Source organism: Lissotriton helveticus, chromosome 11 (assembly GCF_964261635.1).
Source record: "Lissotriton helveticus chromosome 11, aLisHel1.1, whole genome shotgun sequence".
NCBI lineage: Eukaryota > Metazoa > Chordata > Amphibia > Caudata > Salamandridae > Lissotriton > Lissotriton helveticus.
In genome coordinates, this window is record NC_136072.1 from 71,931,012 (window position 1) to 72,003,100 (window position 72,089).

The 72,089-nt window shown below is 45.1% G+C and overlaps 1 protein-coding gene across 1 annotated transcript; it reads right to left on the reverse strand.

Annotated features, from left to right (window-relative positions):
- Positions 1-5,840: 5,840 nt before the first annotated feature.
- Positions 5,841-57,587, reverse strand: LOC144792002 (uncharacterized). Its single transcript, XM_078666868.1, has 4 exons — positions 57,141-57,587; positions 41,861-41,966; positions 31,448-31,741; positions 5,841-6,669 (listed from the first exon to the last, which is right to left on the reverse strand). The coding sequence occupies exons 1-4, from the start codon at positions 57,585-57,587 to the stop codon at positions 6,134-6,136; spliced, it is 1,383 nt and encodes a 460-aa protein (XP_078522994.1). The 3' UTR covers positions 5,841-6,133.
- Positions 57,588-72,089: the final 14,502 nt, after the last annotated feature.

Here is a 72,089-nt window from a genome sequence, read left to right on the forward strand (position 1 = left end):
TAATGCAGGACTTCGCATTAAAAGCTCACCATGTCGACAGCCTCCTCAATGACAACATAGGACCTCACCTCACAGCATTGTAGCTCCTCAGAACCATTGCTGAGTGACGAACCTCCGACCTGGACCTCACATCGCCTCAGCAGCATGACGCATCCTCGACACAGGACCTCCAATTCTCCACAACCAGGATTTAAGGTACTCTTGTTCAGCAGATCTAACTGGGTTCCTGTCGTCGGCCCATGCTCCATCGCAGTCATCCGGCACTTGTGACTTTGTCCCGGTCTGGCATGACCAGATATCCACAGTTGGCACTTTGTGCTTTTTGGCACTATTGTCACCAATTTTTTTTCAATTGCATATCTCCAATTCTACAAGTTGGATTTTTGTCAATTTTTATCTGACTTTAATTATTTAAATGTGATCTAGTTTTCTTATCTGAGATCCTTTTTGTGTTGTGTTTTCACCTTGTTACTGTTTGAGGTGTTGCACAACTACTTTACACATGGCTGCTAAGTTAAACCTAACAGGTCTGTCACAAACTACCAGAGGTTTGAGCGCAGGCTAATTTAGAGTTTGCTTGTGACTTCACCCTGACAAGGATTGTGGTTCCTGCCTGAAAAAGGTTTCACCTCCCTCAACCAGTAAACCAATTTCTGACACATAAAATACACATGCACTCAACAGGTACAATGAATGTCAGTGTAAGTGTTTAAGTACCACAATGAAGCAGACTTTTGCACAAGTGATGCCGGTAGCTGAATTATATTCCCTCTGTTACTGGAACCAGTAGCTCAAGGAAACTTCAATCTGGCTTTGACCATGTAGACAAATAAACTTTCCAGTAGCTCTCTGTGACATGAAACCTCATTTGAAAGACAGAACATTTCTATTCATAAATACGATAACGAGTGCGAATCTCTCCATATTTCCAGACTGTACGTGATGGTATATAACCGTTTCAACGCAACCTTTACAACGAACTACTTTTACAATATAACTTTTACAACGCAGGATCCATTACAACGAATGTCTTTACAACGCATGTTTTTACATCGCAGGTACCTTTACAACGCATGCCATTACAACGTAAGTATTGGTAAGTATATAATTATATTTAAAATGTTATTTAATTATTTTTATAAAAATAAATAAATATTAATTAATTATTATATTTAAAAATAAAATATAATTTATTTAAAAAATAATTTATGTAATTTTATTATTAATTAATATTTTTACCCCTACACTGTCCAGCACTTACCCTACTATTACACCCCCCTGGAGTTAGAATAGTAATTTTTACCCCTACACTATCCAGCACTTACCCTACTATGTCACCCCCCTGGAGTTAGAATAGTAATTTTTACCCCTACACTATCCAGCACTTACCCTACTATTTCACCCCCCTGGGGTTAGAATAGTAATTTTTACCCCTACACTATCCAGCACTTACCCTACTATTACACCCCCCTGGAGTTAGAATAGTAATTTTTACCCCTACACTATCCAGCACTTACCCTACTCTTACACCCCCCTGGAGTTAGAATAGTAGTTTTTACCCCTTCACTATCCAGCACTTACCCTACTATTACACCCCCCTGGAGTTAGAATAGTAATTTTTACCCATACACTATCCAGCAGTTACCCTTCTATTTCACCCCCCTGGAGTTAGAATAGTAATTTTTACCCCTACACTATCCAGCACTTACCCTACTATTACACCCCCCTGGAGTTAGAATAGTAATTTTTACCTCTACACTATCCAGCACTTACCCTACTATTACACCCCCCTGGAGTTAGAATAGTAGTTTTTACCCCTTCACTATCCAGCACTTACCCTACTATTACACCCCCCTGGAGTTAGAATAGTAATTTTTACCCATACACTATCCAGCAGTTACCCTTCTATTTCACCCCCCTGGAGTTAGAATAGTAATTTTTACCCCTACACTATCCAGCACTTACCCTACTATTTCACCCCCCTGGGGTTAGAATAGTAATTTGTACCCCTACACTATCCAGCACTTACCCTACTAGTACACCCCCCTGGAGTTAGAATAGTAATTTTTACCCCTACACTATCCAGCACTTACCCTACTATTACACCCATTATTTTAAAACACATAAATTATTTAATAAAAAATATATATATATTTATTAAAAAAATTAAAGTAAAATTTAAATTAAATTAAAATATATTAATATAAAATAAATTAAAAAAATATATACTTACCAATACTTACGTTGTAATTGCATGCGTTGTAAAAGTACCTGCGATGTAAAAAAATGCGTTGTAAAGACATTGGTTGTAATGGATCCTGCGCTGTAAAAATTGCGTTGTAAAGGTAGGCGTTGTAAAAGTATGCGTTGTAACGTCATACATCCATACGTGATGCTTGATAAGACAGGGTGCCTCTCACACTTACTCTTCATGCATTCCCAAAGTTCTCCAAGGGTTTCAACTGAACCAACATGTACATCTTGGATGTTTTAATCTTGAAAGTTGAGTAGTCTTTTTACTATTTTAATTCCAGAGGAGCATAGAGGTTCTGACTCGCTAAGACTAAAAAGCTGAGAATTTCTAGAATTGATTTCTGATGATATAATGGACAAGAACCCGGATTGCAGAAATCTAAAAAATATTGCCCAGTGTAGTGGGCACCATCTTAAGAGAGCCACTGGGAGCTTTTAGGAACAGGTTGCTTTAAAGCTTAATAAGTCTTGGGGTAAAGGAAATTCATCATATTATTGCAAGAAGACTTACATCTGGAGTATAATCCAGTGGTGGAATTGCAGGATGGGAAGGAGATACCACCAGTGAAATTTCCTTTGTATTTAGTGATTCCATCAGAAATGTGAGCATTTTCAGTACCCACCAAGAGTAGTCAGGTACTTAGCATATAGCTTACTATTTGGAAACTGATAATGAAGGTGAGGTGTAAAAGAAAACAGTAGACTTAACGATCAGGAATGTTACAGAGGTGATGTTTCTTGTGACTTACCTCTTATAGCCTTTTTTTTACATGTGTAGGTGTATTCTTGGGTGTACTATACTACAAAGTACTAATCATGTGCCAGGACAGTTCCAAAAAGGCCTTTTGAAACAAATTTGGCGCCACAAGAGCATATACTGAAAATATCATGCTAGACCACTGAGGTTCTGAGCTATTTTCAACTAGTTGTGGTGTCACTGCACCCACAACCCATATCAATGATTTGTTTCTAGGCACTCTTGATGATTTTTCATTTTATTTGTGTCTCAGATCTGTTGTCCTGTTGAAGAGAGCAGGCCAATCCACCCTTGACAACCAGGACCATGCAGAATATATTTTGGACCAGGAAGCTGTTTTCTTCAAGGTCTGCATGCTATTTAAAACTATTCATATTTTCATCCATGGTAGGCTACATGTGCATCTCCTTTCAATATTACAACTCCCTTATTTTGAAAAGAGGTATACACACTTCACATAGTTATATTCCTGTAAAATATTGTATCAATGTACTAAACCAACTTTATAATACAAGCTAAGGATTTTGATTCTCACCTGGTCCACTGGTATGGAAAACCCTATGAGTTGTACGTGGTGTCTAAGTCTCCCACTTCTTTGTGGTGAAATGTCTCCGAGAGGGGGAAGTAACTGATTGCCACTATGTACCTGAAAATCACCATCTAAAATCAGTAGTTGATTGTATATCAGAATAAATGGATGTATGTCATGACAACGCGGGCTTTACCCCCCCCCCGCTGCCATTACAACGCATCCTTTACACCGCAAGTCGTTACAGCGACTTGCGCTGTAGGCGCTGTATTGTGGAATAGTTTAATTTTCTATTCCAACTCCAGCCCACGTTACAGATGGGAAGGTGTTGGAATAGAAAATTAAATTATTCCTTTACCAACAGCGCCCTCCAGCGCAAGTCGTTCTAACGACTTGCGTTGTAATAGCAGTGTCGTAATGGCAGCGCGGGGTAAAGCCCGCGTTGTCATGGCTGCTTACCAGAATAAATACTGTACATAGAAATATAACTCACAACATAAAAATCATGTCCTAAATATTGCTTACAAAAACACCATCCTATAGGGTGTAGATTTCCTATTATTGGCTCTAGGGGGTTGATATGTTTTGTAAATGATATTTAGGGCACTATATTTAGCACACCTCATAGGTGGTGTGATCACTCCATTAACAACTAGAACATACATCCTGTTTGGCATTATCTGCACCAGCGAAACATAGCGTTACCCTCGCTGATATTGCGCCTTGATGTTCTTGTTGGCTTTCAGGGTGCTCAACTTCCATCCAGACAGCAGCTGTCTTCATCTTAGACACTATTCAGGAGTGACCTCTGTGCCAGGAGGTCCCTTGGCAAAAAAGCTTTAGCATGGTGTACCTCACTAGCTCTCTCTATTTTAGACAACCGAATGCTCTCTTTTTCTCACTCACTTCTATGAATTTCAGTTATCTGAGGCCTCTGCCTGGATTAGATACTGCATGCTCTTACTTACATAAGCAACAGATACAAAAAATCTTTATTCACATGGCATGTCTCATTATTCATTCACCAGGAGCATAGTCACTCGCAGACAAGGAGGTGCAAATCTGCACTCCACACACATACATATTCCTAAGTGTGTTTCCATGCTCACATTATTACTGTCAACAAATGTTATCTAGACAAGACCTGACATATATCAACGTGTGTTAAAAGCAAGATGAGACTTCAAAAATATGGTGCCTCTTTCTGAATTTTCATCTCAATTTTGATGTCAAATTGGTGTTCAATTTGTGCCGATGGTTGCATATTGTGGGAAACAGCACTCCTTTTGAGCACTGGTAATTACTTGTCATCATTAGACTTTGGCTAGAAGCAAGAGAGAACATTACAGAAAAGATAGACAGGAGGATGTGAAAGATAGGAAAACAGGGACAACACAGAAAAGCAGAGATTAAAAAATAAACAAAAAAATGACAAACAGAGACAGGAACTGAAAAACTGTGTAAGGAAGGAATCATGTGGAATCAAGAAAAGGAATCCTAGAAATTCATCAACCTCGCATCAGCACTGCACTAGGCTTCTAAGAAAATGTATTTCTTATAAACTAAGCACTGGTAAAGCGTGCTCACTGTCTTTCACTAGATCCTATGGGGCACATTTACAAAACTTTCAAACAACGCAGGGCAGCAAGCAAAGTTGGTGCGCTGTATTACGTGAAAGAGAGAGAACAGAAATGCTCTATATTTACAAAGATATGGGGCATTTCTGCTCTCTATACAACACGAAAATCCAGGGGTCTGAAACCAAAACTCTGAACGTTATAACCTCTAAAACAAACCAATACTTATGTGTGCGCTAACTTCCTTAACCACTTGGCTGCTAAGGTACTCCCTCATCTTCCCATTGACTTTCCATTGAAATCAATGGAAAGTCCATGACGAGTTACCCTTGTCATTAGCGCTGAAGGGGTTAATGAAGATAGCTATAATGGAAAGTCCTATTCAGGTAAACGGATTCCCATCACTCACCACTAGGTGACATGCTTCATCATCTGGGTCTCCTCATTGGTGTCACACTAGTGACACTAAGGGCTACAACCTCATCAGAGGGATGGGGGAGCACAGGAGGTTTTATGAGAGTCACTATCTAAACTACCAGATGAGAGCGATTGAATACTTGTTGGAAAGAGACTGCAGTGCACAAAATAAGGTGATATGTGGATTAAAATTGACCTATGAGAGACCCTATCTTTATTATTGTCTTGCACAGATCAAACCAAAAACAGTGCAAATGACAGTTTGTAACAAATAACTGTTTGATTTTAAACTGTGGTATTAGAATTTTTAGGATGAATTATATTAAGTACATTGGTATGCTCATCTATGGTTTCCTTAATAATGTTAACAATTGCATAATCGTTTTTAAGACCTTTCCGCACCAGTTTTGAGTTGGACGTCTCTGTCCACATTGAGATCTTCCTTGAAAGGGGTCTTGTCTTCCACCAAGAGGACTAGATTAATGTGAGACTAGGCACTCTGAGGATTATCAGATGAAAGGGGGGGGGCTGAAGGTATCAAAAGTGACCCAGTTTGTCATCTATTTTTAGATGCATATCTCTTCCTCTCAAGATCTTTCCTTATTTTGGCCTCATTTTCTCCGCCGCATATTCAGATTTCAAATTCCGTGTACATAGGGACTCAGTTTTATAATAGATGTTCATGTCATCATATGATGTCCTCGTGTCCAATGTGAGGCTTTCAAATCTTTGGATAAATGGAGAGATTGGTCGGAAAGTCATGTCTTGAAGCCAACTGCATCTCATGCCCCTACCTGCTCGGTAGGCTGAGGACTTGGTGGTGAAGACGAAGTCTGGGAGCGGTAGTCCAGAAGAGATGGCAAGCTTACCTTGGGTGAGGGCAAAAAAGGGTCTAACAGAACCTGGGAAGATGATGGGCAGGGTAACAAGGTGCTCCTCGGTGATGGTGCTATAGAAGGACAGAGTGCCTCCAGTGAAGTTCAAGCAGATGCCAATTCTCTGCGCCAGAGGTGGCACCGAGTCCAGACCTTCAGCCTCGTTGCCATAAAGGACTCTAAAATGACCTGGGGGTTGACGCTCCAAACACCAGGACTCACAAGAAGCATCAGAGAGGAAAGCATTGTCTACACAAACACCTGCAGTGACCAAAAGAAGGATACAATGTTAGTGAAGCTTTGAAACAGTCAGAGCCTCTAGCATTCAACAAATAGCTGGAGTCAAAGTGCATATCAGGTCCATCTTTAGAGCTTTTCACTTGCAAATAGGCATCATGAATGACGAATGCCTGCCCATCGCACATTCACACTCAAAAGGCAGAGTATAGAAGTGGAACTGTGTGAATGTGGTTCTCACCCTGACAGAACCCTCTCTTGAGTTACAGTTTGCTACCCACATATGCCCTCATGTATTCCACTTAGTACACACTTTTTCTCAATAGTTCACTCACTCTCCATCACACTTCACCTTTACTTTTAAAGTGCTCTTTACCTTCCATTGTTCACCAGAAAACCCAAGGCTGGAGATAATATTGGGCACACAAATCATGCAAGAGATATACCATTACCATTTGGTCCCAGTATTACCTGGGAAATATTTACACCTCTTTCTGAGTTTTTCCAGTTGGAATGGGAAGCAAAATGTGTTAGCTATCGTTGAGACCCAGTATTGATGGATAATACTGAGGTTTTTATAGCGTTAGCTCCACAAATTCCGCCTCCTAAGCACAAGCACAATTTGCACCTGACTTGGAATCTTATATTATGTGCAAACAAGGTTTGCGCCTGATTTGAGGATTTATGAAGCAATGATGATAGTATTGTGGAAGATGGATAGGTGCCGGGACAGATGGTAAAATGCTGACCATCTTTGGCCCCTCCATAAAGTCCATTTGGTTTGTGACAACCTGTGTCCTATATGATTAACATTGCCTAACAGCATGACTGTAATGGGAGACTTCTTCTAAGAAGGTCTGACATGTAGAGTCATGTAGCTCATGTAGGGTTGCATAATTGTTTAGTAGTGACAATGACAACAGATTGATTTTTAACAAAAAAGATAAGAACATTCATCTAAATAAAATATATCACGTATATTAAAGCTGAGGAACACACAATTAGCTAGGGTGTAGGCAAAAGGGATTGGGTGAATAATTGAGACGTACAGTAAAGTTGCGTTACACTAGTAATGCATTGGCTATATCATCTCAATCAAACACACAAAAGGTGATGGGAGAAATACTTGCAATTTGCCTAACCACTAGCAATCACTTGTGGTCAGTCCTTTGCACACTGTGTCACTAGAATCAAGCCTCATGACTGAAGAACCCCAATCAGGGCTAAACTGGTCCTAGGATGCATGTGTTTTGGTTCAGAGAGGACCTGGCCTGGCAGTTCAGGCTGGACTGTTCCTATTGGAGCAGGGTCAAGCCTGATTTGCGTATGGCTATGTCTAATTTGAAATGGCATCGTGGGCAAATGAATGATGGGTCGGAAAGCTACCGCGAGTGACTTCCAGTGGTTAGCCTTATTGCAAACATGCTCCCTTCAACTTTGGTGTGTTACATCATCGCACTACCTGCCTCACGGGAACATTACTAATTACAATATGAAATTCTCAAACTTAGTCTGTTCACCTATGGAAAATGCCTTATGGACCAGAGCACAGCAAAGACACCCACATAGAAATATTTGTTCCTGTTGAGTATAACAAATAAGCCATACTCCCAAAATACTAACATTTATAAATCACTGAGAAATTTGGTCTACAAATGACTTGCCTTAGTTCTTTGGATCTCTTTTAATATGTAATATAAGATGTTAATGTGAAAAATATTCAAATGCTTGTTGAAAATATATCACAATGTTTGTACTTAATCTTATTTATTACACTTGAATACTACTATTTGTCTACAAACTGTTCCATTTGGATCCACTATAAATCTTAGCCTGTGTGATCCGCTGTGGGCTTAGTGGCACACACTTGTGAGTAAACCTGAAATGTGCAGTTTGTAAACTGCTGCACTGAAGGAACAAGATACACACATCTCTCTCTCTCAGTACATGCAAGTGTGCCACGAAGTAGCCAGGTGGTTGGTAGTAGCGAAGGCTACAGGAAGGTACCTGGAAGAAAAGGCTACATCATTGTTACCCAGATTTGGGTATACATAAATAAATCCGGGATTTGTAAAGCACTGCTAATCACCTGTGAAGGTCTAAAGGTGCTGAATTGTAGGCACGGGGCGATTAAGTGACTTGTCCAAAATCACAGCATGGTGACGCCGAGACTCGAGCCTGGTTCCCAATAACGCCGAAGTCGGCAGCTGAAGCTGTTATGCCACATCCTCTCCTGTAAAACCATATTAAGGTTCAGGAAGTTCCTTCAACAGAGTCCCCATCTGCCCTGGCAAAAAAGCTATAAAAGGGGGCACCAGAAAGGCAGGCTGCCCTCCTATATTTAGAGAGGCGGTGTCTAAGGGATAACTACTGTGAAGAAAATAAAGGCATGTTGTCTTTAACTAATTTTTACAATTTTGTGGGACTCTTACGTTATCATTTATGGTAAAACAAGTAGATGAGTTCTCAATACACTCTTAGTAGGAATGCATATTGTGGTCCTTGTTTTCGAGAGGAAGTGTGTAAGAGATAAGTACCGCAGTAATTAGTGGAGCTAATTTACAGGGGGCTACCAACTTTGTCCTGCAACTCCGCAGCTGAGTTGTCTCGTGTTCCGTTTCCGGCAGAGGCAAGATGGCGGCCGCTTAGCTGTGGCTGTAACGGTGGAGCAGTGAGGGCTTGTAGCAGAAGAAGCCCAACGGAGCTTTAGCCTCAGCAGGGTGTGTTTCTATCGCATTTCTATCACATTCGGGAGCGGAAAATACCTTGTCTGACGAGAAATCCTGGGAGGTATGCTGACAAGGCTCGCCTGCCGCGGGTAAGCGAGACAACTGTTGCGGGAGCTGGCGGCTGCGCTCGCTGCTCTCTCTCCCGGCCTGAAGCGCCGTGAGTGCACAGGAGGGCGGAGCTGGGGTCGAAAGCCGAGGCAGCTGAGGTCGGATCTCAGAGTAAAGCCTACCAGCGGCGATGCACTCGTAGAAGAATCAAGTGTGTACAGTCAGCGGGGCTCGACATCGGAGGAAGAGATGGCCCCTAAATTAAATTTGGCTGCAAAAGCTGCTGTGGGGAAAAAGAAAAATCAACGGGAGGAAACTGCAGCGGAGGCACTCGGAAGTCAAACGCCCTTGGCTGAACAGTCGAAGAAGAAGCAGCAGACTGCAGCCAGAACCCGTTTGGCTACTGCATCAATTGCGGCCTTGTTTGCCAAGACTGGTAAGGGGAAGGAGGTAGAAGCAGCGACTAAGGAGTCGGGGGCATATCTATAGAGGTGGAAGTGGAGGTGGAGGCTCCCCTTGACTTTGTGAATGCCAGTGGGGTCCCCCCCATATGATCCTCTCCCCAACACTCGATACCACGTTGCAGGGAGAAGCCTCGCAGGGCCATGTGGAGGGTTTAGTGGAAGGAGTGACCTCCGGGGATGCCGCTGCAGTATTGGGGAGGAAGGATGGGCTCCCGGGATACCCGGATTCTGGATTGGTTATTGATGGCCCTCACAGCGACATAGGCAGTGGGGTACTCCCAGAGCCATCGGAGCGGGGAATTACCACTGAGATAGATACTCAATGCACCGTGACTGGTTTGGAGATTGGCGGGGCTGGGGCTGGGGTTGGGGATGGAAAAGAGAGTGTCCCAAGCGAAGCCTTTTTCTCAGCCTCGGATGGGGTCGGTTGGTCCGAGGAGGATGAGGTCGGTAGCTCTTATTTGGACTCTGAGAGCGACCTAGAAAATGATCAGCCCGCAACTGCATTAAAGGCTCCAGCAGCGGCGGCTACAGGCGAGGCACATTCCCAGTATGAATTGAGTGGGGCTCACTTTTCCTCTGTGCCCCTGCAGGGTATCCCCGGCATGGAGCAGGCCCAAATGTCGCTATTGGAATCCATTCACCAGGAAATTATCGCCCACAGGGAGGAAACGCGCCAGGACAATCGCAAATCTCAGATTGCTATGAGGAAGATGCAGGGTGTTGTTAGGAAGCTGTCAAAGGCCTGTGCAAACACTGGGGACAGAGTCTCAAATCTAGAAGACAGGATAGTATCAACGGAGAGGGAAGTGGCCGAGGCAGTTTCCAAGGTTAACGCGCAACATTCCCAGGTGGTAGATATACAATGGAAGCTTGAGGAAATGGAGAACAGGCTTCGACAGAATAACCTGAGGGTTCTGGGAATTCCGGAGGGAGTTGAGGGCTCCGATATCAGGGCGTACATCATCAAGCTCTTTGAACAGGCATTTCCTGAACTGTCCAGCTGGAACTGGTCTACGGAGGTGCAGAGAGTACATCGCACCCCCTTTAAGATCAGATGGGAATACTAAGGAGGGGGATAAACCCAGGGCAGTTCTGTTTTTCCTCGGTAATTTTATTCTGAGACAGGCTATATCGGATCTTGCCAGGCCAAACGCCAAACGAAGCATCGAAGGGGTTTCATTTTTCGTCCGGCCGGATTTCTGCCACTCGACCGTAGAAAGACACTGGCGATTAAGAGGTATGATCAAGCCCTTCCAGGATAAAAAGATGCAGGCATTTTTGTTAAACCCGGCACAGTTAAAAGTCATTAACGAAGGGAGGACTCTGTTTTTCTCCTCTGAAGTGAAGGCCAAGGACTATCTGGATTCTTTAAGCAGTTAGACTGGATTTTCAAATAACTTTTGATGGTGCACTATGATAGATTGATGGATAGTAGGACTGTAGCTGGGGGCTGATTTTCGGAACTTTGTGTTTCCTTTCATGGGTTTTTTAGGTTTCACTTTGGTTTTGTTGTATTGTTTTTGTAGTCCGCACAGACTAGGTCTGAGCGCCTCACAGAGTAGGGGAGGGGGGTCACGGGGGGTTGGGTTGTGGATGAAAGTGGGTGGTGGGGTCGGGGGTAGGGGGGGCGGGTATGGATTCGAGGGGAAACTTGAAAAATGGGGAAAATGGTGCAGTATTGGACAAAGTATAAAATTAAGTAAGAAGTGGATGATTAAGGATCAGTTTCTTGTTGCAGGTCGCCTAGTTCAGCAGGATGGCGAACATTAGAATTTGCACAATTAACGCGGGGGTTTGAATGACTGGAGGAAAAGGCAGAGTTTGGCATATCTCGTGAAATATAACAGAATAGACGTTCTTTGTCTCCAAGAGACTCACCTCCCATGGTCTAAGAGGAATTTGCTGCTCCTCAATGGTTTCGAATTGGTGGCATGTTCAACACAACCCTCGACTATTAGGGGGGTTGCTATCTTGGTAAGGTCATCTCTGGGAAAGGCTAGGAAAGTTAAAGTTGACAGCAATGGAAGATGGGTAATAGCTGAAATGGATATGGGCTTTACATTAAGCATTATATCACCTGCTGCACCTGCAAGTTCACCTGCCTCCGAACCTGCCCCGCACCCGCCAAGACAAACACCAGCAGCAACCACCTCAAGTGCATCCTGATCAACACCCGCTCCGTCCACAGACACGCCGTGGAACTCTGGAACCTCCTCGACGCTACATAACCGGACGTCGCCTTCCACACGGAAACCTGGATGAACGCCTCCTCTGCACCCGACATCGCCATCGCCATCCCGGACGGGTACAAGATCATCAGGAGGGACCGCATCAACCAGACCGGAGGTGGCATCGCCATCGTCCACAGGAACACCATCCGCATCACGACGACGCCAACGACTCCTTCGCCGCAGCCGAACATCTCCACTTCCAGATTCACACCGACCCTAAGACGACCCTCAGAGGCACCCTCGTCTACAGACCCCCGGGACCACGCACATAATTCAGCGAAGACATCACAGACTTCATCAGCCCGCACGCCCCCCCTCCACCGACTACATCCTCCTCGGGGACCTCAACTTCCACCTGGAGAACAACAAGGACCGCAACACCACCGCCCTGCTGGAAAACCTCGCCAACCTCGGACTCAAGCAACTGGTCAACACCCCCACCCACTACGCCGGCCACACGCTTGATCCCGTCTTCTCTTCCAGCAAGTACATCACCTTCAGCCACGCCACCGGACTCCACTGGACCGACCACAGCTGCGTCCACTTCAGCTTCAAAAGATCCACGACCCACCACCACCCGCAACAGGTACCTCACAGGAATTGGAGCAAGATCACCGCAGACCAGCACACCACCTCCCTCAGCCAGAGCCCACCCGCCAACACAACGGACCCCAACGAAGCAGCCCGCAACTTCACACAGTGGCGCCGACGACCTCGCGCCACTAAAGAACCCTCCCAGCAGACCCAGAAGCAAGAAGTCATCCTGGTTCACCGACGACCTCAAGGACTCCAAGAAGACCTGCCGCACCCTCGAGAAAGCCTGGCTCCTCGACCGGACCACCGACAACATGACCGCCCTCAAACACGCTACCCGCAAGCACCACCAGCTCATCCGCACCACCAAGAAGAAATCCCTGAAGGAATGACTGGACAACAACGCCCACGACAGCAAAGAGCTCTTCACTATCGTCAAGGAGTTCTCCAACCCCAGCACCGGCACCAACGACATCACTCCGTCACAAGACCTCTGCGACTCCCTCGCCTCGTTCTTCCACCGCAAGATCGCCGACACCCACAACAGCTTCGGCGCCCCACCCACGCACCCAACCGTCGAACCAACGCCCCCCACCGCCACCCTTCGCACCTGGACCACGGTGACCACCGAAGACACAGCCCGCACGATGAACACCATCCACTCCGGATCACCGACCGACCCCTGCCCACACCACGTCTTCAACAAGGCCGACTCCACCATCGCACCCCAACTCCGGAACATCATCAACGCCTCCTTCAACACCGCCACCTTCCCGGAGAGCTGGAAGCACGCCGAGATCAGCGCCCTCCTGAAGAAACCTACAGCGGACCCCACCGATCTCAAAAACTTCCGCCCCATCTCGCTCCTCCCTTTTCCTGCTAAAGTCATCGAGAAGATCGTCAACAGACAGCTGACCGCCTTCCTCGAGACAGACGGATCCCTCGACCCCTCGCAGTCCGGCTTCAGAGCCAACCACAGCACCGAGACCGCCCTCATCGCAGCCATCGACGACATCCGGACCCTGCTCGACAAGGGGGAAACAGTGGCCCTCATCCTCCTGGACCTCTCCGCTGCGTTCGACACGGTCTGCCACCGCACCCTAGTCCAGCGCCTCAGCAACATCGGTATCCAAGAGAAGGCACTGGAGTGGATCATCTCGTTCCTCGCCGGAAGAACACAAAGAGTCCGCCTCCCCCCGTTTCGCTCCAAGGCCACCGAAGTCATCTGCGGCGTCCCGCAAGGATCTTCACTCAGCCCCACCCTCTTCAACATCTACATGAAACCTCTCGCAGCCATCGCACGCCAGCACAACCTCAACATCATCTCTTACGCCGACGACACCCAGCTGATCCTCTCCCTCACCAGAGACCCCGACACCGCCAGAACCTGCCTACACGAAGGGATGAAAGACGTCGCCGAGTGGATGAAGGACAGCCGCCTGAAACTGAACTCGGACAAGACGGAAGTCCTCATCCTGGGATCTTCGCCCTCCGCCTGGGACGACTCCTGGTGGCCCCCAGCCCTGGGCACCGCACCCAAGCCAACCGACCACGCACGCAACCTGGGCTTCATCCTGGACCCCTCCCTCTCGATGACCAGACAAGTCAACGCCGTCTCCTCATCGTGCTTCAACACCCTGCGTATGCTTCGCAAGATCTTCCGCTGGATCCCGACCGAGACCAGGAAGACTGTCACCCAGGCACTCGTCACCAGCCGACTGGACTACGGAAACGCCCTCTACGCCGGAACAACAGCCAAGCTACAGAAAAGACTCCAGCGCATCCAGAACGCCTCCGCCCGACTCATCCTGGATGTCCCCCGACGCAGCCACATCTCCAGCCACCTGAGGAACCTGCACTGGCTCCCCGTCGACAAGAGGATCACGTTCCGGCTCCTCACCCACGCGCACAAGTCTCTCCACGACCTGGGCCCCAAGTACCTCAACGACCGCCTGACCTTCTACACGGCCACCCGCCAGCTACAGTCCACCAGCCTCGCCCTCGCAGCCGTACCACGCATCCGAAGAGCCACCGCCGGAGGAAGATCCTTCTCTTACCTGGCTGCCAAGACTTGGAACTCCCTCCCCATCCACCTTCGGCTGACCCAGGACCATCTCGCCTTCAGGAAACAACTCAAGACCTGGCTGTTCGAGCAGTAGCATACCCCTCCCCCCAAGCGCCTTGAGACCCTCCCGGGTGAGTAGTGCGCTATACAAATGGCATGATTGATTGATTGATTGATTGATCTAACAAGGACGATCCAGAGATTTTTGACTTCTTAGAAGTAGAGTTAGTTAGTTGGCCTACACCTATAGTAGTAGCCGGGGACTTAAATATCTCATTGGATTGGGGTATTGGAGTAGGGTACACTGGGCAGAAACCCAGAGTTTTTAGGGCATTACAGGCTCTTATCAGATCACATGGGCTGCAGGATGTCTGGGGTGTTAAAGAACCTCAAAACCCTGGTTATACTTATTTTTCAAACCCCGCCCAAAAGTATACGAAGTTAGATTACTTTCTTATATCGTCTTCTGAGATAAAGAGAGTAGATATTATAAAACTCCCGAGCTCAATTCGGGACCACAACCCTCTGGTATTATTGTTTGATCTGGGTAGGGTGGAAAGGAAAAGGACAGGTTGGACTTTCGAAAGGAGATTACTAGTAGATAACAGGTTCGTTGAACATCTAACTAAATGGGTGGGCAAATTTTTTGCAGCGAACTGATATATTACCTCCCGTAATGGGGTTTGGGAGGCTTTTAAAGCAACCTTAAGGGGAGAGTCTATAAGTTGTTCCGCTAGGCTGAGAAAAGAGGATAGGTGTCAGGTTGAGAAATTAATGGGGAAGTTAGCGGTTGCTGAAGAACAGCATGTTAAGGATATTGTTTTAAGGCGGGATAGCAGTGAAAGTCAAAATGCTCTGTTAGTAGTTAAAGCAGCACTACAGAAGGAGGTAACTCAGAAGGCGATGGGCGAGTTTCAAACCTCTAGGGCCAAACGGTATGAAACAGGGGAGCAGGCAGGTAGAGCTCTAGCTCTCCAGTTAAGGCAGGAAAAAGCCAAGAATATAATTTCTTGTATAGAAGAGGAAGGGAAAGAATATACCGAAGTGAAGGATATAGTGAGGGTGTTTGAGAACTTTTATAAAAGGCTTTATGATGAGGAAGATCACGTTAGGAATCAGGAGGATGAGGTTTTGGATAGGGGCCCTCGCCTGGATGACGCAGCCAGAGAAGAACTGGATAAAGATATTATGCTAAGTGAGGTTATAACCGCACTGCGGGAATTAGCCCCCGGCAAGGCATCAGGCCCAGACGGGATCCCCCTGGAGGTATACAGAGCTATTGAATCTGAGATCGCTCCTTTGATGGATGACTTGTTTAATGGGATTATGTACTCAGGGGTGGTCCCGGATTCATGGAAGGACACTAATATTATAATCTTCCATAAGAAGAGGAAACCAAGTGAAAAACCAGGGTCTTATTGCCCGATCTCGCTGATTAATTCGGATACGAAGCTGTATTCGGGAAATTTGGGCCAAGAGGTTGGACAGGATCATTGGCGGTCTTGTAACCCCGTGGCAGCATGGGTTTGTCCCTGGTCGTGGTGAAATGAAATGAAAGGAAATGGAAAGGGGATTTATATAGCGCGGCTGCTGCCCAAGCGCGTCCAAGCACTGAGTAGAGGGCACAGTACTCTGAGGGAAGTAGGGGTGGTTAGTTTTTAAAGAGTAAGGTTTTTAACTCTTTACGGAAGGACGAAAGGATCCGGTTAGCTCTTAGTGACTGAGGGAGGGAGTTCCAGAGCTTGGCGGCATTAAGCGTAAAAGACCTGCCTCCTGCTTTGCACCTTTTGATTCGGGGAACTGCAGCAAGGCATGCATTCGTTGATCGAAGCTGTTTGCCAGGGCAGTAGGGGGAGAGAAGAGAGTGGTTAATTTCAGGGCCAACTCTGTGAAAGACTTGGTGGGAGATACAGAGGGCCTTGAATTTTATTCTTTCCCTAACAGGGAGCCAGTGGAGTGATCGAATTCCTGCTTTGGCTGATTCTCTGCGGGGTATTTGGAGTGGGGTACGAGCTGCGCAGTTCTGGGTCCGCTGAAGCTTTTGTAATACGTATTCCAGGCCTCCCATGTAGAGGGCGTTGTTAAAGTCAAGCCGGGACTGGATGAGACCCTGGATGACCACTTTTTTTTGCTTCAAAGGGCAGGATCGGAAGGATCTTTCTAAGCATCCGAATGAGCCCGAAGCAAATTGCTGAGGTTTTAGTTGCCTGGGTATTGAGGTTAAGAGATTTATCGAGTCATACTCCAAGGCTTTTTATGTCCTCCTTCGGTGTTGGGGGTGAGCCTAAGCTGGAGGGCCATAGCTGGTCGACGGTGGTAAGAGAGGGAGGGCCAAGAAGCATTATCTCGGTTTTTTCACCGTTCAGTTTTAAAGAGGATGCTGTCATCCAACTTCTAACCTCTTCCATACAGGCGGCCAGGTTGACTTGCGGGAGCCAGAGAGACCACGAGCTGAGTGTCGTCCGCATACGAGATGATCTTGATGCCATATTTACGGACGACCTCAGCCAGCGGCCTCATGTACACATTGAACAGCGTGGGGCTTAAGGAAGAGCCCTGCGGCACCCCGCAATTCAGAGGTCTACTGGTGGAACAGGAGTCACCGTCGAAAACCTGGAAGGTCCTTCCGCTCAAAAAGGATCCTAACTAGGCAAGAGCATCTCCGGAGACTCCCAGTCCGGACAGTCGCTGTAGTAGAGTTTTCTGGCATACCGTGTCAAACGCGGCGCAGAGATCGAGGAGAACCACTGCCACTGATCCCCCTCGATCCAAGATCTTCCTGGATTCCTCCATTACAGCCAGAAGAGCCGTTTCTGTGCCATGTTTTGGACGGAATCCTGTTTGGGTAACGTCCAGTAGAAAGTTTTCTTCAAGGAATTTTGTAAGATGGGAGTTGACATGTTTCTCCAGAATTTTACTTGCCCAGGGTAACAAGGAAATGGGACGGTAGTTGTTAGGGTCATTAGGGTTAAGGCTGAGTTTTTTTAGTAATGCTTTTACCATTGCCTGTTTCCAGGTGGGAGGTACAACTCCCTTTTGCATTGAGCTGTTCAATAGCTCCATGAGAGTAGGGAGGATGGCTTGACTCGCCATGATCATTGTACGGGGGGTGCTGGATCAGAGGGAGAACCAGTTTTATCTTTAGTGCAAGGGAATGAAGTGATTCTAGGTCTAGTGGTGGAAGGTTGGTCATAGTTACTCGGGGGAGAAGATCTGTAGCGGTTGAAGGCTGGGGCTCACTAATACTGGTCTCGGGGGCGGGGTTACGAAGGATGAGTATATGTTGTTGATTTTTTTATTTAAAAAATCGGCTAAGTCGTTGCAGCGAGCCGTGGGCTTGTCAGTTAACACTGCACGGGGGGACATTTTTGAAAGGGTTTTGACAATTTGGTAGATCTCTCTAGGCTTGGATCTGGAGGACATTATTTTAACTTTATAGTAGATGGATTGGGCTGTGGTAATTCCAAGTTTATATGCTTTTATCGATTCCCTGTATCTGGTTTTATCAGTGGAGGTATATTTCAGGCGCCATTTCCTTTCAAACCTTCTGCACTGATGTTTTAGTTCCCTCAGTTCTTCCGAGTACCAGGGAGCGGTCTTTTGTGGCCTTTTTAGCATTGTTTTCCTGCTAGGAAGAATGGACTCGAGAGTCTTCAATCCATTTGTTGAATTTCCCGCTATCGGGTAGGGGATCCTGGGAGAGTGAGGGTTTCGTGGTGGTCAGTAGGTTCCCCCACTGCTCTAGGGGGAGTTTTGACCAGTTTCTCATTTTTCGGGGGTGGGGGTAGGGAGAGTGACTTTATGGGTGGACCAGGTGAGGGGAATAAGGAAGTGATCAGTCCAGGGAAGGTGAGTGATGGTACCGACCAAGAGGTTGGGGCAGTTGCTAAAGACAGGGTCCAGTAGATGGCCTTTGTAGTGGGTAGGGGACCTAATTAGTTGCTCGAGTTGGATGGCGGCCAAACTGGAGACTAACTCATTAGCGGTATTGTCAGTGCAGATGTCAAAATGCATATTAAAATCGCCAAGTACCGTAAAGTTGGAAGAGGACATGGCAGCTTCAGCCGCTTGCGAGGATAGTGAGGAATGAAAATGGTTCAAAGGGCCTGGGGGGCGATACACGAGTATCCCTGTTAGGCTGTCGTTGGGGGTGAATTTGAGACAGAACGAAATGCTTTCACAGTCTCAATGGGGTCGGGCGTACAGTGACACTGGTATAGCGACTTATGGATGACTGCAAGACCTCCTCCTTTTCCCACGGGTGCGGTCCCTGCGAGTGATCTGGTAGCCAGGGGGGAGGGCTTGAATTACGTCTGGATCGCATTCAGGGTCTAGCCAGGTCTCAGTTAGTAAGACGGCGTCCGGATTCCGCTCGTCAATTAACAGGAAGATTTCTGTGCTGTGCTTGGGCAGAGACCTGCAGTTAAGGAGGAGTAGAGTGAAGTTTTGCTGGCCCGGTCTGTATCGGGCGTGGTTGAGTCTAGTGGCGCAATATTGTCAGGAGATGGGAAGATCCAGGGGGTGGTGGCGGTGTTGGCAGTAAGCCTCCTTGGGGGGTTTAAGTTTAAGGAGGGCGGTGTTGCTATAGTGAATTCTTAGAGGGGGACCAGGGGGGGAGGCCCCTAGCCCCTGTCGGCCGCGGACGGGCGAAGACGGGCTTGCCTTTGGCGTGCCTTCGGCGCGCTGACGGCGCACCCGCTGCGCGCGTCCGCTGCACGTCCGGGGGAGGCACATGATTTAAGTGAGGAGAGGGGGCGTGGCCTCACGGGCCGTGGGCGTGGCCTGTGGGCTTCAGCAGAATGGCGGCGAAGAAAATCTCCAGCCCGCGGCAGCGTTAAGATCGGCTGCGCGGGGAATTATGAAGTGAGTAGGAGGGGGGGCGAGTCCTCAAGAGGGAAGTGCAGCAAGTAAAAACAACAGTTTTAATCACAATTAAGTTTTTAAAAATAGCGTGCTCCCGGCTTCCGCCTCAGGAGTATAATGCCTCTAGATGCGGGCTCTGGCGGCGACTCGCCTTAAGTAGTGCTTCAGGGGGGCGTGGCCTCACGGGCCGTGGGCGTGGCCTGTGGGCTTCAGCAGAATGGCGGCGAAGAAAATCTCCAGCCCGCGGCAGCGTTAAGATCGGCTGCGCGGGGAATTATGAAGTGAGTAGGAGGGGGGGCGAGTGCTCAAGGGGGAAGTGCAGCAAGTAAAAACAACAGTTTTAATCACAATTAAGTTTTTAAAAATAGCGTGCTCCCGGCTTCCGCCTCAGGAGTATAACGCCTCTAGATGCGGGCTCTGGCGGCGACTCGCCTTAAGTAGTGCTTCAGGGGGGCGTCGTCTCACGGGCCATGGGCGTGGCCTGTGGGCTTCAGCAGAATGGCGCCGAAGAAAATCTCGAGCCCGCGGCAGCGTTAAGATCAGCTGCGCGGGGAATTATGAAGTGAGTAGGAGGGGGGCGAGTGCTCAAGGGGGAAGTGCAGCAAGTAAAAACAACAGTTTTAATCACAATTAAGTTTTTAAAAATAGTGTGCTCCCGGCTTCCGCCTCAGGAGTATAATGCCTCTAGATGGTACAACAGAACACACAAGCAGAGCAATAACACTGTTTGACGCCCAGGCTGCCACGGGGGGGGGAGGGGGGCGGGAGATGGCCATGATCCTGCTCGACGCAGAGAAAGCCTTTGACTGTGTTGTTTGGAGCTTTCTTTGGGGTATTCTGGCCGAGAGAGGCTTTGGTGAGAAAGTTATTAGAGCTCGTAAAGCCATGTATTCAGATCCGGCAGCAAGAGTGATGGTTATTAGCGAGAAAGCGGACAAGATTGACATCAAGAGAGGCACGCGCCAGGGCTGTCCTTGCTCCCCCATTCTCTTTTCCCTTTATATAGATCCTCTCATCCAGGAAATATTAGACTGCCCTAGGATAACCCCTGTGATTTTTAATGGTTATGAGAATAAAATATTTGCTTATGCCGATGACCTGGCGGTTATCACCACCAACCCACAGCAGGCGCTCCCTGTTCTGGCTCAGATGGCGAAGATCTTTGGCTGTGGTTCAGGGTACTTATTAAACGAATCCAAGACGCAGATAATCTGTTCAAAAAATATTGTTAAATCTGATTCTAGATTCGTGGATTCTGCTATCTATCTAGGGGTAAAAATTAATGCTTCAGTTGATTGAATTGTGGAAGAAAATTATACTCCCCTCATTAAGTCTATAGAATCTGAACTAAAAAGAATAGATGTACTGCATCTTTCGCTGGTAGGGAGGGTCAATGCACTAAAAATGCTAATGTTTCCCAGGGTGCTGTATTTGTTTAGGGCCATATCCCTATTTATTGATGAAAAAATAATGCAAAGTCTGGAGTCCATATTTATAAGATTCATCTGGCAGTATGGCACGGTCAGGCGGTCTACCAGCCTCATGTCACTACCCAGGGAAAGGGGGGGGGGTGGCACTTCCGAATTTGAGACTCTACCATTGGTCTTGCCTCCTGATCCAAATGTCTATTTTCTTCCATTCTGAGGTGGACCCTGGGGTGGAGAATATTCGTTGACAGAGCCCTCCCCCGATTTTTGAGATGCTGTTGGGGGGGAAGGCAACTGGTCTTCTGTTGTGTGAAGTTGAAAGGAGATATTATAAAAAGGGCAGATTTAAGACTCTTTATGGGGCCTGGCTGGTTTGGAAATCTATCCTTACATTTTTTTAATGCCCAAAGCTAAACTCTTATATACATCTCTGTAACTCTAGCCTCTGTCCTCAGCTGAGAGCAGACAGGAACCTTCAAGTGTGGAAGCGATTGGGAGTTAAGACACTTGGGGATATTATGGAGGGAGATCAGATAGTGGGGTTTAATGTCTTACAAAGTAGGTTTGGTATGCCAGCCGACCACTGGCTTTTGTATGGCCAGATAGCTCGGACCCTGAAGGCCCTAAGACCAAAGCTTTCACCCCCGTTGGATCTCCCCGTAGTCGAGGTTCTAGCAAGAGGGTGTAAGAAGATTAAAGTGGTGTATAATCTCCTTCTTTTGGGGCTGCAAGACGATATGGAGAAGACTGAAAGTAATTGGGCTACAAAACTGGGGAATCCCGATGTTGATCTGGATTTGGCCATATGCCTGAATAAAAAGTTATTTTGGGCCTCTAATTTTCGGGCCCAGCACTACAAAACGGTTTATAACCTTTATTATACTCCGGCAAAATTGTTTGCCTGGGGTGTAAGGGAAGATGATAGGTGCCATAGATGTAATGTTGGCCAAGCGGATATTCTACATATGTTCTTCCACTGTAATCAGCTGGGCCCACTGAGGGATGATATAATGAAATTTTGGGAGGGGCTGCTAGGTCATAAGATCTATCTATCCCCTACCCAGATGTCACTGGGTACGGATTCTAAGCTGAATTTGGGGAAGGATGAGGAAGCCCTAGTCTTTATGTCAGTTGCTGTGCTACAGATTTTAATTTCGGCGGGTTGGAAAGATTCTACGGCTCCCTCTTTCCAGATGTGGCTCTCTAGATTATTGGGTATACACAATATTGAGTCCATCCTTTATGAATTGAAGGGTGTAAATAAACGTGAGATGGGAAGACGCTTCTGGGCCCCCATCACAAACTGGAGGGAAGCAAGATTGTGATCTGGGAGGTAGTATCACAATGTTATGGATCTGAATGTTTTTGTTGGGCTCACCAGCGGTAACTGTTTCTGCTTCTATCACTATGCTTTTATTATTATTGTGCATATATTCTCCGATTGTTTTTACTAACCCTGTGTATATTGGTCTTAATTTTTTAGCTGGGCGTTCGCCCAGGTTTTTGTATTTGTGCTAAATGAATTGCTATGTCCTTTTATTGCATCTTAACCCCAATAAAAAAAAAAATTATTAAAAAAAAGAGTTGTCTCGTGTTCCTGGTAACCCGGGGGCAGGTAGTCTGTCCTCATTTCCCCCTTTGACTCTGTCCGGTTATGAGATCTTGAGCTCTAAAATTAAATCTGGCTCTCCAGCCAGTGGCATAACACAGGCCCCCGCAACCTCCGCAGTGCGGGGGGGCCCCGCGCTCCTGGGGGCCCCGGCCGGGCCCCCCTCCTCACTCACGTCAAAGAATATACACTAAGTGTGTGTGGCTCTAAAATGCTAAAATGTTGCGCAGCGCGGGCCCCGGGCCGGCCGGGGGGCCCCTGCGACACAGAAGTGCGACTTTTGAAATGGGGGGGGGGGCGCGGCCCCCGCCGGGCCCCTGCGAGTGTTTGAAAATGGTGCGGCGGCCGGGGCGGGGGCCCCGGCCGAGACAGTGTGGGACAGTGCAGTGGGACTGGGGACTGGAGCAGCAGAGTCTTCAAATGCGGGGCCCCGGCCAGCGGGCGGGCCGTCCCGAGTCTGAAATGGTGCTGTGCATTGTGCACCGTGTGCGGGGCCCCGAGAGAGCAACAACTGAAGTCCGGGGGGGTGGGGGGGCGGCCGCAGTGTGAGTGTGTCTGAGTGAGTGAGTGTGGCAATGCACCAATGCAATGCATTTATTACTTGTCCACAGTCTTGACCGTTGACCCGCCACTCCACTGCCTGGTCTCGAATCTATGAAATGGCGGCTGGCGGAGAGGGACAGAGTAGACTTTCCTTCAGTTTCACTTTCCATTCCTGGTTCGGCCGCCGCGTATGCGCGTGCCGTGTGGGGGGCGGGCTGCTGGTGTGTGGTGACCCAATGCCAGGCATCCGGCCCCGGGCCCAGGGGTGCAACACTGTCGGGCGGCCCAATAAGCACTAAGGTCAGGTGTGACTGAGGTGTGGCCAGGGCCAGGGGCGCGCACTCACGTCGCATAGCCATAGTGTGATGTGAATAAGTGAAAGTGAAGACAGAGAGAACTGAACAACGAAGTCGAACTTCGAAGACAAAAAGCGGAAAGCCAGGCCCGCCCGACCGCCCGCCCACGCTCAGCCTCAGGACTCACTCGAGTGTGTGTGTGTGATGTGACTGACTACCCTCAAGTCTCCGAACCGGCGAACTCAGAAGTAAGTCCGTCACCGGGGCTGCTGCTACCGCAGCCAGGCAGCCTCCAGGCTCCAGGGGTCCTCTTGCCATCACCTCCGAATTGCACTGACTGTACAAGTCAAGAAAATGATTAATACTTTTGATATGATGAGGGCAGGCAATACAAGATGTTTGTACTGTAACTTGACTGGAAAACATGTTTTAGCCAAATGTATTGTAGGCAGGGACTGGACGGAACCGTTTTCCCCGAGGCTCCGGAAACTAGGGTGCGTGTGTGTATGCAGTATGGGAGAGTCCATAGGAAAGAAACCCCAGGCAAAATGCAATTGGTGTTTACTGAATGTTGTGGGCACTGGGCAGGCTACGGTACATACCACGGGCTACGTGGTCTGGAACTGAGGATGAATTGAATTCCATGATATAGACGTTAAAAGAAAGAATCTTCAGTCTTCTAATCTATCTGTATTAATTACATGAACAGCACTTTGGCGACGTATTCGTGCGCAGAGGAAGGCCATTCACAAAGCTTAACTGGTCTTCTTTCATTTATTTCTGCATTTGGTTGTTAAAATGTTACAAATTGAGTGAAATCTTGGTGCAGACAGTATAACTATGTTTACAAATTACAAAACAATGATGCAATACTACCAAAATATCTGCCGTATCATGCCGCATAATTTGGCTTTTCTCGCAACACAATTTAGTCATCCATGCCGAACAATTGGGAGCTCCACTGCCGCTTAAATCCAGTGCCCCTGTCCTAGATGCAAGGCAGAGGCCGCTGCTCATTCACAGTACATAGCAAGCACATCATGCATGGCAGCAGAGCTGCGCAGCGCAGCGCGTACTAACACTCCAAGTAGATGAGGCGAGGAAGGATCATTTCTGCTTAAGCTGCCTTTAGTGCGAACTCGGAGATAGCCAGGGCTTTAAGTGGGCCGTCGCCGAGTCCTGCCTGTGCTCAGCTCCGGCGGTAGTTCTAAAAAGCTGATGCTGAGACTGTCCCTAATGGGCTCTTTATTTTTGTCCACTCTCATGGTGAAAAAAATATTATCTGTGCAGCGGGCAGCGGCACCACCCTTCAAAGAGACTCCTTTAGTTCTTTCACAGTCTAATCATTTCAAAATGGAAGCGTTTTCGATTCTGTATATGGCAAACCCATAGTTGATGCTACTTTTATATTATGCAACTAACAACCATTTGCAAAGCCAATAGTCCTGGTCTGTTGTATGTGAAATGTTACTTCTTGTATTGTATTATATATCCGGATGCAATGATAGAAACAGCAAATTACCAGTCGGGCGGCACACTATGCTAAGCACAGGTTTTTAGCTTGGGTGTTTTTAAGCCACGCCATTAAATACATTAGCCACGCACCTTCGAGGCACCCCCCCCCCCCAGTTTTTTCATCCCACTTAAAGCCCTGTTACAGGCAATTTACATTTTGCTGCGTGTTGCACAAAATTACATCCTGCCTATAGCCTTTCCTTTCACACTCGTACTCCTGAAAACTGTCACATAAATCACTTAACTTTTCTTTCTCTTACTACAAAGTGATAGGAGTTTGTAAACACCAATCCCCATGTTATTCCTGCAACTATACTGCTGATCCCCTTTCCCTCTGGTGCCTTTTTCTGTGACAGTGCGTTGATGCTTATTGGTTTTATGCGCTTTATAAATTCAGATTGAAATGTTAAAAAAATATAAACAACAGTTTGTTAGAAGACCAGGCCTGACATTTGACCTCTATCTTTGAAGCGCAGCAAATGTGACCAGGTGAATTCAGAATTTAAAGGGTTCTTTATTTATTGCTTGGACTTTTATGACCCACAAAAAATCGGTCTGCAACCCACTAGTGGGTCATAACCCACTGCTTGAGAAACACTTTTCTAGGACTTGATGTGGAAGCAACTATTTTCAAACGAAGAAGTGCAATTTTCACACCGATTAGTTTGCAAACAAGCGTGCAATTTGCAATGTGACCTATGTACTAATAAGTCACATCCAGGCAGGTTGTACGGTCATAGGGGGTCTCAAAATGACCTGCATCATGTGAAGAAGATTAATTAAGCAGGTTGCAGTAGTGACCCTTGTGACTGGCGGCTAACGCAGGGATGAATGCCTGAAAGGGACAGCAGATCTCTGTCACTGCATATGCAGGGCAAAGTGGAACATGGTGGGCCGCGCCGCTGGGGAGGCATGGTGGGCCGCGCCGCGGGGGTGGGGGCCCCCTCCATGTGCTTTGCAGGGGGGCCCCCTCAAGTTTCGTTACGCCACTGTCTCCGGCGGATCCTCTGTCACCTGCCCTTCATCGCCAACTATGCCCCTCCATCTCTTCGATATGTCTTGAGTTGATCAATCTATCCTTGAGCACAGCGTCTGTCCCCCGGGCATGGAAACACGCCAAAGTGGTCCCATTATTAAAAAAGCCTTCCCTGGACCCGAGCGACTCCGGGAACTACCGTCCAATCTCCCAGCTCCCATTCTTGGCTAAGCTGTTGGAATCCCATGTGAACTCCGTCTTGGCAGGATTCCTCGAGCAGAATGCCATCCTTGACGTAACGCAGCATGGCTTTCGCCACGGCACAGCACTGAGTCTGCTTTACACACTGTGTTGGAGAGCATTCGTCGGAGTCTGGACATTGGGGACTCTGCGTCGCTGGTCCTCTTGGACCTAAGTGCCGCATTCGATACGATCTCCCACGACACCCTTCTAAGGCGTCTCAGGGCAGTGGGACTGGGAGACTCGGCATTGGCCTGGCTGCTGTCTTTTCTTGAGGACAGGTCTTTCCAGGTTCTGCTCCCTCCATATTATTCTTGCGAGGCGGCTCTACATCGGGGAGTCCCGCAGGGCTCCATTTTGAGTCCCTTGTTGTTCAACTTGTATGTTGGACCCTTGGCTGAGGTTGCAAAGAGCAGAGGACTATCCCTGGTGTCCTACACCGACGACACCCAATTGGTGCTGGCTTTCTCTAAGAAGTGCGACAACACACTGGTCAAGTTTAAGGACGACCTACTGGCAATCTCGGACTGGATGGCGGCTAACTGTTTACAGCTGAATGCCAGCAAGTCTGAGATCCTCCTCTTTGGCAGGGATCGCGAGCTGTGGTCCGACCAATGTTGGCCGGATCGCCTTTAGCCCGCCCCTTGTCCCAAGGAGGCAGTGAAGAACCTGGGCGTATGGTTTGATAGTAACTTGCTCTTTGAAAAACAATCTAAGGCTGTTGCAGGGACTTGCTTTGGACTTCTACGAGGCCTTAGACCACTGCTCGGGTTCTTTCCTCCCAAGGTGCGCCAGACCATCATCCAGGCGTCCATTATATGCAGATTGGACTATGCCAACTGTCTTTATCTGGGCGCCAACAAGGTTAGCATCAAACGCCTCCAGAGGGCCTAGAACGCGGCTGCGCGGCTTCTAGTTGCTCTGCCAAGATCGCATTCGGTCGCTCATGTGCTCCTGAGGCTACATTGGCTGCCAGTCGAACGTCGCATTGAGTTTAAAACATTGTGTTATTCCCACAAGATTCTGGCACGACAGGCCCCAATGGGGCTACTCCACCTTCTAGAGCGTTATGCACTGAGCCGTCCACTGCGTTCTGCTGACCTTGCCTTGGTCAGTGTTCCACGCATCCGGAGAGCGAGGGCCGGTGGTCGTTCCTTTGGCTACCTGCCCGCGAAACTCTGGAACTCACTCCCTTTTCCCATGAGGGTTACTTCGAACCATCTGGCTTTTTGCAAGGCCTTGAAAACCTGGCTTTTCCCTTGTAAGTAGCTTATCTGTGGGTTTTCTACTACTGGCTCTGGTCCGTGGGGGTTCTGATAGCGCTGGGACGCCTCGTCGCTGGGGCAGCCATGCGCTTTACAAATCCGAAATAAATTTTTTAAAAAATAGTGAAAAGTAGGAAGTAGTAGGTGATGTTTGCATACACTCTTGTATGCACGCTTGTTACTGTATGAAGGAGTCTTACTGGAGCTGGTGTTTATCAGACTCTACTATTTATGCTCATTGATTTGAGAAGAGTTGTGAGTAGAGTTAAGGCTCGTCTGAACACCCTACTATGCCACCCATCATCTGAGATAGTGCTCTGAAAGAAGAGCCCAGTCCCTACCCACACCCTACTATGCGCACTGCCATCTGAGAGAGAGGTCTGAAACAAGAGCTCTGCCCCTCCCCACAACCCACTATGCACACCCATCATTACAGAGAGAGGTGTCAGCAGAGAGGCCAGTCCCTCCACACACCCTACTGCGCACACCCGTCATCTGAAAGAGAGGTCTGAAAGGAGAGGGTAGTCCCTCCTCACGCCCTTGGATTCACACCAGTCAACTGAGAGAGAGGGCTGAAAGGAGAGGGTAGTCCCTACTTACACCCTTGTATTCACACCAGTCAGCTGAGAGAGAGGTCTGAAAGGAAAGGCCAGTCTTTCTCCATACCATCCTAAGCACATCCATCATTACAGAGAAAGGTCTCACCAGAGAGCCCAGCCCCTCCCCACATCCTACTACGCACACCTATCATTCCAGAGAGATATCTCAGAGGCAAGCAGCTCATCTCATTCGCTTCAGCAATTGAACAAACCTCCAGTTGCAATTCACTTATTTTTAGGCCACTAATGCAGGAATGTTCCTAGTAGTGCCATTTAATACAGGATGTCTCTGTTAATCAATGTGTGTTCTAGGCACAAAGATTTGAAGACATTTCTCTGTTCAATGAGTAACTAGTGCAGTGAAGCCAAACGAAATGTGACCCTTTCTAGACGAATTGGAAAAGTCATTAGTTTCTGGCTGTGCCCAAATGAGAAAACATATGCAGTTTCAAATCAATTTTGATGCCAAGATTTTTTACACAAGTGACACTGGTGGGCGAGTGGCATAAAAATGAGACCAAGCGGATAGGGCCACAGTGAGGCGTGGATGAATGAAAGCAATATCTCAGTGTTATCACCATTGGATGCTAGCAGATAGTGCTACAATCAAATGTCACTCACTGATGTAGAGTAGTGAGAGTTGTTAATGCAGAAGCTGAGACCTTTACAGATTCTAAACATAATTTGTGTTTAACTCTCATGCATAAAAAATGTACCAAAAAGATTGGATAATATGCGGTAGAGGGGCAACAGGATGGGTGAAAATGAGCAAAAACCAAATTGAACCCTGAGGCACACGGCAAGCCAGATGATAAATTTATGAAGTCTAGGCGGGTAATGTTACATATTGAGGAGCATATTATCAAGGGTGGCGATAGGGAATTTTTGCCGCTTTAGCAGTCGTTTTCGGCCGCTAAGCGACGATAATTCTATCACCCTATTAGCAAGCTGTCGCTAACAGCAGTTAGCGACAGCTTTTAGGTGATAGCGAGCGGTTTGGGGCCCGCTTTGCATGTTAGCGATATTTATCGCTAATGACATGCAAAGTGGGCGTACCCAAACTGTTAGCGACTGAAAACAGTCGCTAACATTGCTATCGCCTATTAGCAAGGCAGGCGTAGCGATGGAAATATTTGCGCTAAGCGCAAATATCTCCAAATACTAACACCTACCCAGACCAGTTCTTAGCCATGTTATTCAATGGGAGGTGGATAACATGGCTAAGAGCATTTCGTCGCTAATGCGTGAATATCGCTGTATTCTCAGCGATATTCACGCATTTCGCCGCTATCGCCGGAAAATGTATCGCTTTGGAGATAAAAGTTGCTAATAGCACGTTATCTCAGCGATAAATTCCGGCGATGCGCAGCGATAAAAAAATCTTCGCTAAACCTATTTAACGATAAATATCGCTACTTGTTGGTAATATGCCCCTGAGTTCTTTAACTTAGTATGTCCTGAAACCAGCCAACAGCAGTACCCTGGATGTTGAGATTACTGAGTCCAGAAAGTAGAAAGGTTTGATCCATGGTGTGAAATACAGCAGAGTGGTTCAAAAGTATCAATCAGTCGCTTGACCCTCATCCATCATCAACATCATCAAACATCACCGTATCAGTACTGCATTCTGGGCGAAATCCTATAGGCATTGGTTGGGTGAAGAATGTTGTTTTCTCTACAAGTAGACCCCGCTGGTTTAACACTGATCTCACTAGTTTAAATGCTTAAGGTGGGCAGGAGATTACAAAGAAGATCTGCATTCAATGTAGATTTCTTCAATAAGGTGACCAAAAATGTTGATTTTAATTGCAGCAGGACATCCCAATTGTGAGTGAGGAGTTATTTATATATATATATTGCATCAGAGCCCATATTTTGCATTAGGACTTCATAGAGCCCAGGCAGCAGAATGTCCTAAATGAGCCTGAGGGTCTGCTATTGTGTGTAATCTAAAAAATATATTTAGCCCTCTTTATGAATTTGCTGGAATACAGCAGGGTATTGATACCATTACCCAAAAGAGTGGTCTTTAACACGCATGGTAAATACCTCCTATTAAGGCTTTTTGAAAGGAAAATGGAGCATGAATTGGAATCAGTTTTAAACACACAGAATTCCACATTTTGCCATTTTCTTGGCCTTTTCCCCTGATAAATTGATTCTGATTTAACCTACCAGAATGCATATGAGGAAACTGTGAGGCAGCAGCGGCCGGTGCAGGTAAGTGCGGTGGGGTGGGGCAGGGTGGGGCACTGGAGGGGGGATGTCGACAAACGACAGAATAGGAGTTATTTATGTATTTAATTTGCCTTAGTCCGTTATCTGTTAACACGGGCGGGGGGGCCGCGTGGCGCGCCCATGCTGGTGACGGAACCGCTCCGTCACCAGCCTCGGTTGAGCTGTGCTCATGACGGAGCGGTTCCGTCATGGCCCCGCCCGCTCAATAGAACAGGCGCGTCGGGCGGGCCATGACGGAACCGCTCCGTCATCAGCACAGCGCCACCGCAGCTGATGACGGAGCGGTTCCATCATCAGCACGGAAGTGGTTAATATCCCCTGCTCCGCTCCACTACTGCACAGGCCTGGGAAAGGGTATTACTCAATCTTTTCTAGCAGAAGCGTCCGGTGTTGTGGAGGAGTGATTGTGGGGGAGGGATGGGGTTATGGGACAAAATTTAAAAAAATACTTAATTTAAAAAAGAAACTACCTGAAGCTGGCCTCATCGAGTTCTTCTGCTCCTCTCCTCCTCGCAATCCCAGGCTCCCAGACTCCACTGCAGCCAATCCTGAAGCTGCTCTCATGCAATGAGAGCAGCCTCAGGATTGGTCTGAACACTCGGAATTTGCATTGGCAGGGAGACCGGGAGCCTGTTCTTGCTCTCTCCCACCCAGCAATGCAGCTGGGGTTGGAGAGCGCTTCACTGCACATGGCATGATGCTTTGGCCAGCCTGAGATGGCTGGACAAACTGTCATGAGCAGTGAAAGCAGTGTACCTACCACTCCCCTCAGTGACTGTCACCCCAGGCCCCACCTCCAAGACTCGTCAGGAAAGGAAAAATAAAAACGATAATAACATGTTTCCTGTTGTTTTATTTTTCCTTTCTTGACGTTTTGAGGTAGGGAGGATGCTCCCCCGCCATGGCGGAGGAGCTGCCTCTGCTTTCTAGAAAGATTTATTGGAAAGTTGTTGCTCCTGGATTCTTTGATCCAGGTACTGCATCAGATATGATATTGTTCCAGAAGCCATGAAATGCACCATTGCTCCAGGGATCAAGTGTATCTCTCTGGAAAAACAGAGCTTGGCACCTGATCTAGGTGCAACGAGCAATGACGCTGTGGACTATGCAATAAGGACATTGTCGACTGTGCAACAAGGCACTGCTCCGCCACTCACCAAGTTGATAAGACTGGCTGTTGCACACATCCACCTCCCAGTAGAAAAGGCCTCCCTTGATGCTGACGTCCGCCATCACCTGAGGCTTCGGAGGAAGCTTCTGAGCAACCAGGTCACCTTCCAAGAGAGATGGCAGTGATGCGGACACTGAGCGGCTGAATGTCGCTTCATCTCTGGATTTTCTCCGCAGGCTGCAGGTCGACAGAGCTTGGCCGGTATAGATCACCTGGAGACCGGAGGGTGAGATGGTCAGCAGTGGATGGGCAGTGGAGGAATCCAGTCTGAAACTCAGTCCTACAGAAATAAGGCAGAATATGGACATGATCACCCACTGTCTTAAATTTTCAGTTCCAAAGTCTTTCACTGCTGCTTTTAATACTCCATTTTTTTGCCTCACCAGCTTTAGTCCTTTTCTCACCTGCATGGCAGACATTTAACTCCCTTCCTCAAAGTGGAAGGATACAAAGATTGCTCCTACTGCGTCAATGCCCATCAATGTTGACCTGCAGCACAAACTGCAATTCAGCTGCTAGAACCCATACATAAGCCATCAAGTGCATCTCATTCTACCTTAAATACACCGGGGCATATTTACAAGGCCATTGCGCCACAGGTTTTAACAACGTTCCTGTGAGGCAATGCCCAGCTCCATATTTACAAGGTGTGGGCGTAACAGCCATTGCTTTTGTCGCTGTCCCAGATTTACAAGAAGGTCTAAATCTAAGGCAACGCCAAAAACTAACGCCATGCAAGAGCAGGCGTTAGAATGGTCAAAAAAGGAGAAATACTTTTATTTCTTCTTGTTTATGCTTTTTCTTTGTGGCGGCATTTTACTATTTACTCTGTATATAGTTTTCTCCCTGTGAGTAATTTATTTGCATATTTATTCTGGGGCTCTCTTAACTTTGGCTGGTTTTGCTCTTCGGAAAATCAGGTTGCTCTGAGAAACACGCTAGGCATGTAAAGTAATTTTTAATCAAACAGAAGATCCATTCAACTTGACCATAGAAAATCAGTCAGGACAAAACAGCCTGATCACAGAAGGTGTTGGATAGTAAATTACACTATTACCTATCCTAGAGCGCCCCCCAGAGCAATTCGTTCTAATGACTTTCGTTGAAAAACCTGCGTTGTAAAGGCACTGCGTGGTAAAAGTTGCGTCGTAAAGGATGTTTTCCGCTATTTATTGCACAGCTCTGAATGCCAATCCCTCCACAAACTTCTGTATGCACTGGGGTGGAATTTAAACCCCAGCTCACAGTCACACTTTTAATGGCAAGTGAACCCACTGCTTATTTTTGTATCAGTGGTTTTACGGTTTGGGCAGCAGCAGTCATTTTTGGGTAGCAGGATTTATTTTTCATCAGAGTTTGACCAAGATCGAGAAAGGCAGACAATTTAGAAGGAAGTGGGGGAGAGAAAGATAGGGAAACTGACAAAGATAAAAAGCAGGGATGAATAAGAACCTGCAAGAGCATGATAAAGAGACAGCGAGTGTAGGGTGGTGGAAGAATGAGGCGTGAGGTAGTATCAAAATTAGACAGCCTTGGTATTCAGCAACCCCAAAATTAGGCAGTCCCGCTGAGGTCTCCTAGGAAACATTTTGGGCACGACACGTATTTTTTACAAGCTAACGATTAAAACCAAAATGGCCTCACTGTCAATGTTATTTACGTCCACAGTAAACAGAATAATGGGAGGTTGGCACAGTATCTGACATTGCTTTACTGTTTTGGCAAATTCTCAACTATAGGTGCTCAACCCCAGTATTTTGGCGAAACCCTTTTTTTTAGATGTCCTGGGCCCTCGAAGAGATGGGCAATGTCCTTCAACAGGTTTTCAACGTCTGCTGTATGGCACCCCAACGGGTGCCCGATCCTTCCTTTGTGATGTGGAAGCCTACATGCTTGGTGGTACTTTGTTAGTCACTTCCTCTTCTATGACTCCTGCCAGCAGAAATGGATATGGATATATGCTGGTCTGTGTGGGCCTGAGGGCTGGTCTTGTCTGAGGGATAAGAACTGTTTAGGTCCATTACGTGGCCGAAGCTTCGGCGTCCATAAAGACCTGACGGCCTTCCTCCAACCCACACAGCCCATCAGAGGTGTCCTCACTTTCCCACCTCGCTGTTCAGCTCAGGAGATCCTATACACCTCATCACCCTCACTGTCATCCACTTCTGTCTCTCTTCTTGTGCTATCTGTTAGCTCTTCAGGCAGGTCCTCTGTGAGAGTGAGGGCCATATTATCAAGAACGGGCGTAACATTATGGCCGCTTTAGCCCAGGTTTGATGTCCTTCCCACCAGAACCATGGCCCTGCGTTTTCTGAGCGTTGGGTACCCATGCTAAAGGTGGAAGCCATTGACTCTGGGTTGTCCATAGTACCACAGTTTTAGTGTCTAGAGCACGGGAGCCAGAGATCATTTACTGCCAAAGAACTTCAGTGGGCTCCAAGATCTCCAGAGTATTTTCAATCCCCTCCCTTAGCAAAACGATCCCATAAACACGATTGTGCAACGGAGTTTCGAGGCTAGGGATATCGAAATACCGTAATAACGTGGACAGAATATAGAGGAACAAAATATCAAAAGGTAGGTGCATATAGAGGAAGTATGGATTTATTATTCTGAACTCCACTTTTATGCACCTTGAAGAATATATATTTTCAAGGTACATATATGAGGAATTAGGTATAAAAAATCTATAGTTAATTAACTTTCAATACCTTGTCCTGTGATATTGTGTTCACACTATTTGGTGCCATTGGACTCCTACCTCAATATTCTCTGGCACACCTACAGAGACTAAGATAAACTTCACTATATTACCAATGCATGTAAATACTAGGGACTGTGTTTGGGTCTTCCATAAAAAAGGAGCTTGAAAAGTTTGTTCTTGTATAGACATCTGAGATTTTACCGTTCAACCTCTTGCAAATGTAAATGAAGAACGGGGTACTTTTTAAAGATCACAGCTCTGACTGAACATATAGTGTGATGTTAATTAGACCACAAGAGCAAATGAGTCTGACCCTTAGTGGAAAAATTCCCCTTAGTCTCGTTTTACTTATCTTTAATTGCAGGATATGTATGGTCCCCAAAATCATCTGCCCCTGCTTTCAACACTTGTGGAGGGGCAGAGGAGTAATGGGTCATACATTACATTGGCCTCACCTCCCAAAGCTAAAAAATAATCAACCTGCTCTCCTGCCCCCCACCCGCCCACCACCACTACACTCTGGGCCCGATTCACAAAGGTAAAGTGAGACGAAAGTCTATCTTCATGACAAGACCAAAAGTCTAACTTTTGGTCGCAGTTAAACTTAAGGCCAAAATTTAGGTTTAACTGAAAAAAAGATCTAACTTTGCTACTCGTAAAAGCCCTTTGTGAATACCAAAAGTGGTAAAGTTAGACTTTCGTCTCAGTTTACGAATGTGAATCGGGCCCAATGTGCTGTCCCTCTCCCTCCTCAGCTGAAGGTTTGCTCTCTGCTCTGCAGCGCTACAAGTGCAGTCTCTCTGATAGCTGCCTGGAGTTCCTTAAAAATGTAACAGCATTGGAAAACAGCTTTTGTTACCCTCTCTTGTGCATCATAGCAGTAAATTACCAGGTCCAGAATCTGATAATTCAGGCTAAAGGCTCTCACTCAAAGACATGCATAACAATAACACTCATTGAGCGTTGTTACTTTGTGTCAAACTGTGTCAAAATGGAAGTTGCAATGCCTCGTCACCTTCAGTAAGGCAAGACGGCTCAACGACCATACCCTTTAGCGAGACTAGAGTTAAATAGTAATCCTTGGCATCTAGTGACAGTGCTACAGTACTCAAGGAGCAGGGCGTCATTGGTAAACAAAGCTCACTAATCACAGGTCAGCCCGTAATCACTCTCCTGGCCAGCACCTCAGGGACTGTGACATCACTGTATCAAATAACGTATTGGAAATGGCCAGTGACCCTATTAGAGTTGTGTAGGGGTCTTTAGGGGGTAACAGTCTCCCATTCACAATACTTATATTACTGATTTTATTATTATTATTATTAGTAGTAGTAGTAGTAGTAGTAGTAGTAGTAGTAGTAGTAGTAGTAGTAGTAGAAATAGCAGTATTCCTAATATTATTGTTGCTTGTAATAGAAATAACTGTAGCAATAGTAGCGTACTATTTTTATTATTATTAATATTATTATTTTTATTATTACCAATATTATTAGTAATAATAATAATACTATTTAATAATTATAATATTAATAATAATAATAACAAGAAGGGGGGAAAAAAGAAAAAGAAGAAGAAATATAATATTAAACCCTTAACCACGGCGGCAATTCCGCCGCAGTGCGGGGCATTCCATTGAGTGGACAGGCACGTGTCGGCCAACGGACATGCGCAGCACTAAGGAGGTAGTGCTCGCGACGGCCATTGTCTGACAGGAGCAGCGAAGGGGTTAATATTAGTAATACCAATAATAATAATAATACACGATTTCCTCATCCGAAAGATAAAACTTTCTAGCATTTCGGATTTGAACATCTAGGATTTTGTGTATTCATATAAAAACAAGGGGTTAATTAGTGCTGGCTATAAGTGCTTCAGTACCTATAAAAGTAGTGATTGCAATAAACTCACGGAAAATGGAGCAGAATGTTGGATGGTAATATTACTCCTGCAATGATTAACACATCGTTGCGCAACATCCATAATGCTGTTTCTTCGTCTAGTTTAAGACTTCAACAATTCAGAACGACATGCCTGCTTTATTATACTCCCGAAAGAGTATCTAAGTGGGCTGTGAACCCCTCATATAAAGACCGGACTAAATGCCCCAAGTGTGCGCTAGCAGTGGCGGATTTTGGACACATGTTGTTCTTGTGCCCTATGTTAGCAGAATTCTGGGGAGCCGTGGACAAGATAATTAAACAAAAACTGACTTGCACTCTCCCGCTCACAGCTTCTTCAGTTTTACTCGATATAAACACCACTAACACCTCCCAAAAGGCTATAATTACTATTATGCTATCCTGCGCTAAACTCACAATTGCCCGCGCCTTGATATCTCAAAATCCCCCGCTAATCATGGAATGGTAGTCTTTGCTTAATGAAATACGGATCACTGACATAATATCGACGTCACAAATATCGAGATACACAAATATCGAGTGAAAAATATCGAGTGACAAAATATCGACTCCCTATCTACAAACAGGTAAGTACCAAAATATCGACTCCAAAATATCGACTTACAAAAATATAGACTGTCAAAATATCGATTTTTTTAAATGTCTTAAAATTAAGTTAAAACTAATATAGTAATAAATATATTTAATATAAACTTAGAAATAATTATTTTAAAATTTTAATTTTAATAAATTATTTCTATAATTAAAAAAATTATATCACCAAAAATAATACATATATATATATTTATATATATATATATATATATATATATATATATATATATATATATATAAACATATTATTAAATAAACATATATAACATTTTTAGCGTAGCATAGAAAATAGTTAAAATTTATTGTAACAACTATAGTGAGTTCAACATTAGCAAAAGTGTTGGATAGCGTAGAGGTAAAATTTACTATTCCCACTCCAGTGGGTGCAACAGTAGGGAAAGCGCTGGATAGCGTAGAGGTTAAAATTACTATTCCCACTCCAGGGATGTATGACGTTACAACGCATACTTTTACAACACCTACCATTACATCAAAACTTTTACAACACAAAAACTTTTACAACTCATACATTTACAACGCAAGATTTTACAACGCATATACCTTTACAACGCATACCATTACAACGTAAGTATTGGTAAGTATATAATATTTTTTTAAATATAAATTAATTTAAAATATTATAATATAATTTAATTTAATTTATTTGTATTTAATTAATGTAATTTAAATGTAATTTTACTTTATTTTTACAAAGTACCCCTGTACCCCAAAAACCATAAACTGACCCTGAACCCTAAAAATACCCCTTCACCCAAAAACTGAAAACTGACACTGAACCCTAAAAATACCCCTTTACCCAAAAACTGAAAACTGACCCTGAACCCTAAAAATACCCCTTTACCCCAAAAACTGAAAACTGACCCTGAACCCTAAAAATACCCCTTTACCCAAAAACTGAAAACTGACCCTGAACCCTAAAAATACCCCTTTACCCCAGAAACTGAAAACTGACCCTGAACCCTAAAAATACCCCTTTACCCAAAAACTGAAAACTGACCCTGAACCCTAAATATACCCCTTTACCCCAAAAACTGAAAACTGACCCTGAACCCTAAAAATACCCCTTTACCCAAAAACTGAAAACTGACCCTGAACCCTACAAATACCCCTTTACCCAAAAACTGAAAACTGACCCTGAATCCTAAAAACACCCCTTTACCAACTGAAAACTGACCCTGAACCCTAAAAATACCCCTTAACCCAAAAACTGAAAACTGACCCTGAACCCTAAAAATACCCCTTTGCCCAAAAACAGAAAACTGACCCTGAACCCTAAAAATACCCCTTTACCAACTGAAAACTGACCCTGAACCCTAAAAATACCCCTTAACCCAAAAACTGAAAACTGACCCTGAACCCTAAAAATACCCCTTTACCCCAAAACTGAAAACTGACCCTGAACCCTAAAAATACCCCTTTACCCCAGAAACTGAAAACTGACCCTGAACCCTAAAAATACCCCTTTACCCAAAAACTGAAAACTGACCATGAACTCTAAAAATACCCCTTTACCCAAAAACTGAAAACTGACCCTGAACCCTAAAAATACCCCTTTACCCAAAAACTGAAAACTGACCCAGAACCCTAAAAATAGCCCTTTACCCAAAAACCCAAACATATAACATTTTAAAAATAATTATATACTTAGCAATACTTACGTTGTAATGGTATGCGTTGTAAAGGTATCTGCGTTGTAAAAACATGCTTTGTAAATGTATGCGTTGTAAAAGTTTTTGCGTTGTAAAAGTTTCATTGTAATGGTAGTGCATAGTAAAAGTTGCGTTGTAAACGTTGCATACCCACTCCAGTGGGTGCAACAGTAGGGAAAGTGTTGTATAGCGTAGGGGTTAAAATTACTATTCCAACTTCAGAGAGTGCAATAATAGGGAAAGTAAATACTTCACAAATAGATATAAATAACATAAATAGTAATACCAATTACAAATAAATAAAATATTTTACTTGTGTATAAAAATATTAAATATTTATTTATAAATACAAAATAAAATTATTTAATTATAAAAATTGCCTACTCATAATAATTAATTACCTATTAACAATAAATTAATTTACAATTTCAAAATTAAGAAATTAATTTTAATTACCAATTATATTTGATTTAATTACCTATTAAAAATTAATTAACAATTAATTCAAAATAAATACCAATAATTTAAATGACATATTTAATTAATGAGAATTAAATTATTTCCCACCCTAGTCCCCTATAAACCCACAACCCGCTACAGAAAATAAATGAATGAAATTAACATATTTATCAATTAATCAATTAAAATTATTTACCAATCATATTTTTTTTAATTACCAATTATTATTTAATTAACAATGTATTCCAAATAATTAAGAATAAATAAATTAACATATTTAATTAATTATAATTTAATTACTTCCCACCCTATTCCCCTATAAACCCACAACCCGCTACAGAAAATAATTTAATAAAATTAACATATTTATCAATTAATCAATTATAATTAATTACCAATTATATTTTAATTAATTACCAATTAATACATAATTAACAATTAATTATAAATAAATATCAATAAATAATTTAAAACATTTAATTATTTATAATTAAATTACTTCCCACCCTATTCCCCTATAAACCCACAACCCGCTACAGAAAATAAATTACTAAAATTAAAATATTTATCAATTAATCAATTATAATTAATTACCAATTATATTTTAATTAATTACCAATTAATAAATAATTCACAATTAATTATAAATAAATATCAATAAATAATTTAAAAAATGTAATTAATTATAATTAAATTACTTCCCACCCTATTCCCCTATAAACCCACAACCCGCTACAGAAAATAAATTACTAAAATTAAAATATTTATCAATTAATCAATTATAATTAATTACCAATTATATTTTAATTATTTACCAATTAATAATTAATTAACAATTAATTCTAAATAAATAGCAATAAATAAATTAACATATATAATTAAATTACTTCCCACCCTATTCCCCTATAAACCCACAACCCGCTACAGACTTATATTACACAAAAAAATAAAAATTATTATTAACTTACCTTAAATTCGATATTTTTGTTGGCTATATTATGTCTAGTCGATATTATGTCCATTCTATATTTTTGATTCGATACTATGTCCATTCTATTCGATATTAATTTTCTCTAGTCGATATTTTTGTTGTCTATATTATGTCTAGTCGATATTATGTCCATTCTATATTTTTTACTCGATATTCTGTCCAGTCGAAATAAAAGACTCGATATTATGACTGCACACCATGAAATACACGGTATGGAATCCTCACTAGCTAGACTTAGGGGCACTAAATCACTAATGAGGTTTGATAAGATCTGGGGATCTTTAAGCATTTGACGGTTGTCTGTTTTCCCGGATTTAGCTTTCTTGTCTTGTTCCTGTTCCCGGTCTCCTTTTTTTCTTACTTTTTTTTTATTTTATTTTTTTCTTCTGCCTATGTTTACCTGCAACGTCACTTGTTATATATATCCACTGTGTATATTGTGATGGAATTATTTTGATATTGTTATCTATGTAACCTTCATTCAGGTATCGCTGTTCTATCTTTGTTTATTGTATGATTTTTTTTTTGCACTTATTTCTTTCTGAGTTGCAATAAAAAAAATTTTTTTTTAAAGTAATACCAATAACACCAATAATGATAATTCCAAAAATAACAACAGCAAAGCATAAAAATAATAATAATACTAATACTAAAACAACTACTGCTACTAATAAATATACACTCAATTGATTCCCATAGTAAACAAATTTGAAGTTGCCCCTTTAGAATTAACTATCATCCCCTCTCCAATTTCCCTGCAAGAGCTATAACTTCTGGGGGGAGTTGAATCTAAGCAACTGTCATTTCTGGGAAACGTCAGACATTTTCCAACTCCACCAAGCTGGTTTTTGACTACGTCACATCACAGAGACGGTCCTCCTGGCTACCGTAGGTGACCCGGAGGTATGGTCGACTCTGGCTTTTGCAGTTTTGCAGATCTATCAGCCGTGATTGACCCTCCCAACCATTAGCTTCTTCTCACTCAACGGGAAGCAGCAGGGTGACCGGCTCACATCTGGCCTGGTAATTCTCGATCATTGTTAAATCTGTAAGATTGTCATCTTATATTTTAGATTCACATCAGGTTACATGTGGGGTTGCATAGGGTTCAGCCTGATCTCCATGAATATTCAAAGTTTATGTTAGCTTTCTAGTAGCCATGACTCCCTCATTTGATTTTCATATTTTTTATTTTTATGTGGATGACACCCAATTTGTACACAGCTTCATGCCTGGGCATCATGCGCACCACATGAGTCCCTGGCTCCGTCAGCTCAAGGAGTAGGTTGGTGACCATTGGTTCAAGGTAAATGAGGACAACATTGAGATTCATCACATTAGTAATCCATTAAAGCCTGCATTGACCAATTTTGGCCCAAGAATTGGACTCTAACCCGTTACCGGTCAGAAATTTGGATGTCAAGCATGATGCTTCTATATCCCTCTCAGGCCAAGTTTCTGCTTCTTTGCCTGGATGCTCTTTTCACCTCCGTAAATTGAGGATTTGTTTTACCTTTCATAGCCATGATGGCAAAAGTACAGCCAACTTAATGTTGATTGGCTGACACCTAGATCACACTTTGTTCTAAGTAGCCTACTATTAAGGACCCTTATATTTTTAAGCTCCTATATGAGACTCTGTGAATGATCTCTGGTACTGTGCCTGCTTTACTTTGTTCGCAAGATCAGATCTTCTTCTGCAGCACTGCTTCATATTCCCAAATTTTGTGAAGTACGAATGGATGGCCAATGGTTTCACGTGTTGGCCTCGACTCTCTGGATTGTTTTTCCTTTGCCCTTTGAGAGTTGTCTCACCTATCATGGGATTACATCAGTCATTGAAGAGCCATATTTTTGCATGGACTTGCCGGGTGGGTATCTTGTAACGCTCTGACTATATACTGCAAGGTCAAGAAATCATCTGGTGTTTGAGAGAGCTTTACAAAAAGCAATGACCATAACATATGAGTAGCTGAATGAGTGAGTGCATACATTTACTTAATACACTAACCTTTAAAGAGACTCAAGCATCAACCACATCTGGTGAGGTGACATCACTTACCCATTAGAGACTGCTCAATCTCATCCTCGGCAATATCCACATCCATCTCCCGGAACCCGTTTCTGAAGCTTCCATCAGAGGGTAGTAGTAGGGAACACTCTTCACCCTGAAAACATAAAACAACACATGTGACCAATAGCAGCAGAGTAATATGTTTCATTTGCAGGTAGATGGGAGTGAACGTACTGGCACCATGTGAGATAATCCTTCTGTTATTGATGGTAAGGCCCTCCGTTGTGTCTTGTTTTGTTATAGGAGACTTGCTGCTAGCCATACTGCAATATTTGTGCTTCTAATTGAGGATGTATGTCGTTACAATGCATGCTTTTTTCACGCATGCCTTTACAATGCAGGTTTTACAACGCAAGTCGTTACAACGACTTGCGTTGGGGGGCGCTGGATAGTGAATAGTTTAATTTACTATTCCAACTCCAGTCCCCGTGGATAGTAGGGAAGGTTTTGGATAGTAAATTAAACTATTCCCTATCCTACAGCGCCCTCCAGCTAACCCTGGGCACAAGACTACGCTCCGCCCACGGAGTGTACGTAGTGTTGCCTACTTTGCATTTTGCAAAGTAGGCGTAGTAGGCAACACTACGCACGCTCCGTGGACGGAGCGTAGTTGCCCGCCACCCGCCTCCCTCCCGCCCTCTTCTACTTAACTAATTTCAGATTAAAAATACTTGGAAAGTAAATTAAAGGCACTTACCTGGTCTGCGGCGTCCCGTTGCTCCCTCTTCTATTTCGCGCCGCGTCTTCCATCCAAATGCGCATGTGCGGCCGCCCGCGCATGTGCATTTCTCGCATGCGCATTTGGATGGAAGACGCAGCGCGAAATAGAAGAGGGAGCCCCAGGACGCCGCGGACCAGGTAAGTGCCTTTATTTTACTTTCAAGTATTTTTAAGCAGAAATTAGGTTTGTAGAAGAGGGTGGAAGGGGGGCGGGCGGCGCGTAGTGGGGCTACGTGAAGTGCGTGGGTGGGCGTAGCTTCATGCCCACTTCACGTAGCTTCGTGTAGCCCCACTACGCATACTACGCCCACCCCTACCTCCAGCGCAAGTCGTTGTAACGACTTGCGTTGTAATTCCTGCGTTGTAAAGGTACTGCGTGGAAAAAGTTTTGTTGTAAAGGATGTTTACCTCAAATTGATGACCAGATTTTATCTTTCATGAAATGTAGAGCAGCAACCAAGTTCGTTGTGCTTTATAGTGCATGGGGGACAAATCCTGCAGAGCCATATCTGCTAAGATTGGCTTGTTGCTGCTGCCGTGCCCTGTGTTGATACTCTATCAAGGCTCATAACACACAAGGGAATATCCGGGTATTTAACAAGGAGCAACTTGGAACCTAGAATGTCAACGAAGTATTCCTTTAATGGGAAGAAATCCCTCACCCACCCGAGGTGGCATGCTTCATCATAGGGATTCTCCTCAGACCATGAGAGCGAATCACAGTGCTGACTACAACTCCCTCTCTAATTGGGAGGAGCTTTTGGGATGTTTTGGTATGGAGTCAGTCAGGTGTGTGGCTAGCGCGGTATAAAGAGTGCTGTGGTGTAACAAAAATAATCTAAGTGACATGATTAAAACTAACTCCAAAACAAACAATAAGCTTTATTGTTGTCTATCTGGGTCAGGATTAAAATAAGAGAATAAGCTGGGCAGCCGTCTATTAATCTTTTCAATTTATTTCATGTGCCCTCACTAGAACCCTCGGGTGAGGTGTTCAGGCATTCATCAGGACCTCAAACAATTATCTTCTGCTTTTAATAAAAAAAACAAAATTTGCGTAAAAAGAAAAGAAAAATACAAAGCCATAAAGAAACTGGTCACCTCAAATTTCATTATTGCGACCCAGGAAAGTCGGGTGTCACTTCTCAGCTTGAAATGCCCTAGTGGTAGGCTAGGGTCAAATCTTCACTCTCCAACCTCCACCACAGAAACAGAAATGTAAGCAATTGTTCTTTGTGGTATTGGATTCCTCTTAAAGATTTTTAACTCTTGTGGTAGTTCACTTCTAGTTTAGAATCGTTAACTGGAAATATTTGCCCTAATGTATGAATATTTTGTGAGTCTGTAACTAATCACTAATTACCGGCCTCTATATAGGCTGTTTGAGATGTACAAACACCCTCTAAATTAGTGTTTCTTGAAATTGCACACCACATTGGATAAGCAGTTGAAATTAGGAAATTCGGTAAAATAACACGTTTCGCAAGTGTAAAATTCCACTGATTTGAAACAGGTATTAACTTGGTGAAAAGTATCAAAGGGGTCCCAAAATCCTTTGCAGTCTTTCACAATGGTTGCACGCTATTCAGTAGTCAGGATGCAGATTCTGGGAGGGAGGAGGAGAGAAAGGATATGTCATATACAGGTTCACAAAACTGGGGTCATATTAACAAGGGCTTTATCTCCACTTTTTTGGCTTTAAAAGCCAAAATAGCAGAGATAAAACTATCGCCCTATTTACAAGAGGGTGCTAACATACATAATTGCAGGTTAGCACCCTTTTTTCAGATGCCTCCCTTTGCATCTCTAATGAGATGCAAAGTGGGCGTTCCTCACAACAATAACGTGAGAAATGTCTCTAACCGACATTTCCCCAATTATCTAGCTGCACGCTAACCTGCACAGCGATAAGAAAAGTAGCGCTAACCGCGCTTATCGCTACTTTCCTAACTACTGCTTTCAATCTGACTTAGCTATTAAAGCCAATGGAAGGTGGATATTATGGCTAAGTCTGCCCTGCCCTATCATCAAGCTATTGCCTATTGCTGTGCGATTATCACTGGATTTCCAGCGATAATCACACATTTAGCAGCTATCGCTTGGATTTTAATTGCTTTGGAGATAAGCGTCGCTGATAGCGCGCTATCTCAGCGATAAAATCCAGTGATAGCCGGCGATAATTATCCTTGGGCTGAGCGCGCTTAGCACTAATTATCGTCGGCTGTTGCTGATATGCCCCCAAGTTATTTTAAGTTTTAAAAATGACCCAGACCCTGTATTAAGCAGGCCTACACAGTGCAGTGTAGCAATACCTACACATATTCAGGTTTTATGCCGTTTATACTGATAGCTTCTGGTAGCCACCAATGCACTGTGGCTGTAGCATCTGGAATTGGACAAAGTGCATTATGTAGAGTATTCTGTAGTGCTGCAGAGGAGATGTTGTTTAGAAGAAATTCCAACATTTCATTTCCTAGCAGAAGCACATTTCCCACAAGTGCTTGTTTGTGTAGACGGTACACACAAATTGTAAATTACCCGCCATCTGACATAGAGTATGTGTATTGTAACCATAAAGGCCAACATGCTTTAAACATAAGCTGTATGTAATGCAAAATGTGTGATCACAGACCTAGCTGCCCATTACCCTGGGAGCACTCAAGATTCACTACACATTTAGACCCTCTGATCTGAATGAGCAGCTACCCACAGTATATTTTGAAGATGGCTGGGTGTCAGGCAATTACTATTCACATGTCTACTTATGTTGTTAAATTTAATAGGGGAAACACCAAACCAGTTGTGTTGTGAAACTGCATATTCCTCAATGGCTTGAATTATGACCTTATCCTTCCATCCTGAAACCGCTTAGACAAAGGAGATGCAATGCTACCCATAACTTAAGACAAAAACCTAAACTTAATACCATTTTGGTATTCACAGAAGGCACTTACTCATTTTTGTATTCACAGAAGGCACTTACTCATTTTTGTATTCACAGAAGGCACTTACTCATTTTTGTATTCACAGAAGGCACTTACTCATTTTGGTATTCACAGAAGGCCCGTACTCATCAATGAGTAAGTGCCTTCTGTGAATACAAAAATGAGTAAGTGCCTTCTGTGAATACAAAAATGAGTAAGTGCCTTCTGTGAATACCAAAATGGTAGTAAGGTTAGGATTTTGTCTTAAGTTAGTTCTGTGAATCTGGCCCATAGAGAGAACAATCTGACTCAGAAGGTAGATTTGATGCCTCTCTAAGAGTGGGGGTGCCCTGGAGTTTGCCCCTGCAATGTGCTAATAAGATTATAGCCGCATGTGCTATGCTACACAACCCAGTTGTGCTTTGGAGTCTACCCACTGAAGCAGCAACGGATGATTCTGAAGAGTAGAATGATGGAATTCTCCCTCCCTTTTCACATCCAGGACCTGATGTTGCTAGAGCTGCTGAAGGATGAGCACGCTGAGGTGATGTGACAAGCAACCATTTTTAAAGTACTTGTATATTTCTTATTTTAGACAAAAAATTACACCAAATGTTCAATGCAGTAATCATGATTTTTTCTGTTGATTCACAGATTATATTTGACAACAGCGCAATTGTTTTTTAATAAACACAACATATTATTTCCATTTAAACAAAGTAAATAAAACATATCTTGAAATTTTAATACACACTGGCATAGCTTTGTTCTCTGTTTGCGCCTTTGGCATCCAGTACCTGGTCTTGGATTAGAACGCAGGGAGGCCTTCCTTGTACTTCCTCACTTTGGCTTTTATTGCTCCTAGACGGATGTACGTCGTTACAACGCATGCTTTTACAACGCATGCCTTTACGATGCAAGTTTTACAACGCAAGTCGTTACAACGACTTGCGTTGGGGGGCACTGGATAGTGAATAGTTGAATTCACTATTCCAACTCCAGTCCCCGTGGATAGTATGGTAGGTGTTGGATAGTAAATTAAAACTATTCCCTATGCTAGAGCGCCCCCGAGCGCAAGTCGTTCTAAAAGTTGCTTTGTAATGGTTGCGTCGTAAAGGTACTTCGTTGTAAAAGTTGCGTTGTAAACGCTGTTCCCCCTCCTAGACGCAGCCAGCTCACCAACACCCATACTACTCACACCTGAGCACTACTCAGTTTCTCCAACAGACCTTGGTGACCTATTTAATGCATTGGTAGTTTACATGTCCTCAAGTGTATTTATTAGTTGCTCAAGGGTCTTGGCCTCATCACCACTGTAGTGTACTAATTCAACCTGCATGTTGGCTGCTCTTCTACACCTAGTTGATATCACTGTAGCCAACCTACCCACAGAACGTCCAAACGTTTGCAGTCGAGTGTTCTTATGTCTTGTTTGGCACCTGTGTGAAGATGAACCTTAAGCCACTTATGTAACCAGATCTTTATAGCCATAATTAAGTCCCTAAAGCCAATTTCCACAACCACATTGACTTCTAAAAACCCCTCTCTCTAATCTTCCCATCCTTCTACTTAATCCAGATGTTGCTCTGTGATGCCTGTGTTGCATCTTGAGAATGGGTTGCTCCAATACATGTAAATTGTGTAGGAGTAGGTGATGGGTTACTGTTATTCTGCATCACATTCCTTCAGGCCTGTATTACAGGCCTTCTTCCTCTATGGACTACAGGTCACAGATGAAGTGCTGATCTGCATTTTCAGCTGATGTGGCAAATTTGTATTCTGCACTACTAAAGCAGTAGTGTTACAATGTCTGTTTGTTCCCCTTTATATGTTTGTTGGAATGTTTATTACAGTTTTTCCATGTTCCACTCCAGATTAACATGATGTCTCACCCACATCCTCAGTTTCTCGTTGTGTATGATTAGTAAATTAAGCTGGAGTTTAGTATTTGTCTACTTCCATTATAGGCGGAAACCTCCTTGCGATTCTGACAATCCTCTACTTTCCGTATACGTCTCAGGGCATCAATATTTCCCATGCAACCTTTTCTTAGTGTGTCAAACATATATTTCCCTGATGAGTCATTTTTAGGGGTGGGCAGTAAACTTTGTCAGTCTGTGAAGTTCGCAGAGTTTTGCCACTAACCCATAGATTTATCAAGCATCCATTTTGCGATTCCTTATTAGCGAAAAATAAGGATTCGCTAATAAGGAATAGCAAAATGCTATGCATGAAGAACTCGCTTAAAAATTAGCGATTTCTTAAAATTCCTTAATTGCGACTCGCAAATTGCGAGTCGCAATTAAGGAATACCTCCCCATTCATTCCTTTGGGCCTAGAGGCTCATAGGAATGAATGGGAGGACAATCTCAATTTGCGATTCTCAATTAGGGAATCGCAAATTGAGATTGCAATTTCAAGGGTGCCAGGGTGTCAAAAAGACACCCTGTTGCACCCCTGAAATCTGCATATGGGTACATCTTGCACACACACATGCCCTAAGGGCATGTTTGTGTGTAAAATGGAACTTTGAAAAATGCACTTTAGTGCATTTTTCAAAGTTTTTGCAAATTACCATGAAGTTCAACTTCATGGAAAATTGCTCCCCCTATTAGCGAAATCGCTGATTTTTTAACTTTAATGCATTGCATTTAAGGAATCTCAGTTTGAGATTCCTTAAATGCAATAGCAGGTTAAGTAATCGCAATTTTGCGATTTATTAAATTGCGATTTTTGCATTTGGGATGATGCATCCCAAATACAAAAATACCGGTCGCAAAGGGGCAGATTCTGAGAATCTGCCCCTTTGCGAGCAGTTTTTAGCTTGATGCATCTGGGCCTAAATCTTCGCCTAGCCCTGGGCCTAAATCTTCGCCTAGCCGCCAAACGGCGGAGTTTACCGGTGCTCACCTAATTAAAAGCAGAAATGTAACTAATATCCGCAGAACGGGTGACTCAGGAAACTCGTTTCCTTAACAATATCAGTGCATATGGAATAACTGACGCGCTATTTCTATTTCCTCCAATAGATGTCGCTAGATACTTTCATAAGATATGACTCAGCTCGGAAATTAACAAAACCATGGATCTTTTGGAAGCACATAAAATAAAAATTCATTAACATTCCAAATAGCTATGTTTAAAATAACAAAGCTCCTGGTAAGATTATACAGAAGTGCAAATATATGTGAGTACAGAAGATGGGTGTTCGTAAACGTTGCCAAGCATCGAACAAACCAGGGGCCCGATTCACAGAACTAACTTAAGACAAAATCCTAAACTTACTACTTTTGGTATTCACAGAAGTTAGGATTTTGTCTTAAGTTTGTCTTAAAACAGACTTAAGACAGACGTAAGACAAAATCCTAACTTAAGTCTGTCTTAAGTCTGTCTTAAGACAAACTTAAGACAAAATCCTGACTTCTGTGAATACCAAAAGTAGTAAGTTTAGGATTTTGTCTTAAGTTAGTTCTGTGAATCGGGCCCAATGTTCCTGCAGTGGAAGACTGTGCTTGATAAACAGTGGGCTGTGTGCCTGGTCTTTAGAGAAGTCATCGGTGGCTGCTCTCTATCACTGCCAGATTGTTAATAAGTTCAAATGTTTCCCAAGAGCAAAGTGTTCTGTACAGCTAAGTGTTAGATCAATCAGCTGCCCATGCATATTTCATCATCAGACCCACCCCACGCCCTTTCGGCTGCTGTGCCCTGCACACTTCTGGGCTATTGCATTATGCCAACCTGTGACTGGAGGTGGGAACACTTCTGTAAATGAAAACAATACTTTTTGAAAGGACAAGATGAACAGGAACAAATAAAGCAGGGCAACCTATGCTCTGTAAACTTGCAACCATGTGTTTTGCTTAGCTCCCTGCTCCCTACTATAACCTGCTGCAACCACCCAGAGTAGTTCCCAGAGTGACGTCACTCACACCAGGTCTTCCTGTCAGAGGTGGTCTCGCCTCTGTGACATCACTGTCCCACCTGGCATGAGTGTGCCGGGGAGTTGGCGGGGCCCCAGGAGCGCAGAAGCAAGAGGAGGCGGGGCAGGCAGAGGCAGGCTCCAGAGTGGCCTGTTGCTGCCACTTGCACTCTTGGGGCGAGCCATGGCGACGTATAGGGGGAGGAGGCAGTGTGGTGCCTCCAGGTCGCTCCTGAATCTGTGTGCTGCTGGAACAAGTCATGAATGAGGCACTGGTGGTGAGCTTCCAGTGGGGGCAGCGGAGCTTCAGCAGGATACTGCTGGAAAGCATGTAGATGTAAGAGCCTGTGATCCGTGCACGCAGCACACCAGCACAAGGAGGCTACTCCTTGCATACTACTTTTTAGTGCATTTGTGACATGGGTGCTGCCCCTTGCATGCTAAGCCTTATGTGCATACACAAACCTCCTATTACCCCTTGTACACGACAGCTTTGATACATGCATTACATGGGTATCCCCTTTCCACGCTAAGGGTCTGAGTTCTTCTTCTGCCCTACCCTCCCATCTCCCTGCTGTTTCAGGTTCATGGGGGGGGTTTAAAAAGATCAATAGTGGGAAGAGGTTCGACAATCAACACTATGGACCTCATTATGATGTCTGGCATAAAGCCTCCTCCTGACAGTCGGATTCCCCTAGACTGTGTCGGAACCCTTACAACCGACTCAGTCAGTTTACAATCTGCCTGACCGCTTACGATGTTCACGGTTGATTTGTAATCCACACGGTCTTCCCGAATCGGTTCCAATTGGGTCTCGGAGAATTCGTGTTGGTTGGAATTGCATCGTACAGCTCTATGGACAGCATTTCTGACCGAGCGATTATGATGCTGGTTTCCAGCAGCCTGTCTGACATAAAAAAGGTTGTCGGAAACTGACTTTGGGGGCCCCTGGCAGGCTCCCTTCATCCAGCGGCCTCCGGTTTGGGGCTGAGGGGGTACCTGAGGGACCTCCCTGTAAAACCCTGCACTGTTTGGCTGGCACAATGGGGTGTCCGCGACAGGATGCTGGGTTTTCCGCACACACCCAATTTCCCTATAGGAGCCTCAGTTGTCGGGCTGAACACGGGCTCCCATAGAAGTCTATTGGAATCCGACCCAACAGTAATCAGTTGGATCATAATTGGACAGGCAGAACCGCCAACCGCAAGTCGGTTGGTTCCGAGACAGAGTCGGGTAGCAAGTTTCCCCCGACATCGTAATGAGGCCCTAAGCTGTGAAACAGATACACTGCTCACAATGACTGTTTAACATGTTTGCGTAAATGTGGACTGTAAAATGGAAGGGGGTGTGACATTTTCTTATCTAACCAACAAACCATGCCTTACGCAAACCCGAGGACTTTCTTTTTTTTATATTTTACGAATGTATAGTTTAATGCAGACTTGCCCATTCTATCCTCTCTAAAACAATTTACATACAGGTTGTAACCTGACCAGTCCTGGCACTAATGTAAACCAAAGACCACAGGCACTAAAACGCCCATTGAAGCGATATGTTCCACACTAACAACTATGTCCATTGCCTTGGTCTTAGATTGTCAAATAAAGTGACCGATCATTTGAAGGCTCAAATCTTTTGTAGGTAATAGATGTTACTGCTGTGTTAAAGCATCTGTAAGCAGTTAGAGTCTGGAGTGGGACATCTTAATAGAAAGACTCTTGGGATTAAAAAACACACGCCAGTAGGAAGTTATAGTTAAGACCTAATTTCCCTAGGAATAGCATTTTTTGTTTTGCTAATAACTATGGGGTCATATGACAAATCTTCACAAAATTGCCAAAACTAGTATGGAACTCACTTCAGCTGATGCCTGTATAGTTTCAAGGTGATCCATCAAGCAGGGGTTGAGAAAAAGTGGGGGTTCCAAAATGCATTTTCCGCATGCAGTTTTCGATATGGATTGTAGACACAACTACAGCCAAAACTGCTGAACGGAATGACACCAAATTTGGTAGAAAGCTAGATCTTTGTTTAGAAAGAGTGCATTTTGGAATTTGGATTAAATCTGTTCAGTAGTTCTGGAGTTATTAAAGTAAATGATTTATGTATCGCTACAGACGCGGATCCACTGAGGATCCACCACGGTGGATACACGGAGCCACATGCGAACAGCAATGCCATGATTGGCTGGCCACGATCTGAAAGGGAAGTTGCAGCCACCATTTTGTGCACTGGGACTAGGTTTCCGGGGTGGGGGGGAAAAGATTTTTAAGTGATAGAGAGGTTCATGGTGGAGGTACCCTGACTTCATGGGACTGATGGAAGGGTCTGTGAGGGACTCCTTGTGGGCAAGAAACTGTCCAAAATAGTTTTTTGAGGCATGCGGGGATCCACAGATCCACTACGCAATCATCCCGACCCCCTATGTGCTATGTGGCAGATCCATGGATCCAGAACTGAATTAAATAGACACATAGACCAACTCACAGACCCATACACCTACTCACACACTCTCAGACATCAACTTACATACCCACACAACTGCTCACATATCCACTCACAGACCAACAAAGCCACTCACACACCCACTCACTCACACATTTACACACCCATGTACACATCCACACAACCCCTCACACACCTACTCACACACCCATAAAGCCACTTACACACCCACTCACAGACCCACAAAACCCCTCACACACCTATTCACAAATCCACAACCCACTCACACACACATGCACCTATTTACATACCAACAGTATCTCTCATACCCTTACAGCAACTCACACATACTGACATACACACAAAACCCTTCACAGACCTACACAACCACTCACACATCCACTTATATACTCACAAACCCAGTTACACACCCACCCAGTCACTCACACACCCATACAGGCACTCACACATCCTCTCACTGACCCACAAAAATACTCACACACCCACTCACAGACCCACACCGGTACTCACACACCCACTTACACACCCACAATCCCACTCACAGACTGATAAAACTACTTACTCACCCACTCAGACCCACAAAATCACTCACACCCACTCACTCTCACACACACCCGTGTACATACGCACACAACCACCCACACACCCATACAGCCACTCACACACTCATTCACAGACTCACAAACCGCTCACACATCCTCACCACCACTCACAAACCCACACAGCCACCCTCACAACCTTATACACCGACACATCCACTCACACACCCACACACAGGAAGTGATACACGTATATGAATGCAATAGCATATGTTTGTATTAAATGAGTTGTTGTTTTAGCCATGAATGTGTGCTTTTGTTAGGGAACATATCTGCTGATCCATAAAATTTACTTTTTTCAAAAGAAAAACTTGGGGCCAGATATACGACCCTTTCATTTAGCGCCTGGCAATTTGCGACACATTGCGAGTCGCAAATTGCGAGGCGCAAATTGCAAGGCGCTAAATGAAATGTACAACAGTGTGTTTACACTGTTTTGCGATTCCCAATGGGGTCGCAAAGTGCGAGGCTCATTAATATTAATGAGCCTCTTGCTATTTGCGAGCCCATTGTGAATGCCAGCCCTCCCAGGGATGGTGGCCTGCAGGGCTCAGCAGACCTCCATGTCTGGGAATGTTTTTTAATTAAGCAGCTTTTTTTTTTAAATGCAGCCCATTTTCCTTAAAGGAAAATGGGCTGCATTTAAAAAAAGAAAAATTAAACGTTTTATTTCATTTTTTAAGGGCAGGCAGTGGTCCCTGGGACCATTGCCTGCCCTTAAAAAAGTGCTTTGCATGCATTTGCAAAGGGGAAGGGGTCCCTTGGGGAACCCTTTGCAAGTGCATTACCACCTACTTGAAGAAGGTGATAATAGCGAAACCTTAGTACATTGTTTTGAGACTCACAATTTGTAAGGGAACGTCCCTTCCAAATAGCGGGCCGCAAAACATATTTAGAGCGTCACACAAAAATTGCAACTCACTAAAGGGGCTATGTGCATGGCCCAATGTGTTTTTGCATGCGCAAACGGTTCAACCCATTTGCACATGCAAAAACGGGTCATACATCTGGCCCCCGCTGCATTGCATTTATAGAAAGACTACATAAATTACCTTGCCTTCACTTTTTTTTGTTTGTTTTAAAATACATAATAAGAATGAAATTGTGAATAGCATATATTTATAAACTTGTGAAAATGTATACTAGTAAATTGAACTAATGGGTCGAATTGTAGTAAAATGTATATTTTAAAAAGGGGAAATTCACTAAAACACAGGTTACATGGACATTATCATTAGGAAATAGCATTAAAAAACCTTAGAAATTTGCTGAAAAAATTAAAGGATGAAGGAGCATTCTAGTTAATGCATAGAATTTAAAAATCTTAGAAATTCACTGAAAAAAACAAAGGTTACAGGGACGTTATAGTTAGGTTCAGATTTTACACACACAAAACCATAGAAATTCAACAGTTACAGTTACCTGAGCTAACTATAACTTAAGTCCCCAGCAAAGCCCTTCTTATGACCTCACATATTACACCACTCATGGCATGGTCAGTGACATTTCAAATAACATCACTGATGACACCACTGATGACATCATCCCGTTCCAATGAAAACCAAATTCCCAAATACAGCAATTCAAAAGAATTTGGGAGAAGCACTCGGTACACAACAACACAACTTTCAAAATTGTCCAAGCATGAACAGGATATCGCCAGTAGTTGAAGCAGACTGATTCGTCAAGTCTCCAATTAGGCAAATATTAATCATGTAAGGTAAAACTTGTATTCTTTAGTCTACATTTGACAAACCTAAGTGGAACTTAGACACAGCCAATGTGTTTCATCCACGGACAACAGGACATCTCTAGGACACATAATTGTGTTCCTAAAAAGTATATTTGTATTTTATACGTTTTCCACCTCATAAATCATTTCTGTTGAAAGGGTCCCCTTAGGTTTGAAAGCAAAGCATGAAGTTGAAGTTGCATGTTTAAAAAAAAAAAAGAAACTGGTGAATTTCTGTGGATTTTAGAGCTTAAAACGTTACCTTGTTCCTGAGCATGTCTCCGAACTATAAAGTTACTTTGTTTTTTTTCTGTGAACTTCTAGTTTTTTTGTAATGTAAAGTAATATTTATTACTGCACGTCCAGCCAAACCCTGCAGAGCACAGCCTTTGGCCGTGGTCGTGCGTGGGGCTGACTGCGGCCTGGGTTGCAGCCTGGCTCTGCGTCCTACACCTGCAGGCAGCCAACCCCAATCTGTGAATATCTTTAGTGGGGGGGACTAGCCACAGGACTAGGCCTGCCACTATACCCTGTGGGCCGACCCTCCAGAAGGCTGCCAACCCCAAGCCGCACAAGGAGTCCTGCAGGGTTGCAGCAAAAATGTAAAAATTATTTTTTATTTGGACCGGGGTGGCCCCTCCCGCAATAGTCTGACTCCCATTGGAGTGAGATGGCCTAAGGGAAATTAAGCTACAGGGGCCAAACAGAATGCTCTATTTTTAAATTGGCGCTTCTGCAAGAATCTTGAGACTCTAGCGGATGCAACGGTCCAGATAAACAATTATATGTTTACCTTAATTTCTCAAAAACAACTGAACGGATTTACACCAAATCACAAAAAGCATAATTTGAGGCCAAGATCTAGCTGCCTGCCAAATTTGGTGTAATTCTGTTCAGACGTTTTTTGCCGTAGCCTTGTCTAAAAAAGTACATGGAAAATGCACGGGGATTTTGCATTTTGGGTCTCCCCTTTTTTCTCGGCCCCACTTGACAGATCAACACAAAACTTGCTATGCAAAAACTCATCGAAAAGTAGCACCTTTGAAAACAGTTTTGTGGAGATTTATTAAACGGTACTAAACAAATTAGCAACACAATAAACACTTTTATATGGTACAGCTGACCAAACTATAATTGCTTATGACCTCACATGTTACATCACTCATGACATGATCAGTAGCATCACTGATGACGTCTCAAACAACATCACTGATAACATCACTTATGACATCTTCCAGTGAGCGTAAGTGTGCTATAAACATTTCTGAGACTTAAAGATATATACTAAGCAACTGCATAAGTTAAATTACTAATCTTTCTGTACTATTAAGGTGTGATACTATTTCTAACGTATGTCATCTGAGTGGCTGTGTGACTGTCTGCATCAGTGTGTGAGTGAGTTTCTGAGTGGCTGTATGGGTGGGTGAGTGGCTGTATGAATCTGTCAGTGGGTGGGTGTGTGAGTAGCTGTATTGGTCTGTGAATAGGTTTGTGGGTGGTTTTCTGGGTGTGTCAATGGCTGTGTGAGTGGCTGTATGGGTGTGTGAGTGGTTGTATGGGTGTGTGAGTAGTTGTATGGTTCTATGGGAGTATGAGTGATTGCATGTGTGTTTGAGTGGGTGTGAGTGGCATCATGGGTATGTGAGTAGTTGTATGGATACATTAATAGCTGTCTGAGTAGCTGTGAGGCTATGTGAATGGGTGTGTGAGTGGTTGTATGGGTGTGTGAGTGGTTGAATGGGTGTGTGAGTGGTGTGTGGGTGTGTGAATAGGTATGTGTGTGTAAGCAGGTGTGTGAGTGGTTACATGGTTCAGTGAGTGGGTGTGTGACTAGTTTTGTGGGTGTGTGAGTAGGTGTGTGGGTGTGTGAGTGAGTGCATGAGTGAATGCATGGGTCTGTAAGTGGGTGTGTGAATGGTTGTATAGATGTGTGACTGGGTGTGTGAGTGGTTGTATGGATCTGTGAGTGTGTGTGAGGGGTTGTATGGATGTGTGAGTGAGTGGTTGTGTGGGATTGTGAGTGGTTATGTGGACAATGTCATCAGTGATGTCATTTGAGATGTCATCAGAGATGTTATGAGTGATGTAATTGACCATGTCATGAGTGATATAATATGTGAGGTATAAGGAGTGCATTGTGGGGACGGAAGTTATAGTTAGCTCAGGTAACTATAACTGCGGATTTTCTATGGTTTTGTGCGTGTGAAATCTGAGCCTAACAATAACCCCCCTGTAACCTTTTTTTCAGTGAATTTCTAAAGTTGTTTTAATTCTATTTCCTAACTATAGCGTTCCTGTAACTTTTGGTTTATTCAGTGAACTTCTAAGTTTTTTATAATGATAGATAGATAGATAGATAGATAGACAGACAGACAGACAGACAGACAGACAGACAGACAGACAGACAGACAGACAGACAGACAGACAGACAGACAGACAGACAGACAGACAGACAGACAGACAGACAGACAGACAGACAGACAGACAGACAGACAGACAGACAGACAGACAGACAGACAGACAGACAGACAGACAGACAGACAGACAGACAGACAGATAGACAGACAGACAGACAGACAGACAGACAGACAGACAGACAGACAGACAGACAGACAGACAGACAGACAGATAGACAGACAGATAGATAGATAGATAGATAGATAGATAGATAGATAGATAGATAGAAAGACAGACATGGTGGCCTACTATCAGATCATCAGACAGAAGGTAGAAGGAGAGTGAGCCTGACGTTGTTGGGCTAAAAAATATTCCTACATCACTGTTCGAGGCTCTCACTTAAGATATGATGACAACTAGTGCCAATCAGACCATGCACAGAAGCCTTTCAGTTTTTCATTAGTTATTTCATGCATGTAGCCTACTTTGTTGCTTTAAAGAGATAACTTACTTCTCCAGATGTATCCTGTGTGTCAACCAGCCTCCTGTGACCTCTTGGTAAGAGGGTCTGTTCCTGAGAATCTTGGTTCAAGCCGTCCTCCCCATTTTGATCCACACTTCGCAGCACACAGTCACCTGTGGACAATGCACTCTTCTCCAAAAGCTGCTTCAGAGTCCAGTTCACAGGGAGATAAGTCATGACTGCTTCCCAGGAAGGGCTGGGTAGTTCCACCTTGCACCGGCAGCAAGGGCAGTAAATACTGCAGCTCTCTCCAGGAGCTTTAGAGGTCTGTGAATGTTCAGAGATGCTCCCAGAGGAAACCAAGTTCTTCTCTTGGAGGACACAGGCCCTGCAGAGGCTGTCAGAGCAGGGAAGAAGTAGTGGAAGGTCGTAAGGCTTCTGGCAAGAGGGGCAGATAAGATCTTCCTGGAACATCCTTCCAAGCCCTCTGGCCATGTTTGAGCTCTTAAGTCTACATTTCCAGGGTCAAAGAGAAATAAACAATAGAATTTCGGATTAAGTGCAACTTTGATCAATGGAGGGAAATTGACATCATTTTCATTGGCAGCATACTGTTTTTAAGGTGACACCCTTGCGCCTTTACCACAACTAACATCATTATAGCCCACAAAAAGCATTCAAACAGATGTAACAAGTGGATGACGGATATCACAACAGGAAAGAGGTAGAGAAAAGTAGGTATTGCATTGAGTTAAGAATAGCAAGAGACTGGTTCACTTCTTACTCTCTTGGTGGAGCACTTTCTGGTCTTATGAAGCTATACTTATCAATGGGCAGTCTGAGGTGCAGTGTTTGAGGTGTGAATTAATGAGCACCATCTGCAGGACTAATGTAGTATATGTTCTGCTAGCTCACAAATGGCTTCTAACCAATGACAAAGCTAACCGACTACAGAGTTGTGATGGCCCAAAGATGTTAGGAGATCTGAAATTATATTAACACCTTCGATGCTCATGACGGAACGGTTCCGTCATGAGCGTCGGTTGGCCTGCGCTCATGACGGAACCGTTCCGTCATGAGCCCGTTGACTCATTAGAACGTTCAGCACAGCGCAAAAATTTGCGCCGCGCTGAAGCGGTTAACTCGTTCGCTGCGTGTGTCAGCCAACGGCCGTCGCAAGCACTACCTCCGTAGTGCTACGCACGTCCATTGGCCGACGCGCCCGCCCGCGCACGGAAACGCCTGCTCCGCGGCGGATTCTTCGCGTGCTTAAGGGGTTAACATTATAACAGCAAAAAAGTGAGTGATGGTAATTCTTGTATTAAACTGAACTACTTTTCATTACTCTGTACACATACTCTGTACACATTCCTTGCCATCTTGTATTAGCTTGTGAGAGCCATTACAGATGGAGACCAACCATATGCAAATTAGTCATGGCCCTGCCTCTCAAGGGCCACTCTAGTCTAAATGGGTGGGCCAAATCCACTCAGAAAGGCAGTACAACCAACTGAAGATCACTTTCAGCTTTGTTGGGCCTCATCAGTGATATGTAGCATGTGTCACCGAGCTGAGTGCCCACATCTCATTGTGTGAACACCATGAACATAACATTACATTCATCTTGAATCTTAATTAATAATAAACTGTTAATCAATTGTTAATTAATTATAACTTAATTAACTTTGCACCCTATACCCCTTTACACCAACAACCTGCACCTAATATATAATGAAAATATATAAATAATACACAATTTAAATAATTAATAATCAATTAAATCATTCATAATACATTAATTGTTAATTACTGAATTAATTATTACATAACTTTCCACCCTATATCCTTACAATCCTAGCAGTCTGCACCTAATATATAAATTGAAAAATATCATTATTACACAATGTGCATATTAATAATGAGTTAAATAAAGATTAATACATGAATATTTCAAAATAAATATTTGTTAATTTACTATAGTTAATTAACTTCCCACCCTACACTCCTACAAACCTAGCAACCTGCTTTGACACTAACAATAACTTTTAGCAATTCAATTATATATCATTTAAAATTGCAAACTATATTTAAAAATCGTATTAACAGTTCTACAAACAATATTAATATTATTGGTAAAGGGAGGTAACTTTGATTTTAGGGTTTGTAGGTGGGTAGAGGTGAGGGATGCTAAGGGTCATTTTAGGGATTATGGGTGGTAAGAGTGAGTTTAGGGTTCAGTTGTGGGTAGGAGTGAAGGGAGGTAAAAGTGATTTTAGGGTTTAAGGGTGGGCCCAAGTAAGGAGCAGATCAAGATTCGCTGATGACATACCAGTGCGTCAACCGATTTAGTTGGCTCTTAAACTGAACTACTGACGTTAAAGTCATGAAATGAGAGTGCACAAGCGTATGTGTGTAAAATCTAAACCGAGGTGAAAATAAAAATCCTCCCAAAGCCATCTGCGCCAGCTGGACCGTCCGACAAAATGAAACCAGCTGCCTTTGTTGACCAATGAAAACAAAAGTGAGAGTGATGAGAAAGTTTACCCTGGTAAGTAATGGGTGGGCTTTAATCCCTTTAAAAAAATGTGAAGGAAAAATAGATTTTGCAGCAACAGCGCATGCACTGTCGCAGGCGAGACCTAAATAGTGAGGCTTCAATTGATACTCTCCAGGTGGGTGAAAGGCTCTGTGACATCACCTGGGCTGCTAGCAAAGTCTTATATCTGCAAGTACATGAGCATCAAGTGTTCGATTGCCTTATGGAACTCCACATTTTCTAGAGCAAAATCTTTTCCAAGCTAGGTGCCAACGTTCTGATAAACCTACTCCCTCTAACACCCTCCATTTACACACACTCTCAACACCTTCCTCTTACTAAATCCCTCCGTCTCACACATACTCATCTACCACATCCTCCCTTCCTTCCACTTACTAGCCCTTCTCTCACACACACTCTTATCCCACTGATCCAACCTCATTTCTTTCACATTCCATTTTGTTGTCACCCATCTAGCATCTGCAGTTTAACACTCTCAAATGCTCCATCTCACACGCACTCAAACATGGTAGAGTTTGGAAGAGAATTTGGGGTCTGGCCTAAAGACAGCTTTAGGTGTTTGTCACTTTATACAATCGAAATCACTTTGGGACAGCTGTCTTCATGCACTGGACTGTTCACCTGTCATTCACATTTTGCTTCAGCCCACCACAGCACATATCATAGAGCAGTAGTTAAACCCACTTCTGCTCTGTGAGTGAAAAAAAAAATCCTGATCATGTGTCACAAACCTAAACCACGCACTCCGCATAGGAATTGGAACAAGGTCTATGAGTATAACCACAACTCCAGCCTCAACCACGATCCCCTACCCACCATGACCAACATCAACTCGTGCTGCTAATGAACTACACAGATGGATCACCAACTGCGCAGACAAGCTCGCCCCCCTCCGTCACTCTGACAGACAGCGCCCCAGGAAAGCCACCTGGGTCACCATAGACCTCAGAGAATCCAGATGCTCCTGCAGATGTCTCGAGAAACAGCAAAATCTCTGAAGCTCGGACCCCCTACAGGAACGCCATGACAGAATACCACCAACGCATCAGATCCACCAAAAGGACCTTCATCCAGGACAAAATCCTCGCCAACTCCAGCAACTCGAAGGAACTCTTCAGCATCATACAGGAATTCACCAAACTCCTCAGTGAAGCCTCAGACGTCACACCTTCCCAGGGCCTCTGCAACAAACGTGGCTCCTACTTCCATCTCAAGATCAAGTCCCTCTAAGATAACTTCAATGAACAAACTCCAGACACTGAAACCACAACTACCTCCAGCAAAGCCAACCAGGGATGTACGACATTACAACGCATGCTTTTACATCGCATGTTTTTACAACGCGAGTTTTACAACGCATTCCAATACAACGCATAGTGCTTTGGGGCGCTGGATAGTGAAATATTTAATTTACTATTCCAACTCCAGCCCCCGTGGATAGTAGGGAAGGTGTTGGATAGTAAATTAAATATATTCCCTATCCTAGAGCGCCCCCCAGCGCAATGCGTTGTAATGGTTTGCGTTGTAAATGTTGCGATGTAAAAGCATTGCGTGGTAAAAGTTGCGTTGTAAGTGATGTTTCCCCCAACCAGCCTACCATCTCCGCCTGGACCCCGGTCACCATCAAAGACACCGCCACGACCATAAAGTGCATTCACCCAATAGCCCCCACTGACCCCTGCCCGCCGCAAATCTTCCACAGAGCTGCTGCCGCCATTTCATCTGAGCAACAACGCACTATCAACACTACCTCCGATTCCGGCACATTTTCCGATTACTGGAAACACGCAGAAGTCAAGTCCCAGCTCAAGAATCCCTCGGCAGACCCGATGGACCTCAAAAACTAGAGACCCATATCTCTCCTCCCCTTCGCAGCTAAAGTCACTGAGAAGATCATCAACATCTACTTCTCGAACTTCATCAAAGCCGACTCCATCCTCAACGCATCTCAATCCGGCTTCCGCAGCAACCACAGCACCGACACTGCCCTCCACGCCACCACAGACGACATGCGCACCCTCCTAAAACAAGGCCACACGGTGGCCCTCATCTTACTAGACCTCTCTGCAGCCTTCAACACCGTCTCCCACTGCACTCTCACCACCAGACTCCACAACGCCGGCATACAGGGAACCACTCTCAACTGGATCTGCTCCTTCCTCACAGGCCGAACCCTAAGAATCAGACTCTTGTCTTTCCTCTCCAAACCCACCGAGATCAGCTGAGGAGTAACCCAAGGATCTTCGATCAGCCCCACACTCTTCAAAATCGACATGGTCCCCCTCGCCGCCATTGTCAGACAGCATGGACTCAGCACAGTATCCTACACCGATGACACCCAACTCATTCTCTCCTTCACAAAGGAACCCAACACCACCAGAACCAGCTTCCAGGAAGAAATGAAAGACGTTGCATCCTGAATGAGCAGCAGCTTTCTGCAGCTCAACTCGGAAAATACAGGAGTCCTCATCCTCTGACACACCCCCTCCGCATGGGACGACACCTGGTGTCCCACCACCCTGAGTAACCCCCCACACCCGCAGACCACACCCACAACATCGGTATAATACTCAACTCCCCTATCACCAAGACCCGACAGATCAACGCCGTCTCCACCACGTGCTTCAACAACCTCTGCATCCTCCGCAAGACCTTCAAATGGATCCCCCCTGAACACCAGAAAGACCATCACCCATGCACTCATAACCAGCAGACTGGACTACAGAAATGCCCTCTATGCCGGAATCAACAAATCCCTGCTCTGAAATCACCAGACCATCCAGTACACCGCCGCCAGACTCACCCTCAGCATCCCACGACATGACCACATCACCCAGCACCTACGAGACCTCCACTGGCTCCCAGTCGAGAAGAGAGTAACCTTCAAGCTACTCACTCACACCTACAAATCCCTCCACAACACTGGACCCCAATACCTCACCGAAAGAGTCTGCTTCGACATACCCAAGAGAAACCTTTGTTCTGCCGACCTCGCCCTCCCCTGAACCCTGCTCATCCACAGAACCAGAACTATTATTATTTATTTAGAAGTTTTCGATAGCGCTAACAAGACCCGAAGGTATCAGAGCGCTTCACAGTAGTGGGCATGAAAAAGAGAACAACATGAAACAAACCCAATAAAAGCAATCGGCGAGAGACAATTTGGAAAGAAGAAAAGTTCGGACAGCAGGGCTTCTCAGTACTGGATTCAACAATACCGCATGGATTCTGAGACGTTTGCAGCTCCAAGTTATCCATAACCAAGGGAGCGGATCAGGCACAAGGATTTAAGTTGGCTCTTGAATTCTGCATAGGACGGTAGAGTTCTGATGTGCGGGGGGATGGCGTTCCATATTTTGGGGGCATTTCCTGAGAAAGAGCAGTCCGCAGTTCTCTTCCTTCTGGTTTTTGGTAGGATGAGCAGCAGGGAATTAGAGCTTCTCAAATTTCTGGCTTGGCCTGCTTTTTTGAGCTTGTTAGCCAGGTATTCCGGTTTGCCGGTGTGGAGGGCCTTGTGGGTTAGGCAGGCCGTTCTGAAGGTATTTCGCATTTCCACAGGGAGCCATTCGAGTTCTTTGAGAGCAGGGGAGATGTGATCATATTTTTTGCAGCCTGTGATCATTCTTGCTGCCGCGTGAAGTGTTGTTTTTAGTGGAGCCAGGTGGGATTTGGGGATGCCTGTTAGGATTGAGTTCCCATAGTCCAGTCTTGATAGAACTAGAGATTGCATGGCTAGTTTGAGGTCCTTGTTGGGAATGTAAGGTTTAATTTTGTTCAAAAGTCTGAGGTTGAAGAATGCGCTTTTCGCCGAGTTCTTAATGTGGTTTGTCAGGGTTAGTTTGGGGTCTAAGGTGAAGCCCAGGGATTTAACGGAGTCGGCTAGCGTGAGGTTACCCTTGAGAGCATCGATCGACTTTAGCCACTCGGTGATTTGAGGGTTATCTTCTTTGTTTGAGATGAGGAGTGTTTCTGTCTTATCGGGGTTGAGTTTCAGGTGATTCTTTGTCAGCCAGTCTTGAACTTCATTTAGGACATCGTTGAGTCTCTGGATGTCTTTAAGAGAGGAGGTTTCCAGGTAAATCTGCGTGTCATCCGCGTAGAGGTGGAAGTGGATGTTGGCGTTCCCGAGTAACTTAGCGAGTGGTTCCATGTAGATGTTAAAGAGCTGGGGGGAGAGCACTGATCCTTGAGGGACACCCTTGTTGACTTGCTGGGTATCGGAGGTGAAGTTCTTGATTTTATTAGTTGCGAACGGTTGTGTAAAAAGGAGGAAAACCACTTGAGAACTACCTCGCCAAGGCCGGCTCTTTCTTGAAGAGTCATGATGAGGAGCTTGTGGTCCACCGTGTCGAACGCTGCTGAGAGATCAAGGAGTATGAGGAGGCAGCACTTGTCAGCGTCAAGAGATCCATGGATGTCGTCTATGATGTTCAGCATCGCGGTTTCAGTGCTGCGGCCTTGTCTGAAGCCAGATTGGAGGGGGTCCAGGAGATTGATGTTGTCCAGGTGTTGCGTCAGTTGCAGGAGTACACAGCGTTCAAGTGTTTTTGATAGTAAAGGGAGGTTAGATATTGGTCTGAAATTGTTCAAGTCAGTTGAGTCGAGACCGGGTTTTTTCAGAAGGGGAGTGACTTGTCCCATTTTTAGACAATCGGGGACCACACCGCTTTGTAAGGAGCTGTTTATGATTCTTCCCCAGATGGGCGCTAAGGTAAGCTTCATTTGTTTGATTAAAGATGGGGGGATGGGGTCTGAGATGTGTGCTGAAGGTTTGGAGGTCGAGATCAGCGCGATTATCTCAGTTTCCTGGACGGGGCGAAAGCTTAGCCAGGGGGAGGGAAAGGAGTCGGATGGGAGTGCCACTGAGGAGGCCGAGTAGCTCTTCTGGAGGTGTGGGTTGTTGATGTCTAGAGATAGTTCGATTTTTAGGACTTTGTCGTTGAAGAAGTTGGCAAAGTTGTCACAGAGTTCTTTGGAAGCCTGTAGGGTTGAGGGCAGGGGCTTTGTTGTTTGTTGTCTGATTATGTTGTAGAGTTCTTTGGGTCTGTTTTTGGATTTGACCAATGCCTCGCGGAAGAAGCTGGATTTCTTGTTTTTGATATGGTTGTTGTACTTCCTACGGGCTGATTTTAGTTGAAGGCGGAGAATGGCGGTTGGGTTGTTTCTCCACTTTCTTTCTTTGGTTCTCAGGTTTCTTCTTTCTGCGTTGAGGTCCGCAGTGAACCAGGTTCTGGATGGAGTGTCTCGGCTTCTTTTGAGCTTTAGAGGAGCTAGATTGTCAAGTATGGCGACTACCCCCGAGTTATAGTGGTGGACGAGGTCGTTGGTCGAGAGGTGCATTGTGTTATTTGAAAGAAGAGCGCTAAGTTGACCTTCCAAGATTTCTTGGGGTACTTGGGAGAGGTTTCTCGCCCATTTAGGCGGGTCTTGCGGAGGTTTAAGCGAGATGATGGGGTGATTGATGTGGAATAAGATCATGTGGTGATCTGACCAGTCAACTGGTAGTATGTGGTTGACCGTGATAGAATTCTTTTGGGCAATGATGGCATCCAGTGTGGCTCCTTTGTAATGAGTCTCCTCAGTACAGTGTTGGGTGAGGTTGTTCTCATCAAGGAGGCTAGATAGCGATTTGATTAGAGGGTTGTGGGTCTCATTCCACCGGATGTTCAGGTCGCCAAGAATTAAGTTTTTGGAGTCGCCCAGTGTGTCTTGTGCAATCAGGTTTGATAGTTGTTCTCCAAACTCGTTATTTCTGCCCGGGGGGTGATAGAGTAGGTGGCACAGTAGAGAGTCGTTGTCTTTTGTCTTGATGACGGTGGATAGGCATTCAAAGGAGTCATACTCGAAGGAGGCGGTTTCTGTGATGCTCCAGCTGTCCTTGTGGATGATAGCGACCCCACCTCCTCGTTGTTTAATCCTATCTTTGGCGATGAGGGAGAAGCCGGGTGGAACCAGCATGTCTAGGCAGGGAGGGGATGTCTTATTAAGCCAAGTCTCCGTGAGGAACGCAACGTCAATGTCATGAGTGAGGATGGCTTCGGCTAGGTCCGTTGCGTTTGAACTGGTGGAAGAGCCGACTCCAACATAGCGGCAAGGACCTGGAACTACCTCCCGCTCAACATCAGACGTTCCCCCTCTCTGTACACCTTCAGGAAGAGCCTCAACACCTGGCTCTTCGGCTGATTCGGAGCTGTACGACCCCTCCCCCCTCCCCCCTCTAGCGCCTTGAAGCCGTCACGGGTGAGTGAGTAGTGTGCTTCACAAATCCCTGATTGATTGATTAATTGCTATTCACCGAAAAAGAAATGGACTTTAGTGCGCTGTACTTTACCAATCTTTTTCATTCCATCCTTTCTAATTTTTTACATTGTTTTATAATATTTGTGTGTGTTAAATATCGCCTATATTAAAATTAAGAGAGGTGTCTACGCCTGGTCTAAGTACACCCTCCTGGTGAGGACGAAGCCATACTGTTGCATTAAAATGATGTTAGGTGGTTTTGCTTTTTTTAATTCGTAGAAAAAATTTAATGTTTTCTGTCTTTCTTTTCCTTTTCATTATTGTGGCATATGCTTGCAATAATACATTTTACCATCGCCCCAGATTTCCAAAGTCAAACCTAATTCGCTTCGTAAGTGCCGTTTCAAAGGTATACTAGTGACATCCAAGCAGTGTTTCCTCGGTGGGGGCTCCGGGCACCCTTCCGCCCCGCCTGGTGATGGCGCTGCACCTGTTTGTACTGCTGAGAGACCCGGCTGCTGAGAGTCAGCAACAAGTCCGTGTGTCTGTCTGTGCGCGCGCGCCGGAGCGAGAAAAACACAGAACGAGAGAGATCGAAGCATGTCGTGTCTGTGTGTGATTTATGTGCGTGAGAATACGACAGGAATTAAAGAGCGAGAGAGAAAGACAGCGCACATACATGTACACACACGCGCGCACACTATTTTAGACAGGCGGCCGCCTCTATCATCTGCCTCTTCTTACCTCCTTGAGAAGCGGCTTCGCCCACGTCGCCTGCTGGGCTCATGTGCAGTGCATTCCTGTGAGGTGACTGCCGAGCAGTGATAACCGTGCTAAGGAGGGGTGCAGGGGTACCCCCCTTCAGCGGGGTTTTCCACCCATGTAGAGACTGGATGACTGGTCGGTGTCCTGGAGTGACCGCCCGGCCGTGCGCATCGTGCTGACCTGGTGGCCTGTCTGGGGATGCTGTTCCCGCCCTCCTTTGCGGTGACCTGGTGGCCTTTCTATGGCTCTCTTCCCACCCACTATGCGTGACCTGGCCTAGTGGCCTTTCAATTCTGGGGCGTCCCTTCCCGCCCCACCCCCACCCTCTTTGCGTGACCTGGCCTCTCTGGGGCGTCTCTTCCCGCCCCCTTTGCAATGACCTGTCCTGGTGGCTGTCTGGGGCGTCTCTTCCCGCCACCCTTTGGGTGAGCTGGCCTGGTGGCCTTTTTGGAGCGTCTATTCCCGCCCCCCTTTGTGTGACCTGGCTTCTCTGGGCCGTCTCTTCCTACCCCCTTTGCGGTGACCTGGCCCGGTGACCTCTCCGGGGTGTCTGTCTGTCCCCGGTCCCCTCTGCACAGCTCTTTCAGACCCCGAAGCTTCCCCTCGGGTCTGTGGCCGGACAGTGGTTTACGATGGATGGTGCGTGGAGTCCGGGAGCGGGTGGGGCTGGCGAAGGGGATTCACTTAGAAGAGTCCGGGAAAGGGGAGGATGGCATTTAAATGTCCCTCCAGGTTTCCATGGAGACGCGAGATGTGTCCATAGAAGCGGCCCTCATAAACACCTCCGAGGAGATGGTTGAGGCGGGAGCAGCTGACGGCCAAAGACACTGAGCTGAAGGAGCGCCCGGAGGTATGCAGGGGCTGCGGAGGAATGCAGGGGCTGCGGAGGAATGCAGGGGCTGCGGAGGAATGCAGGGGCTACGGAGGCGAGCAGGACAGAGGTGGCACCTAGAGGAATGCAGGGGCTGCGGAGATGAGCAGAATAGAAGTGGTACCTAGAAGAATACAGGGGCTGAAGAGATGACCAGAACAGAAGTGGTACCTAGAGGAATGCAGGGGCTGCAGAGATGAGCAGAACAGAAGTGGTACCTAGAAGAATACAGGGCTGAAGAGATGACCAGAACAGAAGTGGAACCAAGAGGAATGCAGGGGCTGCGGAGGCGAGCAGAACAGAAGTGGTACCTAGAGGAATGCAGACGCTGCAGAGATGAGCAGAACAGAAGTGGTACCTAGAAGAATACAGGGGCTGAAGAGATGACCAGAACAGAAGTGGTACCTAGAGGAATGCAGGGGCTGCAGAGATGAGCAGAACAGAAGTGGTACCTAGAAGAATACAGGGCTGAAGAGATGACCAGAACAGAAGTGGAACCAAGAGGAATGCAGGGGCTGCGGAGGCGAGCAGAACAGAAGTGGTACCTAGAGGAATGCAGGGGCTGCGGAGATGAGCAGAATAGAAGTGGTACCTAGAGGAATGCAGGGGCTGCAGAGATGAGCAGAACAGAAGTGGTACCTAGAAGAATACAGGGGCTGAAGAGATGACCAGAACAGAAGTGGTACCTAGAGGAATGCAGGGGCTGCAGAGATGAGCAGAACAGAAGTGGTACCTAGAAGAATACAGGGCTGAAGAGATGACCAGAACAGAAGTGGAACCAAGAGGAATGCAGGGGCTGCGGAGGCGAGCAGAACAGAAGTGGTACCTAGAGGAATGCAGGGGCTGCGGAGATGAGCAGAATAGAAGTGGTACCTAGAGGAATGCAGGGGCTACAGAGATGAGCAGAACAGAAGTGGTACCTAGAAGAATACAGGGCTGAAGAGATGACCAGAACAGAAGTGGAACCAAGAGGAATGCAGGGGCTGCGGAGGCGAGCAGAACAGAAGTGGTACCTAGAGGAATGCAGACGCTGCGGAGCAGAACAGGGGTGGTACCCAGAGGAATGCAGGGGCTGCGGAGATGAGCAGACCAGAAGTGGAACCTACAGGAATGAAGGGGCTGCGGAGATGAGCAGAACAGAAGTGGTACCTAGAGGAATGCAGGGGCTGCAGAGATGAGCAGAACAGAAGTGGTACCTAGAGGAATTCAGGGGCTCAGGAGATGAGCAGAACATAAGTGGTGCCTAGTGGAATGCAGGGGCTGCAGAGATAAACTGAACAGAGGTGGTACCTAGAGGAATGAAGGGGCTGAGGAGGCGAGAAGAACAGAAGTGGTCCCTAGAGTAATGCAGACGCTAGAGAGATGAGCAGAACAGAAGTGGTACCTAGATGAATGCATGCACTGCAGAGATGAGCAGAAGAGAAGTGGTACCTAGAGGAATGCAGGGGCTGCAGAGATGAGCAGAACAGAGGTGGTACCTAGAGGAATGCAGGGGCTGAAGAGATGAGCAGAACAGAAGTGGTACCTAGAGGAATGCAGGGGCTGAAGAGATGAGCAGAACAGAAGTGGTACCTAGAGGAATGCAGGCGCTGTTGAGCAGAACAGAGGTAGGTGGTACCTAGAGGAATGCAGGGGCTGCAGATATGAGCAGACCAGAGGTGGTACCTAGAGGAATTCAGGGGCTCAGGAGATGAGCAGAACATAAGTGGTGCCTAGAGGAATGCAGGGGCTGCAGAGATAAGATGGACAGAGGTGGTACCTAGAGGAATGAAGGGGCTAAGGAGGCAAGCAGAACAGAGGTGGTACCTAGAGTAATGCAGACGCTAGAGAGATGAGAGGAAGAGAAGTGGTGCCTAGAGGAATGCAGGGGCTGCAGAGATGAGCAGAACAGAAGTGCTACCTAGAGGAATGCAGGGGCTGAAGAGATGAGCAGAACAGAAGTGGTACCTAGAGGAATGCAGGCGCTGTTGAGCAGAACAGAGGTAGGTGGTACCTAGAGGAATGCAGGGACTGCGGAGATCAGGTAGCACTCCAAAGGAATGCTGGGGCGGCAGAGAGCTACAGACCTGAAGAGACACTCCAGAGCAGTGTATTAGCAGAAGAGACGGACACTCCAGAGGAATGCAGGGGCAGCAGAGAGGACCAGAGCTGAAGTAACACTTCAGAGGAATGCAGGGCTGCAAAGCCATACAGAATTGAGGAAGCATTTCAGAGGGATGCATTGGATGCCAAAAGCGTAAGCTCATGGATGTACTGTCTCCGCTAGGCACTGTAGGAACTGTGACGGGAAGGATGTGGCACACTCCAGAGGATCCGGGTCCAAGTCTCGGCGTCGGCACAACATCCCGTGATTCTGGGCAAATCACATAATCTACCCGTGCCCATGGTCAGTGCCTGGATATCCTCACGGGTGATAAGCTGCGCTATATAAATCTACCAACATAAAAAGACAAACCCCAAAGTTGCCCTTAAACTTATTCATAGGGAAATGCTATTTTTCCATAGCATGTAAATGCCACGACAGTCTAGATATGGTTGTATGACGTTACAATGCATACTTTTACAACGCATGCCTTTACAACGCATTTTTTACAACGCAATATCCTTTACAACGCATTCCATTACAACGCATGCCATTACAACGAATTGTCTAAAAACTACCTTTACAACGCATTCCATTACAACGCATACTACCTTTACAACGCATACCATTACAACACATACCATTACATTGCATGTATGGCAAGTATTGGATAGTATAGGGGTACAATTTACTATTCTAACTCCAGGGGGTGCAACAGTAGGGTAAGTGTTGGATAGTGTAGGGGTAAAAATTACTATTCTAACTCCAGAGGGTGCAACAGTATGGTAAGTATTGGATAGTATAGGGGTAAAAATTACTATTCTAACTCCAGGGGGTGAAACAGTAGGGTAAGTGTTGGATAGTGTAGGGGTAAAAATTACTATTCTAAATCCAGGGGGTGCAACAGTAGGGTAAGTGTTGGATAGTGTAAGGGTACTATGCCTTGTAATGGTATGCGTTGTAATGGTATGCGTTGTAATGACTGCGTTGTAATGACATGCGTTGTAATTGTATGCGTTGTAGTGTCATGCGTTGTAATGGCATGCAATGTAAGGGATGTTGCGTTGTAATGACTGCGTTATAATGGTAGTGCGTTGTAAAAGTTGTGTTGTAAAGGTTGTTTCCTCTAGATATTGTTGTAACATGCAACGGGGTAGTAAGCGATAAATAAATACAATTACAAATACAATTACAACCTCGAAAGGAAGAAGGGCTACATTTCTTAGACCATAATTATAGCTGCTAGTCAGTCTCAAATTCCATGGATTGTGCTCACTGAATTGCCTAGGTGGGTGTCAAACATAGCAGCCATGCGCTCCCTTGTCATGCACCACACATCCATCTAGTTCTTGTGTTTAGCCAACAACACTTTGCTGGAGTTCTACTTTAGCTCCTGCTTACATTGGTAGAAGCGAAACTACATGACCCAGTAACTAAAGAGCTGTGTGCTTAAAACTGTAACTAGCTGAAAGTGTTGCACATACAATGACACCATATAGCAGTTAGGGGCAAACCGCAGAAATTAAAATCCAGTGCTTGGCATATCTTGGGCAACGGCTGACCGGTGCATACCGGCAAATTGATATACACAGAAGGTAAACATCGTTTACAACGCGGTGTTTACACCGCAGTGCTTTTACAACGATGCCATTACAACGCAAGTCGATACTACGACTTGCGCTCGATGGCGCTGTTGGGCAAGGAATGTTGTAATTTTATATTCCAACACCTTCCCTACTGTTACGTGGACTGGTGTTGGAATATAAAATTATAATATTCCAAAATCCGCGATGTTTTAGATCGCGTTGTACTGACATACATCCACACAGAACAACTAACAATAACAATACATTTGGGCTAAGCTTGCAACCTTCACATTGATGGTTCAGGTGGACAATGAAGAAGGGTTGCAGCCAATTGCAGCACGTTTCCAAATCAAAGCCACAGAACTGTTGCCCATTTTTTAAACAAACACAAACCCTGCAGATACAAACTGGATTAAAACAAATTTACTTTTAAAAAATGAAAATGCATTTCTTAATGCCACTGAAGATTACCAATGTAAAATGAACAGCATTTTTTATTGTATATATTTTTATTGGTATTTACAGGATAAAAATTACATATAATGACAGACATATAGTTACAAGTTCTTGGTTAAAATCTCGCCGCCGACAAAAAACATAGAACAGAAATCGTCTAGTTGTGGTGGTTGGTTTTGACAGAAAAGCAATTCCATTTAATGGTTGGGTTGTGCTTTGACTATGGTTGTTATATGGAGTTTGTGGGTTTGTTTGGTGTGGATCCCACCTAACATATAGCGCCCTATTAGGATGGCGGACGGACCTGCGTCCGTCCGCCACCCCAGAGGTGGAGGGACCGTCCGCAGGGGCAGCAGCGGTCCCTCCATGCAAATTAGGATGTGACCGCCACCGTGGCAGTCACATCCCCTATATTTAACATTGCGGCGGATGCTGCTTC

What these genes read in the sequence shown, in the direction of transcription:
- LOC144792002 (XM_078666868.1), bottom strand. Translation starts at nt 57,587, where the DNA reads ATGGCCAGAGGGCTTGGAAGGATGTTCCAGGAAGATCTTATCTGCCCC. An exon ending in GATTGAGCAGTCTCTAATGG is followed by an intron (nt 31,742 to 41,860) that starts GTAAGTGATGTC and finishes TTATTTCTGTAG; the next exon opens with GACTGAGTTTCAGACTGGAT. An exon ending in CAGCCAGTCTTATCAACTTG is followed by an intron (nt 6,670 to 31,447) that starts GTGAGTGGCGGA and finishes TGGTCACTGCAG; the next exon opens with GTGTTTGTGTAGACAATGCT.